This window comes from Oncorhynchus gorbuscha, linkage group LG13 (genome assembly GCF_021184085.1).
Source record: "Oncorhynchus gorbuscha isolate QuinsamMale2020 ecotype Even-year linkage group LG13, OgorEven_v1.0, whole genome shotgun sequence".
Taxonomy (NCBI): Eukaryota; Metazoa; Chordata; class Actinopteri; order Salmoniformes; family Salmonidae; genus Oncorhynchus; species Oncorhynchus gorbuscha.
The window spans coordinates 64570167-64642255 of NC_060185.1; the positions used below are offsets into that span (position 1 = coordinate 64570167).

At 42.0% G+C, this 72089-nt stretch overlaps 2 protein-coding genes across 7 annotated transcripts; both read right to left on the reverse strand.

Annotated features, from left to right (window-relative positions):
- Positions 1-767: 767 nt before the first annotated feature.
- Positions 768-40951, reverse strand: LOC123993319 (nuclear factor NF-kappa-B p105 subunit-like). Of its 2 annotated transcripts, none has more exons than XM_046295334.1 (24): positions 40695-40951; positions 40125-40165; positions 33611-33683; positions 25955-25995; positions 25715-25813; positions 17322-17470; positions 14849-15012; positions 14548-14706; positions 11795-11899; positions 7378-7469; positions 7147-7285; positions 6822-6965; positions 6511-6609; positions 6314-6433; positions 5980-6121; positions 5647-5761; positions 5341-5542; positions 5086-5255; positions 3706-3808; positions 3434-3567; positions 3101-3170; positions 2807-2973; positions 2325-2463; positions 768-2214 (listed from the first exon to the last, which is right to left on the reverse strand). In XM_046295334.1, exons 2-24 carry the CDS (start codon positions 40158-40160, stop codon positions 2135-2137), a joined length of 2742 nt encoding a protein of 913 aa, XP_046151290.1. In that variant the 5' UTR covers positions 40161-40165; positions 40695-40951; the 3' UTR covers positions 768-2134. The 2 variants fall into 2 exon arrangements, with proteins under 2 accessions (XP_046151290.1, XP_046151289.1); XM_046295333.1 differs by having other exon boundaries at positions 40125-40183.
- Positions 40952-46056: 5105 nt separating this feature from the next.
- Positions 46057-65239, reverse strand: LOC123993320 (diacylglycerol kinase theta-like). 5 transcript variants are annotated; one of them, XM_046295338.1, is made up of 24 exons: positions 65039-65239; positions 64404-64631; positions 62783-62862; positions 62307-62406; positions 61926-62011; positions 61018-61149; positions 60745-60898; positions 57894-57956; positions 57478-57578; positions 56819-57030; positions 54238-54322; positions 53821-53875; positions 53615-53676; positions 53371-53521; positions 53127-53165; positions 52489-52604; positions 52204-52355; positions 50175-50323; positions 49882-50060; positions 49549-49649; positions 49314-49460; positions 48995-49106; positions 46833-46985; positions 46057-46710 (listed from the first exon to the last, which is right to left on the reverse strand). In XM_046295338.1, the coding sequence occupies exons 2-24, from the start codon at positions 64624-64626 to the stop codon at positions 46678-46680; spliced, it is 2685 nt and encodes an 894-aa protein (XP_046151294.1). In that variant the 5' UTR covers positions 64627-64631; positions 65039-65239; the 3' UTR covers positions 46057-46677. The 5 variants fall into 5 exon arrangements, with proteins under 5 accessions (XP_046151294.1, XP_046151293.1, XP_046151292.1 ...); XM_046295337.1 differs by having other exon boundaries at positions 62789-62862; positions 64917-65239; XM_046295336.1 differs by having other exon boundaries at positions 61018-61143; positions 64917-65239.
- Between the last annotated feature and the right edge of the window lie 6850 nt (positions 65240-72089).

The following is a 72089-nucleotide window of genomic DNA, read 5'->3' on the forward strand; positions in this document are numbered from 1 at the left end:
TTATTCGAACTCAATCAGCATGACAGAGTGATCTCCAGCCTTGTCCTCGTCAACACTCAGACTTGTGTTAACGAGAGAATCACTGACATGTCAGCTGGTCCTTTTGTGGCAGGGCTGAAATGCAGTGGAAATGTTTTTTGGGGGGGGATACAGTTCTTTTGCATGGCAGAGGGACTTTGGAATTCATTTGATCACTCTTCATAACATTCTGGAGTATATGCAAATTGCCATCATACAAACTGAGGCAGCAGACTGAATTAATGTGTCATTCTCAAAACTTTTGGCCACGACTGTATACAGGTTTTTTTTCTTTCTCTATAAATAGCCTCTATGTAAACTGATCCTCAATGTCTTACGTTTGTTTTCTTGGAAAGCTTCAAATGCTACTATGATGCAATATTAGTACTTGTTGCATATTCAACTTGTCTAAAAAGCCCCATCAACTGATTTGAGCCAGGCTGTGGATTAACTGCATTGTTTGAATGGAATGTTGGAAGTGAATATGAAAAATGTATGCTATCATTCCTCAAACTGTGGCTAGCTATCAGAACATAGTGGAGAAAAAATGCATATCTTAAGAGTTTATCACAGCACTGGCAAACAATGGCTGACCTTTAGACTGTCATAAGATTAATATCCATTGTAGTATTCTAATTCTATGGTCAGATACTGGCCATCTTCCCCCAACTTGTTGTGCAAGTGCGTGAATATGTGCGGGCCTTTGTCCACCACTAAGAAGCTGCTAGAATATGGGGAAAAGACATGCACACAATTAACAATTTTATTAAAAAAGTATTACAATCGAACCCATTAATAGAACCCTTTGACTATACAAAAGGTTCACAGGGTACAGGTATAAATATTGAAGCTCCACACAAAGTGAAGCAGTGCTTGCCTATTAAACCTTTGGTTTAGGATTGATCTCAAAATGCCAGTGTTGTCAGGAAAATGTTGGAACAGCTTCAAACTTGGTTGAAACAAATCTTTCAACGTCCATCTGAGGTCAATAACATAAAGAGGGTTTATGAATACCAAATGACTCACTGAATACTTAATTTCAAAATGGGAAAGAACAATGAAGAAAATAAAGCACCACTCATTCTCAAACATGTCTTCACCGTGGTCTTGAAGCAGAACTTGATAACAAAAGTAAATATTACTATAAACAAATGGCTTTCAAAAGTGAGTTTAGACCCTACTTCATACAGACGTCAAGGGGTACGATGGAAAGCTCGTCTACACAGGAATAAACTCAAGGCTATTCAAAAGTGGTTTCTGTACTGTAGTCAAGGCTGAGGATTGTGCTTCAACAGGCTTCATGATTATTACAATAAACCATTATCATACGTACAAATCACTGGTAGCACCACTTCCATAGGAAATTTAATTGGACTTTGTTGTACATGATACAAGAGCATGTATTAGTGGTTGCTTGGTTTCAATACAAACCACTCAACAGTAACCAATCTATCCATGTGATATTTCCACAGCTACGGGGTCACTTTATGAGTGGGGGATATATAACGGGCTATCTATCCTTTTGGCAACGACTGCTGTATATAGAGGCAATTTTCATTTAATATCATTTATCAGACACTTTTTTCCAAAGTGGCTTACGCCTTGTAAATCAGGGGGTGTTGGAATTTATTTCTCTCTGGCTTTGCCACGGTCCAGAGTGCCACACTTGGTTATTTGAATCGGCTGCATTTTTGACCGCCATGCTCCAAATGAACTGTAGTGTGGGGAGAACATTTCTGATCATATCATTTTGAATCTAATAATCTCTTAAAAATACAAATGATTAAAAAAGTATTTTCCACATTTATACCAAACCTCTGAGTTTTCCCCTGAATAAAACACATTCATGATGTTAATTCAAACAAGATTCAAATAGATTACATTCAGGTTTCCTGAAATGTCATTATGCAAACATAACATGCATACTATGTTTACATATACAAAGCCACTTTCAGAACATTAAAAGTAAGGATATTTAGCATGATGTGTGAGGAGACGAGCTTGCTAGAGTGTCCCTTTCAGAGAGAAATTGTCTGTAGCCTGCTTATAGGAAGTAGAAGCCTCATGAAATCCTGACAAGGTCAGGGCCCTGATGTGTGATTAACCAATCTGGCAGTCACGCTGTGGAGAGCTCCACCCCACTGTCACACACGCCACTGTCCTCCTGTCCGTCCAGCTTCAGATCCTGGACACGTCCTGAGAGACAAGTGGGGGAGGGGGTTAAGGGCAGGTGACATATGCCAGATGATTCTATTTAAATCTTATAAGGTATGCTAGTATATATATATATAGTACATTGAGCTTACCTAAGAGCTCTGTGGTGCTTCGGGGAGCTAGAGGAGCCTGCTCCGTTTCACACAGTGCCCCCTGCAGGACTGTCAACGCGGTGGAGTTCTCCACCATCCTGAGTCCCTCCAAAAGGTCCATGACCATTCCCCCGGACACCTACAGACAGGGGCATAGAAGTGTTACTTATCGACCAACTATTGAGTCCAAATTAAACGGAAGTGTTGAAAAAATCCCCAAGTTTCAATGAGAACATATGAATTCATTTTCTGTGCTGACTTGAATTCAAGGTGGGAGAAATCTGAGAGAAAAAAAAAGCTATCAATGTTAAATGTATAATCTTACAATGCCTATGTTTCCCCCTCATGTCTTTGTCTGAATGTAGATGAATGTGTCCTGGCACAACACCAGAGAAAAGGAGGAGTATGTTTCCAGAGAAACATCGGCTTTCTTAGGTTGGGATAGTGTGTGTGTGTGTGTGTGTGTGTGTGTGTGTGTGTACCTCGTAGCTGTCCAGCAGTGTGCTGGCGGGGGAGGGGCTGAGTCTGAAGGCGCTGTTGAGGATGCCCAGCCCCAGCGTGTTTGCCAGGCTCTCCCAGCTCCCCCCCTGGCACTCAAGGGCCTGGCATAATGCCCGCTTTGTGTCTGAGCCGAGGCTCCGCATGTCACCTACAGAAACATGACACCGTTAGCTGTACTCCACAGTGGACAAGAACCAAGATGAGACAGCAGTATATCCCTATGGCTTAGAGATTACAATGAAGGGGGTTGTTTAAACTGAAGTGCAGGAGCCAACCTTGAGGGGGGATGAAGACTGGGATGGTGGTCTCTGGCTTGTACTCTTTGCCATTCAGAATGTCCAACACCTAGAAGTACAAGGAAGAGAGAGAATATTTAGCGAACATTCAAATAGATAAAAATGAAATTTTCTTTCAGCTCGTGAATTCACGTCAGTAGTTTCGTCGTCATAAAATGACATGCATGTTATCTTTAGAGTAAACATGTAAAGGTGTGAGAAAGGACTGTAGCAATATTAGTCAGTTGAGTGAGATACGTGCAAGACGATAGCAGAACATGGAGGAAAATGACTTCCAGAAAACACATCAAAGTGTGTGCATGTGAAACCCACCTCAGGAGTGGCAGCCATGTTAAGAGGAGTCATCCCTGGGATGTAGCCTTCATCCTGCTCCTCTTCCTCATCCACACAGCAGTCATCCTCTCTGAAGAACAGGGGCTCAAAGTTCTCTTTGTGAGGATTGGCACCTAGACATGAAAAGATTGATCAAGTCATGTCTGCCTTTGAGCTAGGACTATATTACCAAAAAGCAGTTACAGAGAAAACAAAGACATCAAACTAAGCCATTTTCACAAAAGGGGACAGTTGAAGAAACTCAGTCATACCTGCAGCCATGAGGAGAGCGGTCAGTTTGACAGAGCCCCGGCCTGCTGCTATGTGGAGAGGGCTGGAGCCGTTGTAGGTGCAGCAGTCTACATCAGCATTCCCCTGCGGAGGGAGAGAACACTGTCAACACACATCTTACACCCAGTGGCGACCCGTCATTCTGACATGAGAAGTGCACATCCATGAAGGCTCAAGGTCATTGGCCACAGATAAAATGACATCAAATCATGTTATATGTACAGTGGCTCTGATTGGACCAGATCATGTCAACATCATACTTTCAAGAGCTTAGCTAGCAGTCATCATCATGAATCAAGTCGACAATCTACTGGCAAATCCTTTTCAATCCTTGTCACGTGACGATGAATAATGAAGAGAAATTCTAGATAGAACGTATCGGTGCTCATCGGACATTGCACATAAACATTACACAACAAGTTGGAAATCGCAAATTCAACAGTGAGTGGTTTGGAATTTGAGTCCAAATATGTATTGTATGCTGCTGCATAAATGATGTAATATGCCAGGGAGATATGTATACTGTAGCTAAGAAAGTAATCATCTATACCTCCATGTGGCTCACGCTAATAATTTGGTCCCTTTTCCCCCTCTTAATTAGCCTATAGCCTGTTTTAGAGAAATGTAATCATCGAATATTGTAAGAGCTTTCGTTGCTTATATGCTCCCGTTATCTATCCTGCGGTTCTGACTTGGTGTACAGGGAGAATACTGTAAGAACGGCTCATGTCCTGAATTCTGTTGCTGTACATTTCTAAAGTGCTGAACAAATAGTTATATCGACTACTTGCTCATTAATGTTTTAATCGAAATTACGGCTTGCCTCTTATCCGCTCGTCGTTCCCTTATGCCATAGTTTGTACATCTCAATTGTCAGTAGAAACTCCATTCGTTTAAACAAGTCAGCCATATCAGCTATGTTTTTTTAAAAGCCAGTAAATGAGGCTGAATGAACTGTTTCACTGCCAGACAAGGCTCCGCTGATAACCAGGTGTAACAGTGGTAAGGTGTCAGGACAGCTTTATGTAGGCCCTAACAGTTTGTGGGAACCGTTTGACATCGTTATAGCGCAATTAATGTATTGTTTAGTGTAGCGGCTTTGCTGGCATGCGTAATTATTATTTTTACATCTAGTTTGCCCCACCAAGATGTGCATGCTAAAATCGCCACTGCTTACACCCATCCACGTCACAAGGAAAGGGCTACTTGAGATGTGCTAGTTTGTTACGTTCTAGTTTCACCTTACTAAATACACTCTAGCTCTCCCTTCCAGGTATTGACCAGGCCCAACTCCGCTTAGCCTCAAGATGCCAGCCAGTAGAAAGATGCAGGGTGGTAGGCAAGGCTTCTACGGTACATACCTCCAGTAGCAGGCAGCCTGCCAGGGAGACGTTGTCCAGCTCAGTGGCCAAGTGGAGTGCCGTGCGGCCGCAGCTCCTCTCCTGGCCCTCCACATTGCCCCCGCTCACCAAGAGGTCCCTGAGGGAACATAGGCTATTTGCCAGCACAGCCAGGTGGAGGGAGCAAAATCCTGGAGGACAAAAGCACTGTCATGCTCTAGTTGACTCTTCACTTTCTACTATGCATGTGTCTGTGTGTATAGGAGTGTGTTGTACCTGCTGTGTTGGGGAGGTCCACTAGTTCCACCACCTCTCTGTGTCTTAGTAGAAATCCCACCATCCCTCCCTCCTTCTGCTGAGTGGCCAGGTGTAGAGCTGTGTTTCCGTGGCGATCAGACAGAGTGACATCAGCCCCAGCCAATACGAGGGCCTCGGCCGCCTCCTTTTGCTGGGTTATCACCGCTAGGTGCAAAGGAGTCTGGGATAGAGGGACACAAATATAGGATATTACTGCCTGCTCTGTCACAGACGGACTAAGATCACCACAGAAACACAAGGCTTGTTAGTGTACGTGTTTGTTACCTGGTAGAGGTCATTCCTCATGTTGAGGACCTCCTCTCCAGGCAGGGCAGAGAGCACCTGGGCTAGACTCCTGACTGCGTCTGTCTGGCTGTGGATCACCCCTAGATGGAGACCACTGGAGAAACAGAGGACAAGTCCAGATTGGCATGTGCTACTGGAGAAACTATGCCATGTCAGGGTTATATTTCTCATTGGCATCAATGCAAAGCTGAATGCTGATGGACACAAGATGGAAGCAAATCAATGCAGTTAAAAAAAGTTAGACAAATGCAGTGAAAGTCAGAGTTATGTTTATGTTATGATTCGGTCTGAAGTGAGGTTGGAGGGACGTACGTGTCGCCGTTCTCGTCCTGAGCCGTCATGAGGTGGCGCTGTGGAGCCAGCAGGTAGTGGACGTCTCCAGTGACGGCGTAATGGAAGAGTGCTTCAACCTGCCTCTCAGCCACATCCACCAGCCTAGCCTCCAGCATGCATTCTGGACACAAAACCACTGTCATTAACTACCCTGGCCTCCAACACAAACACACAGTTCTACACTGACAAGTACAGTAGTCTGTTTCCTTGTCCAGTGGCCCACTCTGGCTAAACACTATACTAATTTCCCTGTTGGGCACACCGCCAGTCCTGTCCCCTGGTCCTAGTTCCACACCAGCCCCTCTCTCCTCACTTGTCTCCCCAGCAGAGGCATCCTCCTCCGACTGGGCTCGGTCCGCCACCACTGCCCCAGAGGACGGGTCATCGCCCATGTCGCAGTCATCACCGCTGTCCTCCGCTCTGCCCTGTGTAGCTGTGTCGAGGGAACATGGTTGAGCTTCATTCCTATCTTGAACTTAAATGGAATTGCAGACAGACAAACACACTCACCATGTTTAATGCCCGCCCCACCACCACTCATGCCAGGGGAAAAGCCAGCGCTATAGCCGGTGCCGTAGTTATTGTAGGTGGAATAGGCCTGGAAGTAACCTAAAAGATAAAACAAAGTTGTTCTTTTTAAGTGGTTTCACATTTCCTTTTAGCCTAAATAGACAGTAAAGCTTTTGAACTTGTACTTCGTCTCGTGTGAAGAACTTTGAGAAATTTCCCATTTGAAGTTTACATGGCTTGTCTCGTTCACCTTAAAATCACATTCCTTCTGTGTAAAAATAACAACTCATCAGAAACATTTTTGGGTGTACCTCCTCCCCCTGAGCCGGGTCCTCCCCCTGTAGCGGAGCCTCCTCCCCCTGGTCCCCGGTACATGCCCCCTGCTCCACCTTGGCCGCTGTAGTCCTGGAAATTAGGCAGGGTCTTCTGTCTTTTCCTCTGCACCTCTTCCTTATCTGAGGATGAAGACCAGGGGCAAGATGAGCAGATTGACATGACAGTTGACAGAATAGTGGGTTATGTCCAATTTGAACCCCGTGCCATAAGAATGGCACAAACTATAGTGGTTTGGGATAGAGACCAGCATGCACAGGGGATCTCCAGGACCAGGTCTGGGGGTGTTTCAGACCGGCTCACCTATGATCTGTGGGTGGTAGGTGAAAGGCTTGGGCTCGCTCGTCTCGTTGTCCGATTTACGCTTCAGCTGCACAAACACTGAGGTGGGCTTCTGGAGGTTCAGGTCTCTGTATTTGGGGGTCTTGAAAACAATGGCAAACTGTGGAAGGGAGTGGAGATTTTACCAGTGGTTAGGTTATAGTACTGTTACAGGGGAGGACATATAAACAGACTTTATTGTGTGTCACTGACCTGTCGATGGACATCAGTGGGGGAGAAGTCCCCAAAGGCCTCCCAAGTCAGCCCTGTCTCGTCATCCTCATAGAAGCGCACCTGGATGTCATCTGTAATGACAGGGGAAAAGGTACACGGTCACAACCCCACTTTCAAACTAGGAGTAAAAGAACAAACTGGTGATGTGAAAGATATTGGAGGATAACAGAAGATGACTAGAAAGAAAATGACTTATTTTCAAAAACAACATGTTTGCGCATATAGCCTTCAAGGGTTGATGAGAATCTTTCACTTGTCATCGGTCATGGAACCACAAGGAAACGTCAATATCTTTCCACGATAACAAGGAAGTGGTGCCACCCACTACTGACAGTCCCATAACTACAGAAGTATTTGAATATCCTATTGGAATGTTTTAGCTGTACATGTCCTTGACAAGAAAACTCAAGTCCTGGGAGAGCTGCTGGGTGTGCAGCTCCAACCCAACACCATTTCAAAGAATCGACTAAAATCGTGATCTTCAGTATGTTTTGTCTGAATGAAGTGTCTTAGAACTGGGCTGAAACAAAAGCCTGAAGGGCTGGAGTAGTATACACTGATTGACTCTGCAAAGCATGACACAGCGAGTGGACACGCTTACTGACAGTTGTGGCTGCTTTGCGTGGTGTATTGTTGTCTCTACTTACTTGCCCTTTGTGCCGTTGTCTGTGCCCAACAATGTTTTTACCCTGTTTTGTGCTGCTACCATGTGCTGCTGCCATGTTGTGTTGCTACCATGCTGTGTTATCATGTGTTGCTGCTATGCTATGTTTTCGTCTTAGGACTCTCTTTATGTCGTGTTGTCTCTCTTACCATGATGTGTGTTTTGTCCTATATTTTGAATCCCATCCCTGTCCCCACAGGAGGCCTTTTGCCTTTTGGTAGGCTGTCATTGTAAATAATTTGTTCTTAACTGATTTGCCATGTTAAATAAAAAGGTAGAAATAGACTCGAGATGAGGCCCTTTGTTTGGAGGTCAAACAGCAGAGCACAAAAAAAGACGAACTGAGGTCCCAAAAAAGGATCTTGCATTGCAGGGTTGTTGTGCAGATATCTTGGGGTGGTAAATCAGGGATTGAATTTTCTCAATGGCAGCATTAATCTGACCATTTTTGTAGCCCCTCTCCTTGAATTTTCTTTCTGTTGAAATCGAAGAGTTTTTTTGCTAATTCTTTTGATTTCGACAGAATTGGCTGTAGGGCAAACTATCAGCCCACAACAAACTTTTACGATCAGTAGGTTTCCTGTAAAGAGCAGTGTATAGAACATTATCTTCGCATAATGTATTGTCTCCTCTATCTGCAGTTGAAGTCAAAAGTTTGTATACACCGTAGCCAAATACATTTAAACTCATTGTTCACAATTCCTGACATTCAATCCAAGTAACGATTCCCTGTCTTAGGTCAGTTAGGATCACCACGTTATTTTAAAAATGTGAAATGTCAGAATAATAGCAGAGAGAATGATTTAATTAATCTTTTATTTCTTTCATCACATTCCCAGTGGGTCGGAAGTTTACACTCAATTAGTATTTGGTGGCATTGCCTAAAATGGTTTAACTTGGGTCAAATGTTTCGGGTAGCCTTCTACAAGCTTCACACAATAAGTTGGGTGAATTTTGGCCCATTCCTCCTGACAGAGCTGGTGTAACTGAGTCAGGTTTGTAGGCCTCCTTGCTCGCACACGCTTTTTCAGTTCTGCCCACAAATTGTCTGTGGGATTGAGGTCAGGGCTTTGTGATGGCCACTCCAATACCTTGACTTTGTTGTCCTTAAGTAATTTTGCCACAACTTTGGAAGTATGCTTGGGGTCAAGCATCCATTTGGAAGACCCATTTGCGACCAAGCTTTAACTTCCTGACTGATGTCTTGAGATGTTGTGTCAATATATCCACATACTTTTCCATCCTCATGATGCCATCTATTTTTTGAAGTGCACCAGTCCCTCCTGCAGCAAAGCACCCCCACAACATGATGCTGCCACCCCCATGCTTCATGGTTGGGATGGTGTTCTTCAGCTTGCAAGCATCCCCCCCTTTTCCTCCAAACATAACGATGGTCATTATGACCAAACAGTTATATTTTTGTTTCATCAAACCAGAGGACATTTCTCCAAAAAGTACAATCTTTGTCCCCATGTGCAGTTGCAAACCGTAGCCTGGTTTTTTTTATGGCGGTTTTGGAGCAGTGGCTTCTTCCTTGCTGAGTGGCCTTTCAGGTTATGTCGATATAGGATTTTTTTTTTTTTACTGTGGATATAGATACTTTTGTACTTATTTCCTCCAGCATCTTCACAAGGTATTTTGCTGTTGTTCTGGGATTGATTTACACTTTGCACCAAAGTACGTTAATCTCTAGGAGACAGAATGCCTCTCCTTCCAGAGTGGTATGACTGCTGCGTGGTCCGATGTGTTTATACTTGCTTACTATTGTTCGTACAGATGAATGTGGGACCTTCAGGCCTTTCAGGTTATGTCGATAGAGGACTCGTTTTACTGTGGATATAGATACTAGACTTGTGGAGGTCTACATCTTTTTTTTCTGAGGTCTTGGCTGATTTCTTTTGATTTTCCCATGATGTCAAGCAAAAAGGCACTGAGTTTGAAGGTAGGCCTTGAAATACATCCACAGGTACACCTCCAATTGACTCAAATTATGTCAGAAGCTTCTAAAGCCATGACATCATTTTCTGGAATTTTCCAAGCTGTTTAAAGGCATAGTCAATTTAGTGTATGTAAACTTCTGACCCACTGGAATTGTGATTTATAAGTGAAATAATCTGTCTGTAAACAATTCTTGGAAAAATTACTTGTGTCTTGCACAAAGTAGATTTGCCAAAACTATAGTTTGTTAACGAGAAATTTGTGGAGTGGTTGAAAAACGAGTTTTAATGACTCCAACCTAAGTGTATGTAAACTTCCGACTTCAACTGTTCTTGCCCTTTGTGCTGTTGTCTGTGCCCAATAATGTTTGTACCATGTTTTGTGCTGCTACCATGCTGTGTTTTCATGTGTTGCTGCCATGCTATGTTGTTGTCTTAGGCCTCTTGTTATATAGTGTTGTGGTGTCTTCTCTTGTCGTGATGTGTATTTTATCCCAGCCCCCGTCCTCACAGGAGGCCTTTTGGTAGGCTGTCATTTTAAATAAGAATTTGTTCTGACTTGCCTTGTTAAATAAAGGTTAAATACAATAAATAAATAAAAAGGTAGAAATAGACTTGAGATGAGGCCTTTTGTTTGGTGGTCAAACAGCAGAGCCCAAAAAAAGACTTGAACTTCTGTCCCAAGAGAGGATCTTGCATTGCAGGTTTGTTGACGTTTTGCCAACAGGCCAATACGGCTAAAAAAGGTAGAGAGAGGACAATACACCGCTATAAACCTCTTCCTGGAAAAGCAGGCTGGAGGACCTCCTTCTTGAACAGTCTGACGATGTCACACAGAACTAAGAGCCGGAGAGATAATGCTTCAGACTACGTGTTGACTACGTGTTGCTTCAGACTACGTGTTGCTCCAGACTACGTGTTGCTTCAGACTGCATGTTGACTACGTGTTGCTCCAGACTACGTGTTGACTACATGTTGCTTCAGACGACGTGTTGCTTCAGACTACGTGTTGACTACGTGTTGCTTCAGACGACGTGTTGCCTATGTATTGCTTCAGACTGCATGTTGACTACGTGTTGCTTCAGACTGCATGTTGACTACGTGTTGCTTCAGACTACGTGTTGACTACGTGTTGCTCCAGACTACGTGTTGCTTCAGACTACGTGTTGCTTCAGACTATGTTTTGACTACGTGTTGCTTCAGACTACTATTTTGACTACGTGTTGCTCCAGACTACGTGTTGCTTCAGACTGCATGTTGACTACGTGTTGCTTCAGACTACGTTTTGACTATGTGTTGCTCCAGACTACGTGTTGCTTCAGACTGCATGTTGACTACGTGTTGCTCCAGACTACGTGTTGACTACATGTTGCTTCAGACGACGTGTTGCTTCAGACTACGTGTTGACTACGTGTTGCTTCAGACTACGTGTTGACTACATGTTACTTCAGACGACGTGTTGCCTATGTATTGCTTCAGACTGCATGTTGACTACGTGTTGCTTCAGACTGCATGTTGACTACGTGTTGCTTCAGACTACGTGTTGACTACGTGTTGCTTCAGACTACGTGTTGACTACGTGTTGCTCCAGACTACGTGTTGCTTCAGACTACGTTTTGACTACGTGTTGCTCCAGACTACGTGTTGCTTCAGACTGCATGTTGACTACGTGTTGCTCCAGACTACGTGTTGCTTCAGACTACGTGTTGCTTCAGACTACGTTATCTTCATGATAACGGTGATAAATCACACTTGGGATCATAGATGACAAATCCATTCCAGTCACATACTGTACCTTTCTGGACCTTGTCACAGAGAAGGTAGACCTCTTCTCCTCCTGTCACACAGCCAGCTGTGCGGTCCATCCGCACAATCTTCAGGTTGGATGCATTAGGAGCTTCTACAAACAGAATAAGGGAACTCAGATCTTCTGTTTAGTGCAGGCAGAATACCGTTACTTCTCATTTATTGACAGCTAATAGGTACAGTTCCTTCAGAAAGTATTCTAACACCCTAACATTTTGTTTTATGACAGGCTGAATTCAAAATGGTTTAAAAAATAATAATCTCACCCATCTACACACAATACCCCATAACGACAGAGTGAAAACGTGTTTTTTCTTTTTTTAGAAATGTTTGTTTTCACACCCGAGTCAAGACTACAGCTGTGAGTCTCTAACAGCTTTCCACACCTGGATTGTGCAACATTTACCCATTACTATTTTCAAAATTCTCAAAATTGATTGTTGATCATTGATAGAAAACCATTTTCAGGTCTTGCCATAGATTTTCAAGCAGATTTTAGTCAAAACTGTAACTCGGACACTCAGGAACATGTCTTCTTGGTAAGCAACTCCAGTGTACATTTGGCCTTGTGTTTAAGGCTATTGTCCTGCTGAAGGGTGAATTAATCTGTCAGTGTATGGTGGAAAGCAGACTGAACCAGGTTTTCCTCTAGGATTTTGCCTGTGCTTAGCGTCACTCCATTTATTTTTTTATACTAAAAAAACTTCCCAGTCCTTAATGTTTAAAAGCATACCCATAACATGATGCAGCCACCACTATATGCTTGAAAATATGGAGTGGTACTCAGTAATGTGTTGTATTGGATTCGCCCCAAACATAACACTGTATTCAGAACAAAAAGTGAATTGCTTTTCCACATTTTTGCAGTATTACTTTAGAGCCTTGTTGCAAACAGAATGAATATATTTATTCTGTACAGGCTTCCTTCTTTTAACTCTGTCAATTAGGTTAGTATTGTGGTGTAACTACAATGTTGTTGCTCCAGCCTCCATTTTCTCCTATCACAGCCATTAAACTCTAACTGATTTAAAGTCACCATTGGCCTCATGATGTAATCCTGGAGCAGTTTTCTTCCTCTCCAGCAACTGAGTTAGGAAGGATGCCTATATCTTTGTAGTGACTGGGTGTATTGATATAAGTGTAGTTAATAACTTCACCATGCTCAAAGGGATATTATTTTTCATTTTTTTTGTGTGAATTTTACCCCCCTTTTCTCCACAATTTCGTGGCTTCAAATTGTTAGTAGCTACTATCTTGTCTCATCGCTACAACTCCCGTACGGGCTCGGGAGAGACGAAGGTCGAAAGTCATGCGTCCTCCGATACACAACCCAACCAAGCCGCACTGCTTCTTAACACAGCGCGCATCCAACCCGGAAGCCAGCCGCACCAATGTGTCGGAGGAAACACCGTGCACCTGGCAACCTTGGTTAGCGTCGATTGCGCCCAGCCCGCCACAGGAGTCGCTGGAGCGCGATGAGACAAGGATATCCCTACCGGCCAAACCCTCCCTAACCCGGACGACGCTAGGCCAATTGTGCGCTAGGCCAAAACCTCCCTAGTCTTTTTGGTTGAATCTGTGTTTGAAATTCACTGCTCGACTGAGGGACCTTAAATATAAATTGTATGTGTGGGGTACATAGAGTCAGTCATTCAAAAATCATGTTAAACACTATTATTGCATACAGATTGGATCCATGCAAATGTTTACTCCTGAACTTATTTAGGTTTGCCATATCAAAGGGGTATAATACTTATTGACTCAAGACATTTCAGCTTTTCATTTTTAATACATTTGTAAACGTTTCTAAAAACATTTTTCTCTTTGACATTATGGGGTATTGTGTGTATGCCAGTGACAAAAATCAAAATGTAATTCATTTTAAATTCAGGCTGTAACATAAACAAAATGTGGAAAAAGTTAAGAGGTGTGAATACTTTGAAGGCACTGAAACGAAAACACTTTTGTCTTTACTGTGCATGATTCATATTGGATTCCTTGTCAAATCCTTGAAATTGCCATTGTTATCAAACTGGAACCACTATTTTATTTGTTTCTCTTCAAAAATATTTTCTCATTTCAGAAAACCACAGTGACACAAATGTGAAAAAAAATACTTGACACAAACTGTGTGGATGCTTTCACACAGTAAAGGGCAGGCATCAAAATGAAATTGAAGGCCTAGTTTCAGCCTGCGAGAGGAAGCCGAGTAAGAAACGTGACGTAGCGGAAGAACAGAGCTAGGAAAATGAAACCAGTGCACACTGATGTGGTTTTTACTTCAATACATCTTAAACTCAGTGACTAATTACATGAATTCAGTATTGAGAGGCACAAGAATGGTTCTATTCATTTGTTCAAACAGTAGTTCCTTCCTGAGCTTCATTAAGCTGAGGCACTACTGGGTACTATGTAGCCTAATATGGTGTGTGTCTATGGTGAGGTGGGGGACCTTTGTCATAGATGGACTTCGTGAAGGGTAATGGAACATCCTTCAATGATAATGTAAAGAAGAAACAAAATGGTGGAGCACAGACAGTTCTTATTGGGTCATGGCTAAAGACTGTTTCCGCTAACTAGCTAGAACCGTTGTCTTGTTGGGGTCACAGCACACTGGGAAACACAGCACTAATGGCCTAAATCTTTTTTTTCATAAATCATGCATTGATGTCAACGGGCACATTTTCACAAGAACTGTAGTTGATTTGGCGCTTAGTGACGAGGTGGCTGTTAGTGACTTACTGCTGTCGAAAATGGGGTCTGATATGACGGGGTCCAGTCTACGGGAGAAGCCCCCGTCACTATCTGGGAGGAAGGCTGTGAACATGAGGCGCACCACGCTTAGGTCCATCTCTTTAGCCTGCTTGGTTGCTGCACTGCAGATCATGCTTCTCTGGTGATCTGAAGGCAGACACACACACACACGAAGGTTGAGTGTGAAGTTGGCGATGCGTATATATTCATATATATGCAAAACAACAAATATTCTTAGTGCTCTGCAGAAATACATTAATTCAATCAAATTGTCTTAAAGGTGACTGACCAGTGAGCTCCCGGGGGATGCGAACCTCTCCCTGGATGGCGTCTATCTCGGGGTGGATGACAATGCCACAGTTGTAGCCCACCCTGTAGGCCTCAGTCATGCGGTCCTCCAGTGTCTTAATCACATTCTTCTTGGTCACATGGAGGATTCCCAGGTTGGGGAAACTGTCACAAGGAATGTCTGATTTACATGTGGTACGTTTTTAAGAATTACTGCAAGATACAACACCATAAGGTCAATTCAAGTTAGATGGGGAAACCCTAAGTCGGAAATCACATCATAACATATGATCTCAAAGGAAGGATCCATAAGGGTCCTATAGGATGTCCAGACATTTCTGCAATTTTGTCAATAAGCAAACAGTTAAAGGTGTTAAACATACTCATTTACCGGTAAGCTAAGTGGTTCTGTCGGTGGTGTGTGTTAGGGCTGTGAAGATCATGGCATTTTGGTTAATGGTTTGCAAAATTAAGGCAGGTAAATCTTCTGCCTTCAGGTGGGTCAATCTATCACGTGCAGTGGTCATGCCTCTGGGTTATGTACATAGACCTGACGTTTGCTAGCCTATTTGATCTCAAATTCGTTTTTTATAACATTGATAATTCACTTTTGCTTATACAGTGCATTCGGAAATATTCAGACCCCTTGACTTTTTCCACATTTTATTACGTTACAGTCTTATTCTCAAATTGATTGTTCCCTCATCAATCTACACACAATATCCGCTAATGACAAAACAAAAACAAGTTTTTAGAAAATGTTCGTACTTTTTTTTAAACAAAAAAACAAATATGACATTTACAAGTATTTAGACCCATTACTCAGTACATTGTTGAAGCACCTTTGGCAGGGATTGCAGCCTCGAGTCTTCTTGGGTATGACACTACAAACTTGGCACACCTGTATTTGGGGAGTTTCTCCCATTCTTCTCTGCAGATCCTCTCAAGCTCTGTCAGGTTGGATGGGGAGCGTCGCTGAACAACTATTTTCAGGTTTCTCCAGAGATGTTCGATTGGGTTCAAGTCCGGGCTTTGGCTGGGCCACTCAAGGACATTCAGAGACTTGTCCCGAAGCCACTCCTGCGTTGTCTTGGCTGTTTGCTTAGGGTCGTTGTCCTGTTGGAAGGTGAACCTTCGCCCCAGTCTGAGGTCCTGAGCGCTCTGGAGCAGGTTTTCATCAAGGATCTCTCTGTACCTTTCTCCCTTCATCTTTCCCTCGATCCTGACTCCTTCCAGTCCCTGCCTCTGAAAAACATTTTCACAGCATGATGCCGTCACCACCATGCTTCACCGTAGGGATGGTGCCAGGTTTCCTCCAGATATGATGTTTGGCATTCAGGCCAAACAAATCAATCTTGGTTTCATCAGACCAGAGGATCTTGTTTCTCATGGTCAGAGTCCTTTAGGTGCCTTTTGGCAAACTCCAAGTGGGCTGTCATGTAACTTTTTCCTGGGGAATGGCTTCTGTCTGGCCATTCTACCATAAAGGCCTGATAGGTGGAGTGCTGCAGAGATGGTCGTCCTTCTGGAAGGTTTTCCCATCTCTGCAGAGGAACTCTTGAACTCCGTCAGAGTGACCATTGGGTTCTTGGTCACCTCCCTGACCAAGGCCCTTCTCCCCTGATTGCTCAGTTTGGCCGGGCGGCCAGCAAGAGGGAGAGCCTTGGTGGTTCCAACTTTCTTCCATTTAAGAATGACGGAGGCCACTGTGCTCTTGGGGACCTTCAATGCTGCAGACATTTTTTGATACCCTTCCCCAGATCTGTGCCTCGACACAATCCTGTCTCGGAGCTCTATGGACAATTCCTTTGACCTCGTTGCTTGGTTTTTGCTCTGACATGCACTGTCAACTGTGGGACCTTATATAGACAAAAATGTCAAATAACCTGTTTTAACTTTGTCATGATGGGTTATTGTGCATGAATTGACAATTAAATGTATTTAAAATGTTATCAATTTTAAAATAAGGCTGTAACGTAACGAAATGTGGAAAAAGTCAAGGGGTCTGAACACTGAAAATGTCCACACTCACCAATAATGACATTGGATAGCTAAATTCATCAGACAGAGTGGCGATTCAGGTCGGATTTTGGCATATTTTTACATCTTTACAAACCAGAGAATTATGTGCGCTGCAGCTGGCTACAGCAGCATCGAAGGGTGTGCATTTTGAAGAACAGGGTGTGCCAAGACAGCGTGTGTCAGGAGGAGGTGGAGACAGTTTGATATCTAGATGGATTAAGGTAGCAACACAATTGTTCATAATCATTCATTTACACTACTGCTATTGTGTCAAATATATCTACTATTGAAAATAAAGTTCATTAAAACTTTATTTTTTTGTGATCTATTAAACTGTATTTTATTTATGGTCTTCATCCAGAAATTGTTGGTTACATGTTTATACAATTACCTTACCAGCCCTAGTGTGTGTTCATGCGCAACGCTAACTAGAGAGAGCGGTGGAGACACACCTGATGCTGGAGTCTTTGGGCTGTTGGTCTGTGATGCAGATGCCTTTGTCACACTGCTTGCCCACCAAACTGTGGGCATGGAGGTGGGCGTCTTTAGAGTTGGTCACCAGCTGTACCACCACACGTGCCAACCCCTGGTAGTTACAGATCTGCAAAGACAACACCAATGTCCTTTTTAGAGGGAGACACTTTTTAGACAAGCTATTATAACGATAGCCTAGTGTGCCAGACTGCTTACATAGTATGGTGGTGTTTAAAAAAAAATAATAATAATCTTGTCAAATCTAAAATGTGCTCTCTGGTTTATTGGCTCTTGGCCTGCGTAGCTAGTTCAGTCATACCTTGACTGAGTGACAGTTAGGAGCTAGAGTGTTACTGTCACTTTGTGCTTTGTTTCTCATGTGGTTATTCAGACACTTTCTCTAGGGGGAAAATTAGTCACTTTTGCAACAACAACACACACATAATTCGAAACAGTTAAAAATCCCAGTCCAAATGGTAAACAATTTCTGAGTGATGAATTAACCAAACGAGGTTAGTCACACACTTTCTCTAGGGGGGACGTGTGTCACTCATACGTCAAAAAACACACACATACAAATCACACATAAACACACAGCATTCAAAACAGTGGAATATGCTAGTAAAAATGGTAAACAATTTCTGAGTGATGCATCAACCAAATGAATACATGAAAGAAATGCTGAATGAAAACAGTTTTACACATGGCTCAGATTTTGACAAAGGGTTATATGCTGACCACACCGCCTGTGTTGTATGGGAGAGCGTTGCAAAATAAATGTACACATACATCTTATTCAATAATTTCATCCAAACGTTACCAGGCGCTAACATAGAACATGGTTCTATTTTAGACACTTGAGGCGCTGTCAAGTCCCACCTCTCCCCACACACATACACGTGGGTGATTGACAGATGAACAAGGTCCACACTTCAGTAGGTTGCAGTCATGCACCTGAAAAAGTTGGTTGCCAACTGCCATAAAAAAAATCCACAGAAGAAGACTGAACTAGGAGAGATTACTAGAAATTAACTAGGTTTCCCCTATGGATTAATTGTCGGAGTAGAGAACACACGATTTTGTGTGACTCAAAAATGGGTCAAAATTCTACAAAGATCCAGCAAAAAAGAAAAGAAAAAAGGGACATGTCTATATCTCAGGACAAATTAGCTTGCAACATCAATCTAGCTAAATGTCCATGAATGTTTCATGTGTGTTTCAACCTTCTCCCAAATATAGTTGATTCAAGAGTTTGTTTTGAGAACATTCCTGGTCATCCCTACTGCCTCTGATCTGGCGGACTCACTAAACACAAATGCTTCGTTTGTAAATTACGTCTGAGTGTTGGAGTGTGCCCGTCTATCCATCAATAAAAAATAAATTGAAATGGTTTATACTTTCACTTTTCATACTTAAGTATATTTAAAACCAAATACTTTTAGACCTTTACTCAAGTAATATTTCACTGGGTGACTTTCACTTTTACTTGAGTCATGTTCTATTACTTTTACTAAAGTATGACAATTGAGTACTTTTTCCACCACTGCTAAAACAGTTAGGGTAAGGCAATTAAAAAGGTAACTATGCCTACCTATGCCTATCAATCCAGTGGCCATTTGATTTGAACACTCCATCACAAGTGTGCTACAGAAACACAGCTAGCCAAACAAAACCATCTGGCTGGTGCACATCTGAATTAAAAGGGTAACTTCACAAAAACAAATCAACATTTCTAATATTTTACACAGACCTAAAATAATTGTCCCTTATGTTGCTTAAGAATAGCTGTGCAGTTAAGAACTCCAATCTTGTTTTTCTATATAAAAAGTGTGATTTTGATATATTTAATTTATTTAAGAAATTATTTTTCAAAATTGGTGTGACCAAAACATGTTCTGGTGCCACCAACTAAAAATGTCAGTAGCACCAGTGCCACCAGTGGAAAATGTTAGTGTAGAACCCTGGGTTAGGGTAGGTTTCACAATCTCAGTCCTTCATGTAACCAGGGCTATTTTCAAACAATGGTAAAATGTAAAGTTCTACCACAACTTCAGCTAATGATCCCATCCTTCTAAAACCCTTCACAGGAAACCCCTCAGCTTATCAGTCACCCATTCTTCACAGAGAAGAGAATGCACATTTCTCTTCAGTGAACAGATATGAATTGCATGCAGATGAATGACTTTCTATGACACACACACACCAACGTCTCACAAAGTTCTGTTCGAACTAACAGGAAACCAAAATAGATCTAACAATAGTGTAAACATGCTTGATCTGTCAAAGGCTGATACCACTCATTTAATGCCGTCACAATGATGCATCACATACAGTACCAGTCAAAAGTTTGGACACACCTACTCATTACATTGTTTTTCTTTATTTTAGCTATTTTCTACATTGTAGAATAATAGTGAAGAAATCAAAACTATGAAATAATACATATGGAATCATATAGTAAACCATAAAATATTTAGATTTGTTTAACACTTTTCTGAGATTCTTCAAAGTAGCCACCCTTTGCCTTGATGACAGCTTTGCACACTTGGCATTCTCTTAACCAGCTTCACCTGGAATGCTTTTCCAACAGTCTTGAAGGAGTTTCCACATATGCTGAGCACTTGTCTGCTTTTCCTTCATGCTGTGGTACAACTCATCCCAAACCATCTCAATTTGGTTGAGGTCAGGTGATTGTGGAGGCCAGGTCATCGAATGTAGCACTCCATCACTCTCCTTGGTCAAATACCTCCAGGCTGTGTAATGGCTATGTTTTGGGTCATTTTCCTGTTGAAAAACAAATGATAGTCCCACTAAGAGCAAACCAGATGGCATGGCGTATCGCTGCAGAAGGCTGTGGTAGCCATGCTGGTTAAGTGTGCCTTGAATTGTAAATAAATCACTGACAGTGTCACCAGCAAAGCACTCCCACACCATCACACCTCCTCTTCCATACTTCACGGTGGGAACCACGCATGCCGAGATCATCCGTTCACCTACTCTGCGTCTCACAAAGGCAAACCAAAAATCGCAACTCATCAGACCAAATGACAGATTTTCACCGGTCTAATGTCCATTGCTTGTGTTTCTTGGCACAAGCAAGTCTCTTCTTATTATTGGTGTCCTTTAGTAGTGGTTTCTTTGCAGCAATTCGACCACGAAGGCCTGATTCACGCAGTCTCCTCTGAACAGTTGATGTTGGGATGTGTCTGTTACTTAAACTCTGAAGCATTTATTTGGGCTGCAATTTCTGAGTCTGGTAACTCTAATGAACATATCTCTCTGCAGCAGAGATAACTCTGGGTCTTCCTTTCCTGTGGCGGTCCTCATGAGAGCCAGTTTCATCATAGCACTTGATGGTTTTTGCGACTGCACTTGAAACTTTCAAAGTTATTTACATTTTCCAGATTGACTGACCTTCATGTTTTAAAGTAATGATGGACTGTCATTTCTCTGCTTATTTTAGCTGTTCTTGCCATAATATGGACTTGGTATTTTACCAAATAGGGCTATCGTCTGTATACCACCCCTACCTTGTCACAACATAACTGATTGGCTCAAACGCATTAAGGAAAGAAATTCCACAAATTAACTTTTAACAAGGCAAACCTGTTAATTGAAATGCATTCCAGGTGACTACCTCACAAAGCTGGTTGAGAGAATGCCAAGAGTGTGCAAAGCTGTCACTTTTTTGGTTACTACATGATTCCATATGTGTTATTTCATAGTTTTGAGGTCTTCAGTGTTATTCGACAACAGAAAATAGTACACATTTAAAAAAAAAACTTGAATGAGTAGGTGTCCAAACTTTTGACTGGTACTGTAAATGAATAACTCTGGGAGTGATGGATGCTTATGGATATCAACACATGTAATAGACACAAAACGTAAAAGTATGCCATCTAACCACTTTGAAATCTTACACAAAAGAATTACTACACTGTAGACAAATGTCTTCACTTCACCTCTTTCTGGTTCTCCCAGCCAAAATTGGCCTACATACAAAACCAACCACGTTCCAAAAAATGGTACATATGCTGTTAGGTCAGAGGGTGAGACTGAAGAACACATTTTGAATTTGCCTACCTAGAAGTCTTTAGCCTGCCCTGGAGTTCAAATGTCTCTCGCCTCAACCCCCGTCTTTATCCACTGCATTTAAAAGAGAACTCATATCAATGTACTATGTAACTTTATGTACAGAAGCACAGCATAGACAGTGGGCTATATCTGCCTCTACAACCTATAGAACAGGTTTGAGAGACACCTCTATGTTTTACACTGAGGCAGTCAAGATTCTGAGACTGTGGAGGCGATCTGAAAACACAGTTTCCTGTTGGTGATGCCACTTGACAGTCCCTAGTAATTACCTCTATGACACAGGAGGAAATTCCCAACAGGCTTGAAACAAAGTAAATGGCAGGGAGAGGAGGGGGCATGATTTGTATACACTCCCGTCCATATGTATTTGGACAGTGAAGCTAAAATTGTAAATGTGGCCTTATACTCTAGCATTTGGGATTTCATATGAGGTAGGGATACAGAACGTCACATTTTATTTGAGGGTATTGTTATAAATATGTTTTATAATTTAGAAATTAAAGCACTTTATATACAGTGGCTTGCGAAAGTATTCACCCCCTTGGCATTTTTCCCCCTTGTTTTGTATAATTTAATTTACACAACATGCCTACCATTTTGAAGATGCAAAATATTTTTTTTTATTGTGAAAGAAACAAGAAATAAGACAAAAAAAACTCAACTTGAGCGTGCATAACTATCCCCCCCCCCCCCCAAGTCAATACTTTTGCAGCAATTACAGCTGCAAGTCTCTTGGGGTATGTCGGTATGTCTCTATAAGCTTGGCACATCTAGCCACTGGGATTTTTGCCCATTCTTCAAGGCAAAACTACTCCAGCTCCTTCAAGTTGGATGGGTTCTGCTTGTTCTGATTAAAGAAGCTATAAAACTGGCCTTCTTTAGACTAGTTTAGTATCTGCAGCATCAGCATTTGTGGGTTCGATTACAAATTTGCTAGACACAAAGAACTTTCTTCTGAAACTCGTCAGTCTATTCTTGTTCTGAGAAATTACGGCTTTTCCATGCAAGAAATTGTCAAGAAACTGAAGACTTCGTACAATGCCATGTACTACTCCCTTCACAGAACAGCGCAAAATGGCTCGAACCAGAATAGAAAGAGGAGTGAGCGGCCCCGGTGCACAACTGAGAAAGAGGACAAGTACATTAGAATGTCTAGTTCATTAAATAGCACCTGCAAAACACCAGTCTCAATGTCAACAGTGAAGAACTCTGGGATGCTGGCCTTCTAGGCAGAGTTGCAAAGAAAAAGCCATATCTCAGACTGGCCAATAAAAATAAAAGATTAAGATAGGCAAATGAACACAGACACTCTGCCTAGAAGGCCAGCATCCCGGAATCGCCTCTTCACTCTTGATGTTGAGACTGGTGTTTTGCGGGTATGATTTAATTTCAGTTTAATCCACCTGAAAAGACAGAACAAATAATACAACAAATAGTGGTTAAACTCAAATACACCAATTGATTTAAAAAAATGTATTTTTCTATATAATGTATCATTTAAAAATAATGTATCATAAATAGGACTGGTGGAGTTGTCACACATGCAGCTAACACAGACATGGGAATGTCTGCTCTACCCCAAAAAATGGAAGAGGCAAGTGGAAGGGGGAAAAAGTAAGGAACTTATCTGTCGGCCCTGCATTAAAGAACATAAATGGTTAAAGAAAATTGTTTCAGTTTCATTTAAGGACCAAAATTGACAGCTGTGCCATATAAGTTGCAAAATAGTTGGGAAGAGATTTTCGATGTATTGATTCCATGGCACGTCGTTTATGAATTGACACGCAAACTACCCCGGATTCAAAACTTTTATACAAAATTCTTGCAACCAATAGAATGTTATATATATATGTGGGATACAATCTTCCCAACTCTGCAGATTCAGCTTTGAGGAGGCAGAGTCATTAGATCATTTATTTTGACATGGTCCATATGTAGCTCGTTTTTTGGTCACAGGTCTAAGAATGGCTGAAGAATTGCAACATTTACCTTGAACTAACACTGCAGATAGCAACACTGGGTGATTTGAAAAGCCATAGTGAATTGATCAATAATATAATCATTATTTTAGCAAAAACAAAAATGTATCTTTAATTTACAATCTGTAGAAGCTATGAAAGAATAGAAAGGTTCAGTACTGTTGTGAAGCATCACAGCACAGTTGAAAAATATATGGCAAATAGAAATCCAAAATGGATGGTGATGGGAGGGGTTGAATGGAGCTGAAGGGTGGGACTAATAACAACAAGATAACAAATGTAAAACATACAGGGTCTGTAAAATGTATATAGGTTCAGAAATGTTGTGAAATAGCACAGTTAAATGTCTTTGTTTATTAGGTTTCTCCAATTGGGGGAAGGGTGGTAGGGTTTGCGGGGAATAATAAAGGTATATTTCAAAAAAAAAAAAAATAAGTACAAAAACAATCCTGTGAACAGAATTTAGAGCTTACTTAAATTAAGAGGACATTCCTCTTTCCCCTGACCATTGAATGACTATCCATTCTCATGTCTTGCTCCAATAAAATATCACTTAAACCTTTTAGCAAAAAAACCCTCAGGTGTAAAGGTTAAAATGTATTGAAACAAAAGCACGCTCAGAAGATGAGAGGTTGGAGTAAGTGACTCATCACCAACAGACAATACCTACTCTTACTGCTTGAGGGAAATATTTGGAGGCATAACAAGAGGGGATTTCCCAGAGTACAGTCTGAACATAGGTCAAATTGCCTAAAGATACAAATAATGTATCTGCGTGTGTTTGTGTGGGGGAAAATTGTGTTATTTGTACGAACAGATTTCTGTCAGGATGGACATTTAAATGTTAGCTTGAAATGCAGGCGGAGCTTATTAAAAAGTTTTCATTCACACATGAAAAAAATGATTACACCTCAAAAAGGTGAGACACAAAATTCCTAGGAATCTCATGGGGAATTCCTACTTCCGCTTGTTTAGTTGAAAAATCAAAAGAAGAAAAGGCGAGAAGGACGGACAACAGGCCTCAACGAGGGAAAGGAAAAAAAGAAAGTAAAGGAGGGAAGGGAAAGAACAAAGGAAGGAAGGATGGAAAGACAGAAGGTGTGACTGAAGAATGGAAGGAACAAAATAACATGAAGAAGGACATGTTGGTGGGACCATAGAGATACATAAAGGACTCATCTTTGTATCTATGCCATTATACCATCTGTGACAGCATGGGTCATTGAGGCAATCTCCGTTTTGAAGTAGTCAATTTTCTTCTTCACAATTGGCTGATCCCTCCTTATGACCCAGTTGGACATGACTCCCACACAGGTCCCACCCAGTTAACTACATTAAAATGTTGGAAGCCCTCAATTAGAGGTCTTCACAGATCCACCTGTACCTGAATAACCGATCAAGAACTCTAAATAATGTCACAGGTCTAGGTCGGATCTGATATGTCTTGGGTATGTATCATTTTTAAATGACTTGTCCGGAAGGACCCATACAGATCCAAACACGACTGCTGCAGTAGAGAGAGAGACATTTGATCCTTTATGCTGCTGCTCTTGCTTTTCACGAGAGTGGAGAGTGTGGCTTGTTGTTTGACAATCTTAAGTTAACAAAGCGGCAATAGGCTACAGTCATAGAGCCTCGCACCGTCTCTGGCAAAAGTTAGGAGATATCTAATCAATGGAAGATGGAATTAAAATGACAATTAAAAGTTAAAGAAGGAAGATAGGCCACAACGACCAAGAGCCAATGTGTAGGCTGCTACTTCATTTTCCGAATGGAGTTATTATTAACTGTAGGATGAGAAAGCGCATGCAGCCTCAATTAGCCTAGCTAGCTAGCTAACATTAGCTACCTTAACTAGCTTCTCCCGGTTTGATGCAGTCAAGACTGGTACTACGTAATCATATTGGATGATAAATAACCTAGCTATGCAGCTATTAGTCTACTATTGTGTGCGTCAGCTTGGTTGGTTGCTGTCTCTTCCTACTCAACTTGTCACTCGCTCTTTATCAGCGGCAGTTAATAAGGTAGCTTAAATTACTTTTCTCCTTCTTCCCTAACTCGGATCGGACCGGGTCTGCATCCGACCAGGTCTATACAGATGGGATCAAGCTGTCTTCGGGATCACTTGAAACGGGTCTCAATATTTAAAAAAAAATATTTATGTATATTGGGTCTGAGTGGGAAAGACCCTGGCCCATTTCGAAACGGGTCCACCTCTACCCTCAATGGCGCTGCCCATGCTAATACAGACTTTTGGTCACTAGAGGCCTCTATCTTTCTCTATGGGTGGGACTTACCTTGACCTGGGGATATGACTTCCTGTTCTTCTCACTGGAGGCCCCTGGAAGCCCACCGTGAGAGGGTCCCTCACACCCATAACGGAACCTGAAGCCCCGCTGGAACAGACATGAATGATAGTCAAATAAACCATTTTTAATATCACTTTGAAATATGTTAACATTTTAATTTTGAGTGTACTTTGATTACATAGCCTATGCTGTAACTGAGAAAAGGAGCACACTGAAGACATGGGTTACCTGTTTAGGCTGTTCAATGATTTCGAGGTAGGGTCCATCTGCTGTAATTAAGAACAAATAAACAATGGTTTACATTAGTTTTACAGCATGACTGGCTGACCCTCCTCCTACTGTATTGGGTGTGAATGCTTTTGCTCCAGCCCTGCTCTAACACACCTGATTCTACTAACTAGTAAGCGGCCAATGAGGACATTGATTAGCGGAAGCAGGTGTTAGAGCGAGGCTGGAACAAAACCCTGAACAACCAGTAGCTCTCTAGGGCCATCCCTCTTCTTAACAAATATCTTTAATTGAGCTCAGGTGCTGTAGTAGAGGTTGTATTTTGAATCAGATAAACAAAACTAACAAAGTTATGACCTTTTAGGAATGGGGGCCTGGGCTCTGTAGTTCCATGTCAACAAAACAATGGTTGAGTCTTTTACCAAATATGACAAAACCGCTTGTGATAGTCGTCTCATCTTGCTCCTCAAACAATTGTTAGCTGAGCCAGCCTTTTCCTCTTCCTGCCCAAAGCAGAGCCCGTTGCCTAAGCCACATCCTCCCTCCGATGTAACTTCAATCAAACACCTTATCGGCCAAATTATACTCGGCTTCGGCTCTCTATAGAACAGACGACCTTCTTCAGGACATTGAAATTCAACATTTTCCTTCAGCTCTAAGAATGGAGCAGAGCCCTCACAGGATGGCTGTATCCATACCTGTAAGATTAATGAAGTAATGAGCATCAATATAAAAGATTGAGGGGTATATCCATTCATTTAGACTGCTCTTGAATATGCCATTTGTGGGTAAAGAGATGGGTATCCCCCGAGAAAGTAGTAGTTTCCATGATTCCCATTCCCACAACCTAACCACTAGTCTCGCTTAAACATTGGTTTTAAAACAGGCCACTTGAGGACAATGGAGAAGTGAAAGTTAGAGAAGGAGAAGTAGGCTTATGTCTACATTATAACTCTGCAACAATATCATGACATAAAACAGAGTTTAAAAAAATGACCTTTACATAAAAGAGGTGGCGAGCAAGAGCTTACTCTTGACAATAAAAGCGCTCTACAATTTTAGGCTACCACTGGCATTCACGAAATTACATCTTTGGATAGACCCATTTAATCTGTATTTTGGAAACATACATACAGCGCATTCGGAAAGTATTCAGACCCGTCACTTTTTCCACATTTTGTTATGTTACAGCCTTATTCTAAAATGGATTGAATAGTCCCCCCATTCAATCTACACACAATACCCCATGAAGAAAAAGCAAAAACAGGTTTTTAGAAATGTTTGCAAATGTATAAAAAAATAAAAACTGAAATATCATATTTACATAATATTATGACCCTTTTTGTTATGAGACTCGAAATTGAGCTTAGGTGCATCCTGTTTCATTGATCATCCTTGAGATGTTTCTACAACTTGATTGGAGTCCACCTGTGGTAAATTAAATTGATTGGTCATGATTTGGAAAGGCACACACCTGTCTATATAAAGGTCCCACAGTTGACAGAACATGTCAGAGCAAAAACCAAGCCATGAGGTCAAAGGAATTGTCCTTAGAGCTCCGAGACAGGATTGTGGGTACAAAAACATTTCTGCAGCATTCAAGGTCCCCAAGAACACAGTGGCCTCCATCATTCTTAAATGGCACAAGTTTGGAACCACCAAGACTCTTTCTAGAGCTGGCCGCCTGGCCAAACTGAGCAATCGGAGGAGAAGGGCCTTGGTCAGGGAGGTGACCAAGAACCCGATGAGCACTCTGACAGAGCTCTAGAGTTCCTCTGTGGAGATGGGAGAACCTTCTAGAAGGACAACCATCTCTGCAGCACTCCACCAATCAGGCCTTTATGGCAGAGTGGTCAGATAGAAGCCTGCTGTGGGGATGTTTTTCAGCGGCAGGGACTGGAAGACTAGTCAGGATCGAAGGGAAAGATGAATGGAGCAAAGTACAGAGAGAGCCTTGATAAAAAGCTGCTCCAGAGAGCGAAAGTTCACCTTCCAACAAGACAACGACACTAAACACACAGCCAAGACAAAGCAGAAGTGCCTTCGGGACAAGTCTCTGAAGTTCCTTGAGTGGCCCAGCCAGAGCCCGGATTTGAACAAGATCAAACCTGTTTTTGCTTCGTCATTATGGGTTATTGTGTGTAGATTGACAATTATTTTTTATTCATTTTAGAATAAGGCTATAACGTAACAAAATGTGGAAAAAGTATAAGGGGTCTGAATACTTTACAAATGTACTATATACACTAGAGGTCGACCGATTATGATTTTTCAACGCCGATACTGAATATTGGAGGACCAAAAAAAGCCGATACCGATTAAATCGGCCGATTTTTATATATACAGTTGACGTCGGAAGTTTACATACATTTAGGTTGGAGTCATTAAACCTCGTTTTTCAACCACTCCACAAATTTCTTCTGAACAAACTATAGTTTTGGCAAGTCCTTTAAGACATCTACTTTGTGCATGACACAAGTAATTATTTTCAACAATTGTTTACAGACAGATTATTTCACTTATAATTCACTGTATCAGAATTCCAGTGGGTCAGAAGTTTACATAGACTAAGTTGACTGTGCCTATAAACAGCTTGGAAAATTCCAGAAAATGTAATGGCTTTAGAAGCTTCTGATAGGCTAATTGACATCATTTGAATCAATTGGAGGTGTACCTGTGGATGTATTTCAAGGCCTACCTTCAGAATCAGGGTTTCGTTGCCTAACACCAAGGGAAAATCTAAAGAAATCTGCCAAAAACTCAGAAAAAAAGTCTGGTTCATCCTTGATGAAAACGCCTGAAGGTACCACGTTCATCTGTCAAAAAATTCTACACAAGTATAAACACCATGGGACCACGCAGCCGTCATACCGCTCAGGAAGGAGACGCGTTCTGTCTCCTAGAGATAAACGTACCGGCCGCACCATCAGAGCATGCGCAGACCAGGTGGCTGGTGTGTTTACGGACATATCCAATCAATCCCTATCCCAGTCTGCTGTTCCCACATACTTCAAGAGGGCCACCATTGTTCCTGTTCCCAAGAAAGCTAAGGTAACTGAGCTAAATGACTACCGCTCCGTAGCACTCACTTCCGTCATCATGAAGTACTTTGAGAGACTAGTCAAGGACCAAATCACCTCCACCCTACCTGACACCCCAGACCCACTCCAATTTGCTTACCGCCCAAATACGTCCACGGACGATGCAATCTCAACCACACTGCACACTGCCCTAACCCATCTGGACAAGAGGAATACCTATGTGAGAATACTGTTCATCGACTACAGCTCAGCATTTAACACCATTGTACCCTCGTCATCAAGCTCGAGACCCTGGGTCTCGACCCCGCCCTGTGCAACTGGGTACTGGACTTCCTGACGGGCCGCCCCCAGGTGGTGAGGGTAGGCAACAACATCTCCACCCCGCTGATCCTCAACACTGGGGCCCCACAAGGGTGCGTTCTGAGCCCTCTCCTGTACTCCCTGTTCACCCACGACTGCGTGGCCACGCACACCTCCAACTCAATCATCAAGTTTGCAGACGACACAACAGTGGTAGGCTTGATTACCAACAACGACGAGACGGCCTACAGGGAGGAGGTGAGGGCCCTCGGAGTGTGGTGTCAGGAAAATAACCTCACACTCAACGCCAACGAAACTAAGGAGATGATTGTGGACTTCAGGAAACAGCAGAGGGAACACCCCCCTATCCACATCGATGGAACAGTAGTGGAGAGGGTAGTAAGTTTTAAGTTCCTCGGCGTACACATCACAGACAAACTGAATTGGTCCATTCACACAGACAGCATCGTGAAGAAGGCGCAGCAGCGCCTCTTCAACCTCAGGAGGCTGAAGAAATTCGGCTTGTCATCAAAAGCACTCACAAACTTCTACAGATGCACAATCGAGAGCATCCTGGCGGGCTGTATCACCGCCTGGTACGGCAACTGCTCCGCCCACAACCGTAAGGCTCTCCAGAGGGTTGTGAGGTCTGCACAACGCATCACCGGGGGCAAACTACCTGCCCTCCAGGACACCTACACCACCCGATGTTACAGAAAGGCTATAAAGATCATCAAGGACAACAATCACCCGAGCCACTGCCCGTTCACCCCGCTATCATCCAGAAGCCGAGGTCAGTACAGGTGCATCAAAGCTGGGGCCGAGAGACTGAAAAACAGCTTCTATCTCAAGGCCATCAGACTGTTAAACAGCCACCACTAACATTGAGTGGCTGCTGCCAACACACTGACTCGACTCCAGCCACTTTAATAATGGGAATTGATGGGAAATTATGTAAAATATATCACTAGCCACTTTAAACAATGCTACCTAATAAAATGTTTACATACCCTACATTATTCATCTCATATGTATACGTATATACTGTACTCTAGATCATCTACTGCATTTTTATGTAATACATGTATCACTAGCCACTTTAAACTATGCCACTTTGTTTACATACTCATCTCATATGTATATACTGTACTCGATACCATCTACTGTATCTTGCCTACCATCACTCATTCATATATCTTTATGTACATATTATTTATCCCCCTACACTTGTGTGTATAAGACAGTAGTTTTGGAATTGTTAGTTAGATTACTTGTTGGTTATTACTGCATTGTTGGAACTAGAAGCACAAGCATTTCGCTACACTCGCATTAACATCTGCTAACCATGTGTATGTGACAAATAACATTTGATTTGATTTGACTTTGGTGTGGAAAGTGCAAATCAATACCAGAACAGCAGCAAAGGACCATGTGAAGATGCTGGGGGAAACAGGTACAAAAGTATCTATATCCACAGTAAAACGAGTCCTATAATCGACATAACCTGAAAGGCAGCTCAGCAAGGAAGAAGCCACTGCTCCAAAACCACCATAAAAAAGACAGACACAAGGTTTGCAACTGCACATGGGGACAAAGATTGTACGTTTTGGAGAAATGTCCTCTGGTCTGAGAAAACAAAAATATAACTGTTTGGCCATAATGACCATCGTTATGTTTGGAGGAAAAAGGTGGAGGCTTGCAAGTCGCAGAACACCATCCCAACCATGAAGCATGGGGGTGGCAGCATCATATTGTGGGGGTACTTTGCTGAAGGAGGGACTGGTGCACTTCACAAAATAGATGGCTTCATGAGGATGAAAAATTATGTGGGTATATTGAAGCAACATCTCAAGACATCAGTCAGGAAGTTAAAGCTTGGTCGCAAATGGGTCTTCCAAATGGACAATGACCCCACGCATACTTCCAAAGTTAAGGACAACAAAGTCAAAATATTGGAGTGGCCATCACAAAGCCCTGACCTCAATCCTATAGAAAATTTGTGGGCAAAACTGAAAAAGCGTGCGAGCAAGGATGCCTACAAACCTGACTCAGTTACACCAGCTCTGTCAGGAGGAATGGGCTAAAAGTCACCCAACTTATTGTGGGAAGCTTGTGGTAGGCTACCCAAAACATTTGACCCAAGTTAAAAACAATTTAAAGGCAATGCTACCAAATACTAATTGAGTGTATGTAAACTTCTGACCCCCTGGGAATGTGATGAAAGAAATAAAAGCTTAAATAAATAATTCCCTCTACTATTATTCTGACATTTCACATTCTTCAAATAAAGTGGTGATCCTAACTGACCTAAGACAGGGAATCTTTACTTGGGTTAAATGTCAGTAATTGTGAAAAACTGAGTTTAAATGTATTTAGCTAAGGTGTATGTAAACTTCAACTGTATATATATTTGTAATAATGACAACTACAACAATACTGAATGAACACTTATTTTAACTTTATATAAATCATAAATAAAATACAATTTGTCTCAAATAAATAATGAAACATGTTCAATTTGGTTTAAATAATGCAAAAACACATTGTTGGAGAAGAAAGTAAAAGTGCAATATGTGCCATGTAAAAAAGCCATGTAAGTTCCTTGCTCAGAACATGAGAACATAAGAAAACTGGTGGTTCCTTTTAACATATGTCTTCAATATTCCCAGTTAAGAAGTTTTAGGTTGTAGTTATTATGGGAATTATAGGACTATTTCCCTCCATACCAATTGTATTTCATATACCTTTGACTATTGGATGTTCTTATAGGCACTATAGTATTGCCAGCTTAATCTCGGGAGTTGGTAGGCTTGAATTCATAAACAGCGCAATGCTTGAAGCACAGCGAAGGGCTCCTGGCAAACTCAGGAAAATGCTGTTTGAATGAATGCTTACGAGCCTGCTGCTGCCTAACATCGCTCAGTCAGACTGCTCTATCAAATATCAAATCATAGACTTAATTATAATAAACACACAGAAATACGAGCCTTAGGTCATTAATATGGTCAAATCCGAAAACAAAACATTTTTTCTTTCAGTAAAATACGGAACCGTTCTGTATTTTATCTAATGGGTGCCATCCCTAAGTTTAAACATTGCTGTTACATTGCACAACCTTCAATGTAATGTCATAATTATGTACAATTCTGGCAAATTAATTATGGTCTTTGTTAGAAAGAAATGGTCTTCACACAGTCTGCAACGAGCCAGGCGGCCCAAACTGCTGCATATACCCTGACTCTGCTTGCACAGAACGCAAGAGAAGTGACACAATTTCCCTAGTTAACCTCTCTGAACCACCCATCCCGGATGGGATGTCATCAGCAACGCTGAATAACATAGCGCAACAGTCAAATAATATTACTAGAAAATATTCATATTCATGAAATCACAAGTGCAATATTGCAAAACAGCCTTTTGTTAATCCACCTGTCGTCTCAGATTTTGAAATTATGCTCTACAGCGAAAGCAATACAAGCGTTTGTGTAAGTTTATCGATCGCTCTACAAAACAATAAGTACACTTAGCATCAGGTAACTTGGTCACAAAAATCAGAAAAGGAATCAAATTAATCGTTTACCTTTGATGATCTTCGGATGTTTTCACTCACGAGACTCCCAGATAGACAACAAACGTTCCTTTTGTTCCATAAAGATATTTTTTATATCCAAATACCTCCGTTAGTTTGGTGCGTTATGCCCAGGAATCCACCGGAAAGAGCGGTCACGACAACGCAGACATAAATTCCAAATTATATCCATAATGTCCACAGAAAAATGTCAAACGTTTTTTATAATCAATCCTCAGGGTGTTTTTCAAATATCTATTCGATAATATATCAACCGGGACAGTTGGCTTTTCACTAGGACCGGGAATAACAATGGCCGCCTTTCTCTTTTGTGCACAACTCACTCGAGAGCCCCCACCTATCCACTTACGCAATGTGGTCGTTCACGCTCATTCTTCAAAATAAAAGCCTGAAACTATGTCTAAAGGCTGTTGACACCTTAGGGAAGCCATAGAAAAAGGAATCTGGTTGTAATCCTTTTAAATGGTGCAATAGAAATGCATAACAACAGAGAGGTTTCAAAAACTGTGGCACTTCCTTATTGGATTTTCCTCAGGTTTTAGCCTGGAATATCAGTTCTGTTTAACTCACAGACAAAATGTTGACAGTTTTGGAAACTTTAGATTGTTTTCTATACTAATCTGTCAATTATATGCATATTCTAGCATCTGGTCCTGAGAAATAGGCCATTTACTTTGGTCAGATAAAAATATTATGCTCTGCCATGAAGTCATGACTTCTTCTTACCTGTCCGGAGTGAGTTGGTGAGTGACATGGGAGTAAAATTCAGAGGATCCCATATTGGCTCTATGTCATAGTACTACAAGAAAAGAAAACAAGAGAGGACAAGGTTATTGAAATGTCATTTCACTGACAAATGTAGGGGTACGACTATGAAAGAGACACAGGCAAACCATGATTTCTAAAATGACTACCCCATCTCTGTACCCCACACATACAATTCTCTGTAAGGCCCCAAGTTAGGTCTCTCTTGTCGTGATGTGTGTTTTTTCCTATATATAATTACTATTCTTTTTATAGCCCGTGGCCCCGCAGGAGGCCTTTTGATAGGCCGAATTTGTTCTTAACTGACTTGCTTAGTTAAATAAAAGGTTCAATAAAACATGTATAAATTTCAAGTACAGATTCAACCACAAAGAGTAATTAAACACTGGTCACTTTAATACTGTTTAACCCACTTTATCTGTATATACTGCATACACACCTTTTCTAATCATATACTGTGCATAATGTCTATACACAACATCATAAACTCAGCAAAAAAGAGAAACATCCTCTCACTGTCAACTGCGTTTATTTTCAGCAAACTTAACATGTGTAAATATTTGTATGAACATAACACGATTCAACAACTGAGACAAACTGAACAAGTTCCACAGACATGTGACTAACAGAAATGGAATAATGTGCCACTGAACAAAGGGGGGGGGGGTCTAAATCAAAAGTAACAGTCAGTATCTGGTGTGGCCACCAGCTGCATTAAGTACTGCAGTGCAGCTCCTCCTCATGGACTGCACCAGATTTGCCGGTTCTTGCTGTGAGATGTTACCCCACTCTTCCACCAAGGCACCTGCAAGTTCCCAGACATTTCTGGGGGGGATGTCCCTAGCACTCACCCTCCGATACAACAGGTCCCAGACTTGCTCAATGGGATTGAGATCTGGGCTCTTCGCTGGCCATGGCAGAACACTGACATTCCTGTCTTGCTGGAAATCACGCACAGAAGGAGCAGTATGGCTGGTGGCATTGTCATGGTGGAGGGTCATGTCAGGATGAGCCTGCAGGAAGGGTACCACATGAGGGAGGATGTCTTCCCTGTAACACGCAGTGTTGAGATTGCCTGCAATGACAACAAGCTCAGTCCGATGATGCTGTGACACACCGCTCCAGACCATGACGGACCCTCCACCTCCAAATCGATCCTGCTCCAGAGTACAAACCACGGTGTAACGCTCATTCCTTCAACGATAAACACGAATCCGACCATCACCCCTGGTGAGACAAAACCGTGACTTGTCAGTGAAGAGCACTTTTTGCCAGTCCTGTCTGGTCCAGCGACGGTGGGTTTGTGCCCATAGGCGACATTGTTGCCGGTGATGTCTGGTGAGGATCTGCCTTACAACAGGCCTACAAGTCCTCAGTTCAGCCTCTCTTAGACTATTGTGGACAGTCTGAGCACTGATGGAGGGATTGTGCATTCCTGTGCTGTTGCCATCCTGTACCTGTCCCGCAGGTGTGATGTTCGGATGTACCGATCCTGTGCATGTGTTATTACACGTGGTCTGCCACTGCGAGGACGATCAGCTGTCCATCCTGTCTCCCTGTAGCACTGTCTTAGGCGTCTCACAGTACGGACATTGCAATTTATTGCCCTGGCCAGATCTGCAGTCATGCCTCCTTGCAGCATGTCTAAGGCAGGTTCATGCAGATGAGCAGGAACTGCGGGCATCTTTCTTTTGGTGTTTTTCTGTAGAAAGGACTCTTTAGTGTCCTAAGTTTTCATAACTGTGACCTTAATTGGCTACCGTCTGTAAGCTATTAGTGTCTTAACGACCATTCCACAGGTGCATGTTCATGAATTGTTAATGGTTCTGTGCCATTAAACCCCTACAACTCATCCAGAACGCCGCAGCCCGTCTGGTGTTCAACCTTCCCAAGTTCTCTCACGTCACCCCGCTCCTCCACTCTCTCCACTGGCTTCCAGTTGAAGCTCGCATCCGCTACAAGACCATGGTGCTTGCCTACGGAGCTGTGAGGGGAACGGCACCTCAGTACCTCCAGGCTCTGATCAGGCCCTACACCCAAATAAGGGCACTGCGTTCATCCACCTCTGGCCTGCTCGCCTCCCTACCACTGAGGAAGTACAGTTCCCGCTCAGCCCAGTCAAAACTGTTCGCTGCTCTGGCTCCCCAATGGTGGAACAAACTCCCTCACGACGCCAGGACAGCGGAATCAATCACCACCTTCCGGAGACACCTGAAACCCCACCTCTTTAAGGAATACCTAGGATAGGATAAAGTAATCCTTCTCACCCCCCCTTAAAATATGTAGATGCACTATTGTAAAGTGGCTGTTCCACTGGATGTCATAAGGTGAATGCACCAATTTGTAAGTCGCTCTGGATAAGAGCGTCTGCTAAATGACTTAAATGTAATGTAAATGTGGTTCACTGAACAAGCATGGGAAACCGTGTTTAAACCCTTTACAATGAATATCTGTGAAGTTATTTGGATTTTTACATTTGAAAGACAGGGTCCTGAAATGGGGACGTTTCTTTTTTTGCTGAGTTCACATATTGTTACAGGTTTTGGTTTTTCCATTTATGTTTTCAGTTTGGACTTTAGCGAGTATAGCTCATTAGCGCATAAGGCACACCGATTGGAGTCACCTCATTAGTCAGTATGTGTTACACCGGTGTTGGTTGCCATCTCGTTAGTGGGGAGGTGTTTCACCTGTGCTGGCCCAGGTGCTATTTAAGAGTGGCTGGCCCAGTGCTCTTGAGAGATGTGGAGGGTTAAACACCTTTATTTTGATTGCTAGACAAACAATCCTTTATCTGATTTCCCTGATTTTGTTTAGCGCCACCTTTTCCATTTGCTTACTGTCTAAGTGTAGTGTGGGTTTCAACTTTTGTTTACCTCTTGTTGGGAAAATGTAGTGGGTGTCTTTTAGGTTCCAGTTGTTGTTGCTAGTCAAATTTCAGTGGGACACCCCCATGAGTATATCAGAACCCCTCTTAAAACCCCAGCGGTTTCGTTTTGGTTGTCGGTCTGTTAGTTCCCCCTTCTGTTTGAGCGACATTATTGGTTTTCATGCTGGGGAACGTAACACTACATATTTATATGTAATGGCTGCACTGTCAGAGCTAGAAACATAAGCATTTCACAGCAACTGCGGTAACATCTGCAAATTATGTGTACACGATCAAAAACGTTTGATTGAGCTTTTCCTATTGTTTGCAAAGAAGGTCACCACCTATTGGTAGATGGGTACACCGAGTCACTACAAAGATAAAGGTGCCCTTCCTAAATCAGTTGCCGGAGAGGAAGGAAACTGCTCTGAGATTTCAGCAGGCCAATGGTGACTTTAAAACCTTTACAGAGTTTAATGGCTGTGATAGCAGACAACTGAAGATGGAACAACATTGTAATTTATGTTAGTGGCTAAATACAGAGTGAAAAGAAGGAAGCCTCTACAAAATACAAATATTCCAAAACATGCATCCTGTTTGCAACAAGGCTCTAAACTTTAGTAATACTACAAAAAAAGTGGCAAAGCAATTCACTTTTTGTCCTGAATACAAAGCGTTATGTTTGGGGCAAATCCAACAACACATCACTGAGTAACTCTTCATATTTTCAAGAATGGTGGTGGCTGCATCATGTTATGGGTACACTTGTCATCAGCAAGGGCTAGAGAGTTTAGGATAAAAATAAACAGAATGGAGCTAAGCACAGGCAAAATCCGAGAGGAAAACCTGGTTAAGTCTGGTTTCCAACAGACAGAGACAAATTCACCTTTCAGCGGGACAATAACCTAAAACAAGGCCAAATATACAATGGAGTTGTTTAACAAGACAACATTGAATGTTCCTGAGTGACCTAGTTACAGTTGTTACTTAAAAATCGGTTTGGAAATCTAGGGTAGCCTAGTGGTTAGAGCGTTGGACTAGTAACCGAAAGGTTGCAAGTTCAAACCCCCGAGCTGACAAGGTACAAATCTGTCGTTCTGCCCCTGAACAGGCAGTTAACCCACTGTTACCTAGACCGTCATTGAAAATAAGAATTTGTTCTTAACTGACTTGCCTGGTTAAATAAAGGTAAAATAAAATAAAAAATATTGCAAGACTTGAAAAAGGTTGTCTAACAATGACCAACAATTTGACAGAGCTTGAGATTTCTTTTAAAAGAGTAATGAGCAAATACTGTACAATCCAGGTTTGCAAAGATTTTAGAGACCCAGAAAGATTCACTGCTGTATTTGCTGACAAAGGTGATTCTAACATGTATTGACTCAGTGGGTTGAATACAGTGCATTTGGAAAGTATTCAGACCCCTACCCTTTTTCCATGTTGTTACGTTATAGCCTTATTCTAAAATTGATTAAATAAAAGTCTACACGCAACACCCCAACATGACAAACCAAAAAAAGGTTTGTAGAAAATTTGCAAATGTATAATAAAATAAAAAATATATATTTGCATAAGTATTCAGACCCTTTACTATGTCTCGAAGTTGAGCTTAGGTGCATCCTGTTTCCATTGATCATCCTTGAGTTGTTTCTATAACTGGTGGTAAATTCAATTGATTGGACATGATTTGGAAAGGCACACACGTGTCTATGTAAGGTCCCACAGTTGATAGTACATGTCAGAGCAAAAACCAAGCAATGAGGTCAAAGGAATTGTCCGTAGAGCTCAGAGACAGGATTGTGTCGAGGCACAGATCTGGGGAAGGGTACTAAAACATTTCTGCAGCATTGAAGGTCCCCAAGAACACAGTGGCCTCCATCATTCTTAAATGGAAGAAGTTTAGAACCGCCAAATCTCTTGCTAGACCTGGCCGCCCGGCCAAACCGAGTAATCGGGAGAGGTGACTAAGGACCCGATAGTCACTCTGACAGAGCTCCAGAGATGGTTGTTCTTCTGGAAGTTTCTCCCATCTCTGCAGCACTCCACCAAATCAGGCCTTTATGGTAGACTGGCCAGTTGGAAGAGACTCTTCAGTGAAAACCAAGACTGAACTCTTTGGCCTTTCCTCTCATGTCTGGAGGAAACCTGGCATTATCCCTATGGTGAAGCATGGTGGTAAGAGCATCATGCTGTGTAGATGTTTTTCAACAGCAGGGACTTGGAAACATTTTTGGAGCAAAGTACAGAGAGATCTTTGCTAAAAACCGGATCCAGAGCACCCAGGACCTCTGACTGGGGCGAAGGATCACCTTCCAACAGGACAACAACCCTAAGCACACAGCCAAAACAACGCAGGTGTGGCTTCGGGACAAGTCTCTGAATGTCCTTTAGTGGCCCAGCCAGAGCCCAGACTTTAACCCGATCAACCATCTCTGGAGACCTGAAAATAGCTGTGCAGCGACACTCCCCATCCAACCTGACAGAGCTTGAAAGGATCTGCAGAGAAGAATGGGAGAAACTCCAAATACAGGTGTGTCAAGCCTGTAGCGTCATACCCAAGATTTGAGGTTATAATCGCTGCCAAAGTTTCTTCAAACTACTGAGTAAAGGGCCTGAATACTTATGTAAATGTGATAGTTTATTTGTATACATTTGCACACATTTCTAAAAAGCGGTTTTTGCTTTGTCATTATGGGGTATTGTGTCAATTGATGAGAGGGGGGGGACGATGACAATTTAATCAATTTAAGAATAGGGCTGTATATAATCAAGATACACTCAGTTTCCCGTTTATTATGTACACCACCCCGTTCAAGAAAAAGCGGGCCCATTTGGCATGCAACCACCAACACTGGAGAATTGAGGAGTGGAAAATGGCCTGATCCGACAAATCCCGGTTCCTGTTGCGTCATGCTGATATCAGGATTTGGCGTAAGTAGCCGCTTCTTCTTGTTTTTAGCTGACAGGAGTGCAACCCGGTGTGGTTGTCCGCTGCAATAGCCCATCCGTGACAAGGACTGACGAGTTGTGCCTTCTGAGATGCTGTTCTGCAGACCATTGTTGTACTGCACCGTTGTTTGCCTGTTTGTGGTGGCCCCATCCTGCATGGTGTCAAAGATATGTGCTGGTGGTGGTGGTGTAATGGTTTGGGGAATGTTTTCCTGGCACACGTTTGGTCTCTTGATACCAATTGCGCAAAGTTTGAATGCCACACGTTGTAGAATCCATGCCCCAGGGAATTAAGACTGTTCTGGAGGCAAAGGGGGACCAACCCAAGGCTAGATGGGTGTATTTTATTATTTTCCATTAATAAAAATACAAATGTATTCCACTTTGACAGAGTATTTTGTGAGGATGGTTGACAATTTTTTTTTTATTAAATCAATTTTAATCCCACTTTGTAACAACAAAATTTTGAAAGTCTGAAGGCACTGTACATCTTTCACCAATGTTAACCTCTACTTTTATAATTATATTGTTCTGAAGAGTTTTTTTTTTAAATCTATAGGTTTCTGCTTCAAACTTTGTGACAAACGATATAGCCTACAATATATAACAAATACAGAGAGCCAGTGTAGACATAGTATGGACATGAAACACCTAGCCTACCTGTGGGTGAGGGAGGTAAGCCTCCTCTTCTGCCATGGCGTCTGAGAGAAGACAAATACCTTGAGAAAAGTCATGACTTATGAAATATAATTGTAGTTTAGTGTACATATGCTTTATTACATAGAAAAAATGTTTTACCGGAATTAAAGATTTTAGTGATTTTCTGCATCTCATCCAATCTCAAATGTGCCCTGATTAGACACCTCTCGTGACATTTGGATTTGCTACTGGCATGCTGTGTATAAATCCACTTATCTAACAAGCTAACCAGCTAGCTAACTAAAACACAAGTGTCAATATAAATTAGCTAAAACAGCACCCTCTCTTAAGTCAATTTTTCAAGACACCAAAACAAAGACAAAGCCAACCGTCCGTTTGCTCTGGTCTAACTAAGTTAGTTAGCTAACTACTCAACTTCATTTTTTAGTGGCTAGCATGCAAATAGCTAGCTAATTTGACAATGAGGAAGTGGACTTGGCTAGCTAGAAAAGTTATAAACAATAAACTTAAATTGGTTACTTTTTATAATTACTAATATCATTACATTTAAATATTGTAGCCAAAGCTTACCCAGGTCACATGCGATTCCTACATCCACATCAGATGAGTCGAGTTTTGCACATTATTGCGCCATGCTTAGGTAAACTGATTTGACCGAATCTAACAGTATCCTATCGTCAAACGTTCATATTATACAACACTTCTATGTTAATAATTTTGCTTCAGTTAACGAGGATGAAATATGACAGTGCTAGCTAGCAACATCGACTTGTACAGTTGTTCAGAAACTTCACTTCCCCACTGGAAATTCCCAGTGACGTAGGCTTGTGAAGGTCTTTGCAGCATCTGCCCCCAGGTGGCCAAAGCTGGGATATGTTTCCTCACAACTAGGCCTCCTAAGGCAACAAAAACCCAGGCAAAGATGATCAATTATATTGACAAGATAACCAAGTGGCCGCTCTAACAATGAAAATACATCTACTCAATGACTGAGGCGAGATCAGGTGCGACCATTCTAGCCAATGAGAGGGTAAAAGAACGACCCTCTCCCATGGCCGAGCCACATATCGACCAATGAGATGAATATTTCACCGGATACGAAGCACCCGCTTAGTGTTTCCACTAACTATATGGTAGTGAGAAGAAGCCCATTGGCCGGCAGTGGGAAAAGATGTAAAGAGATGGATTTTAGCCAACATTCTGCAAATGTTCTCATCAATTTAACATTTTATCTTAATGCAGTTCTGTTCGCAAAATTAACATCGGTTATGAACAGAGTGGACTAAGTTTGGTGGACTTTACCCTTTACAAAAGTAAAACAATTCATATAAAAAATACACATCGTTGTTTAGGACTGCAAAGGCGAATTGAGTTATTGCACACGCGCATTTCACATAGGAGGCGTTCCCTAAAGGAAAATGTGCAGATGTCTGCTAGAACGCGCCAATAGGATCTCGCGCTTGGCTTTGCCCACCTAGCTTGTTCTGCCCACTGTGACTCATTTGTTCACATTGGAAACGAGAGGCATTGGTCTATCTTGGTCTAGTTATAAAGGTCTTTGTTAAAGCCCCCCCCCCCAACAACCTGACGCAAATTAAGCTTTTCACAAGGTGACACGCCATTTTAACTCCTCCACATTTATTGGTTTGGTTTAACAGTACATAATATAACCTGCCTCAAAAGTTTGTTTTACTTCTCATCAAGACCAGTGTGTAGTAGTGGGTCGTTCGCGAACGATCGGCTCTTTTTGGTGAACCGAATTGCATCGGTGGATGAGCCGTTTATTTGGCTCCCAGATTTGTATACCTCTATTACTGCAAGAACGTTTGTCTGCAGATAAGTTACACAATAAATTATCTAAAAAGGGTGGATCCTCACTGCAGAAACAATAAATGGTGGGGAGACCACTTCAAACTTGACCCCCAAAAAACATCTGGGTCAGATGGTTTAGAGCCTTTCTTCTTAAGGTTGCTGCCCATATCATCGCCAAGCCTGTCTCTACCCTCTGAGGAGGTTCCCATTGCTTGGAAGGCTGCCATGGTTAGTCCTTTATTGAAAGGGGGAGATCAAGCTGATCCTAACTGTTATAGGCCTATTTCTAGTTTGCCCTGTTTATCAAAAGTGTTGGAAAAACTTGTCAATAATCAACTGACTGGCTTTCTTGATGTCTACAGTATACTCTCTAGAGGTTGTTGGCAGAGAGATTTGGAACTCTTATTGGTCTATTAACTTATACCGCTTGGGGATGTCACCAGGCAAGCCAAAACTGAACCCATGCAAAACCTCCTGATTAAAAGGTCCTGTGTAAATTGTATTTTTAATCATCAACTATCAGGAAATAACACACAAAAAAAAAAGTTTTGTACCAAATTATACTTTACTTAATGAAATGTAAAATACCTTGTGATTTCAGTACCGTTAAAATGTGCTACCAGTTTTTGCCTTGTATTATCAGCCCCAGACATGACACCCAACTACAATAACTCGGGTAGATATTACATAAAGAGGTCCCATTTTAATTTTAAATGGACACAGTTGTTACATGGTATCGTTTCATATATCTTTAGTTAGATTTTTTTTTAGTTATTTCAACATTAACAGTAAACAATCTTATCACCTAAAAGCGTCTGTAAAACAATACATTTAGTGCAATTTAGTTAAAACTAAAAACAGCTTTTGTCTGCAAAAATATTTATTAATTTTAACATTTAACTTCCATTAAGACTTGGTAAAAAACAAAATACCTTCTATTAGGAAAACAAAATAATACAGAATTGACAACATAGATCATTAACTCAAAATGGTCTAGAAATGCAGAGATTAAGATATTCAAATCACTGCACCAGCAAGTGGACCACGTATCATGTTAAACATTTTGACACACAGGTAATACCACCAAGGTTCTAGAAGCACTTCAATGAGGCACAATATGAAGTTTAGGCCTAATGACACCACAGAATGACACTTTGGCCTGAAGGTTCATCGCACAGGCACAATTTACGCAGAAGCTGTAAACTTACTACGAGACGCACATAAGCGTCATTCAACACAAAAAAAAATAGTATCTTGGGCATTGACGTCAACGCTGTTACGCAGTTTTCAGCGCAGCAACATTGAGGAGAAATGGAAAAAATAAAAACTATAATGACGCTTTTGTAGGTAAACACATTGAAAACCCTGATCAAACTGTGTTCCGATGCATTTACCAGCAATCAGTCATCACTTCTCCCATGTCTTTTCATTTTATCCCTTGGTGTGGACATTCTTCAGTCTTATGAAACAGGTTAAAGGGGCAAACATATTGGACTTTCGCCATCATTGGTGTGGATTGCTTTTGGGGATGGAGTTATGTTGTGACTTCAGCCTCACAGCAATTATTCTAAAATACTGTATTTTCCAATGGGCACTGCAGAACAGAGCTGACCATTGACACCGACAGATACCAAAGATACATATTGATCTGAAACACAATACTTACCTCGACATACTGTACATGCATAAACACTTTCTGCCTCTAAATGGAATAAACATGGATGATATAAAAACTCAATGTTTACCCATGTGACTTCTGTACACATGGTATTGACAGTACATGCATTTGACAGTACATGTGTCCTCAGTCTTATGACAAGTTAATGAACCCATATAAGTCTCTTGACTTGAATGGTGAAAGTATGGTACTGTATATAGTGAATACCTATCCAATCCTTTCATTTACTAGTGGTCAGGAAGGACAGGAGACAAGGAAGCCATTGAGAGAATTGGAACACGGCCGATGAGGAACCACAGTGAGTGTCTAAATGGCCATGATGACCCAACAGTCTAGGACCCTATTCATTAAAGCCTAGCTGTCAATGCACATTTGATTTCCTGTAGTCAAAATCAAGAACATCAACTGCATGTCAATTCAAAAGCTTTCACACTGCATAAAAGGACTGCAGACTCAGACTCAACCCTGACACCTGCTTATCAGCTTTGATTGAAAAGGGCCCGGAAGCTGCTAGTGGGGTGAAACATTCAAACGTTTTGCTACACACTAGCACCAAGCCACAAAAGTGAATCAACTTCAATTTTTTTTAAATAACACAATCGATCAAATACTGTTCCAGCTACATCACATGTGCTGGGATGTTAATTTATTTTTTAAGAGATCTTCTTTCATATTATGGAGTCTTTTCATGTTTGAATTTTCTTGTAAATTCTACATCATCAGGAATGTGGACGAAATACTGACAAGAGAACAGGTACTCAGGCGTACTTTCTACTATGGATGAAACATGATCTCTAGGCCAACTAAATGACCGGAGAAATCCAATACAAGCCTCTAGTTTATAATGCATGTTTAGGATTGGCTAGTGGTCTCCTCCCTGCATTCATTCCATCAACTATAAAAAATTAGCAGCAACAGAGACAACGTATGGAGTGCAACGTTTAAGTCATGATTCCATTCAAATTTTCTACCTACAGACAGCTTCCTCGACAGCTTTCCCGTCTCCCAATGATACTTATGTTTGGAATACATTTGTGAGGCATTAAGTTTTGGTAAACACATTCTGCAGTGAGGTCGACTGCTACAAAGAAAGGCTGAGGTACTGAAATATGAGGTACTTAGCTACAGACTGAATATTAAGATGTGAGTGTGTTTGTGTGTGCGGCTGTGCATATTTCCGAGACTGTCGTAAGCCTCCACTTGAAATAATGTCTCACATTAACTTTATAAAATTGTTATTAAATGGCCACTGTGTGGTTTTAGACATAGTCAGTTTTCTTTTCCTCTAATCTAATTTCGTATGAATTTTGCGCTAAATTATTTTTTTACCTTATTTTTTTTTTTACATTAGTACTTTGTGAAACCAAGCACAAGTGTCTGGAATATTTTACAATTTAATCCAGTATTTGACTCAGAGGACTCTCTGAAGCAGCTCGATGTCTGAACTTCGAAAAAGCAACATTTACACTTTATTTTACAGTCTGGTATTTACATGGTAGCAGTGTAATTACACCTTATAAATACACTATATGACCAAGAGTATGTGGACACCTGCTCGTCAAACATCTCATTCCAAAAGTTGGTCCCGCTTTGCTGCTATAAACAGACTCCACTCTTCTGTTAGGCTTTCCATTAGATGTTGGAACATTGCTGCGGGGACATGCTTCAATTCAGCAAGAAGAGCATTAGTGAGGTCAGGCAATGATGTTGGGCAATTAGGCCTGGCTCCCAGTCAGCATTCCAATTCATCCCAAAGGTCAGGGCTCTGCGCAGGCCAGTCAAGTTCTTCCACACGTCTCGACAAACCATTTCTGTATGGACCTCACTTTGTGCATGGGGGGGCTAGCCTGAACCATGAAAAACAGCCCCAGACCATTATTAGGGCAGGTAACGTTCTCCTGGCATCCGCCATAACCAGATTGGTCCGTCGGACAGTGAAGTGTGATTCATCACTCCAGAGAACATGTTTCAAGTGCTCCAGAGTCCAATGGGTTTCCACTCCAGCCGACGCTTGGCGTTGCGCATGGTAATCTTAGGCTGGTGTGAGGCTGCTCAGCGATGGAAACCCATTTCATGATGCTCCAAACGAACAGTTCTTGTACTGACGTTGCTTCCAGAGACAGTTCAGAATCTCGGTAGGGACTGTTTCTACAGAGGACAGACAATTTTTACGAGCTACACACCTCAGCACCCGGCGGTCCCGTTCTGTGGCCTACCAGTTCGCGGCTGAGCCGTTGCTCCTAGATGTTTCCACTTCACTATAACAGCACTTACAGTTGACCGGGGAAGCTCTAGCAGAGCAGAAATTTGACAAACTGACTTGATGGAAAGGTGGCATCCTATGAGGGCATCCTATGCCACGTTGAAAGTCACTGAGCTCTTCAGGAAGGCCCTTCTACTGCCAATGTTTGTCTATAGAGATTGCATGGCTGTGTGCTCGACTTTATACACCTGTCAGAAACGAGTGTGGCTGAAATAGCCGAATCCACTCATTTGAAGGGGTGTCCACAAAATTGTGTGTATAATATATATATATATATATATATATATATTATATATATAGTACATCTTGGTATCATATTGATTCATTGTAACTACTTGGTACCCAATTCTATTTAGTACTATTTGTTTAGTACCAGATAGTACCACTATAAAATTGTTACCATGTATGTTGCTCATAAAATACCAGGCCATAACAACTCTGATGGACTGAAAAACAAAAAATAAACCAACAAATTAGACAAGAAGCTAATCTGAAGGATCCTAACAGGGGCAAACCGAACCCAACAACTGTGAAATTGATAAACATTAAGATGATAATGGGAGTGACTGCTAAATGTTTTGTCAATGTACCACTCCAGGAGCTATAAGTGCTAACTACACAAACCATCTGAGAACCTATTGGGCACACAGGTCACAGCTGTTTAGAGCAGCCAACAGACCATCATGCTCTCACGGAGACACCAAGGAGCAGATGTTGGGGAGGGGGGGGGCTCATTGTCCCCCATCGCTGGACGAAGGGCATTCAGATTGCCAGCCTAAAAGAGGGGCTGACTGCTTCTTCTACTTGTGTTTGTACTTCCTCAACATCCGCACCTGAACAAGAACAAGATTACTTAATAGCTGTTGACTTTATAGAAAGGTATGCAACCATAGTGAAGGATACAACAGTGAAATTGTAACTATTTGTCCCATTATAGTAACAAAAAAACTGTTACCTTTGGGCCTGCTGCAGATATGATGATATGTCCGGGGGCCTGGATCCAGGGCTCTCCATCCACCTGCACAGGGATGGGCTTGGTCGCTGTGATACGCACGTAGTTGCCCTGGGCAAGACGGATCCCAGAGCGCATGCCGCTCTGCACCTGGCCCTGGACAACACAACACACATTCCGTTGGCTTGCACGATTCTTTCCATTCTCCTTTGACCTCATTTCGCACACAGGACTGCCGCTGACTGGATGTTTTTTGTTTGTTGCACCCTTCTCTGTAAACACGAGACAATGTGTATGAAAAGGCCAGGAGGGCGGACTTTTCTGAGATACTGGATCCGGCGTGCCTGGCACCTCATTTAGCCCTTTCTAATGTTCAAATCAAACTGAATGCCTCGATGCCTGTCTGCCTGCTTTATATAACAAGCCACGGCCACGTGACTCACTGTCTGTAGGAGCGATCCATTTTTGTGAACGGGCTGTACCTAATAAACATACAGTGCATTCGGAAACTATTCAGACCCCTTGACTTTTTCCATATTTTGTTACGTTACGTCCTTATTCTAAAATGGATTCAATAATTTGTTCCCCCTCATCTTTCTACACACAATACTCAGTAATGACAAGTTTTTTTAAAGGTTTGCAAATTTAGAAAAAATTCCACACTTAAATATCACATTGGCATAACTATTCAGACCCATTACTTTGTTGAAGCACCTTTGGCAGCAATTACAGACAAGAAGAGTCTTCTTGGGTATGACACTACAAGCTTGGCACACCTGTATTTGGGGAGTTGCTCCCATTAGTCTCTGCAGATCCTTTCAAGCTCTGTCAGGTTGGATGGGGAGTGTCGCTGCACAGCTATTTTCAGGTCTTTCGAGAGATGTTAGATTGGGTTCAAGTCAGGACTCTAGCTGGGCCACTCAAGGACATTCAGAGATTTGTCCCAAAGCCACTCCTGTGTTGTCTTGGCTGTGTGCTTAGGGTTGTTGTCCTGTTGGAAGGTGAACCTTCGCCCCAGTCAGAGGTCCTGAGCAGGTTTTCATCAAGGATCTCTCTGTACTTTGCTCCAGTCATCTTTCCCCTTGATCCTGACTAGTCTTCCAGTCCCTGCCGCAGAAAAACAGCCCCACAGCTGCCACCACCATGCTTCACTGTAGGGATGGTGGCAGATTTCCTCCAGACGTGATGCTTGGCATTCAGGCCAAAGAGTTCAATCTTGGTTTCATTAGACCAGAGAATCTTGTTTCTCATGGTCCGAGAGTCCTTTAGGTGCCTTTTGGCAAACTCCAAGCGGGCTGTCATGTGCTGTTACTGAGGAGTCACTTCTGTCTGGCCAGTCTACCATAAAGGTCTGATTGGTGGAGTGCTGCAGAGATGGTTGTCCTTCTGGAAGGTTCTCCCATCTCTGGAGCTCTGTCAGTGACTATCGGGTTCTTGGTCACCTCCCTGAATAAGGCCCTTCTCCCCCGATTGCTCAGTTTGGCTGAGCGGCCAGCTCTAGGAAGAGTCTTGGTGGTTCCAAACTTCTCCATTTAAGAATGATGGAGGCCACAGTGTTCTTGGGGACCTTCAATGCTGCAGAAATGTGTTGGTACCCTTCCCCAGATCTTTGCCACGACACAATCCTGTCTCGGAGTCGCTAAGGACAATTCCTTCAACCTCACGGCTTGGTTTTTGTTCTGACATGCACTGTCAACTGTGGGACCTTATATAGAGAGGGGTGTGCCTTTCCAAATCATGTCCAACCAATTGAATTTACCACAGGTGGACTCCAATCAATTTGTAGAAACCGGATTGGATGATCAACAGAAACAGGATACACCTGAGCTCAATTTCGAGTCAATTAGCAAAGGGTCTGAATACTTAATACAATTGCAACAAAAATGTTTTAACCTGTTTTCACTTTGTCATTATGGGGTATTTGGTGTAGATTGATGAGAAAAAAACAATATTTAATTCATTTTAGAATAAGGCTGGCTGTAAAGTAACAAAAAGGCAAGAGGTCTGAATACTTTCCAAATGCACTGTATCAATGAGAGTTATTTACATTTTGATCTGGATAAAACATTTTGGATCACTGGGATCATTTTTAGCTCTGATCTCTTCTTTGTGGCAACAGGACATACTCAGAGTAAGGAAAGACTTGTAGTGACTGATTAACTCACCATGTGTACCACCCCAGTCACCCCCACCACCTCCAGCATGCCATCGTCAATGCGAGGTTTCCCATAGCGCGAGTCACCCTCTGATCCCCACAGGTCTGCCCCGGAGCCCCAGCTACACACACACACACACACAGTTGTGAGTGCTGTGTTTCAGATCAATATGTTCTGAAGGTGTGAGTGAGTCAAGGGCCAGTGTGTGTAAGCCAGTGTGCGAGGCCATTCTTGTTCAGGAGCATGCATCTTAAAGTGAATGTCATATGTCATGAGTGTCTGATTGTTAGCCGTGTGTAGAGTTTAGCCGTTTGTGTGTATTTCCTACCTGGGGATGTTTAGGAAGATGAGGCCTTCTATGCTGGGCAGTTCTATGTCTTGCTTGTCCACCTGTAGTTTGAGGTCCTTGTGAAGGTTCCGTGTGTGACTCAGCTTCTGCAGACCCGCCTTCAGGTACACACCTTTGTTGTGAAATCTACGCAGACACCAAAGATAACTCATTTTGGAGAAATTCCTTTTTGGGGATATTTTAAAGCAACTTCTCACCGGAGGTGGTCTCTTACCTGCTGTTGAACTTCCCTGGTTCCTCTTGACGGGCATGGTGGAAGTCCAGACTGACTTCAGCATCGATGCCCAGCCCAAAATAGTTGTTCATCTGCACTATCTGTAACAAGGGAGACCACCAGTTGAATGGCGACGCCAAAAAGTACATCCATGCATCGATTAAAATGGCAATGTAGTTATAACAATGGCAATAGTTATAACATAAATCATATATTTATTTACCTATTCATGTTTGTCAAGTTATTGTTTTGTGTGCATTGTTATATGGTGAAAGTAAACAAAAAACTACATTTGCAAAAACATTCATCATATCTGCATTATTCTGATTGGACCTTTGGTGGTTCCAGGAAGCCGTTCTCCTTGCCGTCATCTGTGATCTCCTGTGCATCCAGCAGAATAGTCCAACGGTCTATCTGCACCTCCTCCGCCTCGTCCACAGATACCAGGATGTGGTGGGGGTCCTCTCCGCTGTAGCCCACCCCCCAGCGCAGGATCCGCGCCAGGTCGTTACCTGATGGGAGGCATTAGGGGGTGGGAATATTGTGGAAAAACTACTGATGGAAGCTAACCTATGCACACTACAGCAATTAGAAGAGAAGGGTATGTCATCAGGGGTCCCACTCACCTGTGCCGAGTGGGACGATGCCGACGGGGGGCTCGGGACAGACCAGCTTGTGTCTGATGGCCTCCAAGACTCCCAGGACCCAGCCCACTGTCCCATCTCCCCCACACACCAGCACCCGGAAGCGGGGCACCGCCCTAAACGTGTGGAGTCTGTGGAGGATATAAGAAAACAAAAACTTAAGAGATTAGGTGGGGAGGGCCAACTGAATATTAGGATGATGTTCCTAATGTTTGGCACACACACACAGTTGAATTCGGAAGTTTACATACACTTAGGTTGGAGTCATTAAAACTCGTTTTTCAACCGCTCCACAAATATGTTGTTAACAAACTATGGTTTTGGCAATTCGGTTAGGATATCTACTTATTGCATGACAAGTCATTTTTCCAACAATTGTTTACAGACAGATTATTTCACTGTATCACAATTCCAGCGGGTCAGAAGTTTACATACACTAAGTTGACTGTGCCTTTAAACAGCTTGGAAAATTCCAGAAAATTAAATTATGTAATGGCTTTAGAAGCTTCTGATAGGCTAATGACATCATTTGAGTCAATTGGAGGTGTACCTGTGGATGTATTTCAAGGCCTACCTTCAAACTCCGTGCTTCTGCTTGACATCATGGGAAAATCAAAAGAAATCAGCCAAGACCTCAGAAAAATTATTATAGACCTCCACAAATCTGGTTCATCCTTGGGAGCAACTTCCAAATGCCTGAAGGTCCCACATTCATCTGTACAAACAATAGTAAGCAAGTATAAACACATCGGACTACGCAGCAGTCATACCACTCTGGAAGGAGAGGCATTCTGTCTCCAAGAGACGAACGTACTTTGGTGCGAAAAGTGTAAATCAATCCCAGAACAACAGCAAAAGACCTTTTGAAGATGCTGGAGGAAAAAAGTACAAAAGTATCTATATCCACAGTAAAAAGAAAAATCTATCGACATAACCTGAAAGGCCACTCAGCAAGGAAGAAGCCACTGCTCCAAAACCGCCATAAAAAAAAGCCAGGCTACGGTTTGCAACTGCACATGGAGACAAAGATCGTACTTTTTGGAGAAATGTCCTCTGGTTTGATGAAACAAAAATATAACTTTTTGGTCTTAATGACCATCGTTATGTTTGGAGGAAAAAGGGGGATGCTTGCAAGTCGAAGAACACCATCCCAACCGTGAAGCACGGGGGTGGCAGCATCATGTTGTGGGGGTGCTTTGCTGCAGGAGGGACTGGTGAACTTCACAAAATAGATGGCTTCATGAGGATGGAAAATTATGTGGGTATATTGAAGCAACATCTCAAGACATCAGTCAGGAAGTTAAAGCTTGGTCGCAAATGGGTCTTCCAAATGGACAATTACCCAAAGCATACTTCCAAAGTTGTGGAAAAATGGCTTAAGGACAACAAAGTCAAGGTATTGGAGTGGCCATCACAAAGCCCTGACCTCAATCTTAGACAATTTGTGGGCAGAACTGAAAAGGCGTGTGTGAGCTAGAAACCGGACTCAGTTACACCAGCTCTGTCAGGAGGAATGGGCCAAAATTCACCCAACTCATTGTGGGAAGCTTGTGGAAGGATACCTGAAACATTTGACCCAAGTTAAACAATTTAAAGACAATACTACCAAATACTAATTGAGTGCATGTAAACTTCTGACCCACTGGGAATGTGATGAAAGAAATAAAAGCTGAAATCACGCTACTATTATTCTGACATTTCACATTCTTAAAATAAAGTGGTGATCCTAACTGACCTAAGACAGGGAATTTTTACGAGGATTAAAATGTTAGGAATTGTGAAAAACTGAGTTTAAATGTATTTGGCTAAGGTGTATGTAAACTTCTGACTTCAGCTGTATATATATTAGAGTCAATCATATATTCACTGGTTGACATTACTCTGTTTGAGCCATGGCTCACAAACATACATGATAGACAAAACTATTTCAAAGATCTTGTGCAATGTTTATTATCCGCAACACAGACCCCCCTTCTACAAACACAACAGCTGTGACATCACACTGTCTCACCCAGACAATGGTCCCCCATTGGTCATGTCAAACACTTGGTGGGGGTTCAGAAGCTTCCGGAAACCATAAAGGAGCTCTCTGCCCTTCAGCTCACCGCTCTTAGGGTTGACAAACACCAGTAGGGGCGAGTCACCTTTGGGTAACTTGTTGTGCTGCAAAAAAGTTACAACAACAGCAATGTCAATGGAGTAAAGCAAGCAGGCTTCTTTAAAAAGGTTCAGTTCACGTAAATTACACATTCAACTGGGATCTGGGTTTGTTTACGTCACATTGACGTAGCATTACCATGATCTCTGGTAGGACAAGAGAGGTGAGCTGCTGGTTGCTGACAGATGTGTCTTTGGCTAACATGTAGATCCTCTCAGCCTCAGAGAAACACGATATCTGCAACACCACTGCACCTTCAACGCAGACAGATAGACAGGCAAACCTCAGAATCGATGAACCCCCACATTCAATGTTATGATTACATTTACGACTTTGTATGTAATGCACTAAAACTGCTCCGCATAGAAATCGCTTATTATAATAAAGACGTCACAAGATAAATGGCTGTGGGCCATACAGCAGGCTTGATATAAATGGACCATTTAGCTCTTGGGCAGTGGCAGCAGCAGTGGGGAACTAACAGTCTGTAAGAAAGGGACTTATGGAACACTGAATGTGGCAGGAACCTGCTGCAGTGGCCTGTGGCAAAAGAGCAGCGACTTGAGCAGTGTCAAGCAGAGACAAGCCCAGAACAGGCCGTTTGGGGATGGATGTGGAATGAGGGCATAGGGAGGGGGACAGGGAGGGGATTGTGGGGAGAAGAGTGTGATAATTAGGAAGGGGACAGCAGGATTAGAGAGGGGGACGAGATGGAGGGGGGGGGTGGAGAAGAGAGGGTGGTGCTCCACTGGCTGTTTCCATGGTGACGTACACACCTTGGTTCCCGTAAACATGTGTGATGGTGACCAAGTGACCTATGGAGGAGAGCAGATTCGCATCTAGTCAGTTAACGATTTTAATTAACATTTCAAATCAACTATAGTCCATTTCAAGGAAAATGTTCAGGAGGATCTCTGTGGTAAAGTGAAACGAAAGGGGGACAGCACTGAACCCTATGGGATTCTGTCCATTGTATTTCTTGCAAAGAGCGGAATCGTGATCCGATGTGTGTAGATTCACTCTTGATAGCTAAGTGCTCCTGTAGCAGGTCTGCATATTCCTCCTTGCTCAGCTGTACAGGCAGTCCCTCTAGAAGCAGGTTGACCTGCACAATCCTGTTCCTGCTCTCCACGATGTAGAAACGGGTCTGGTTCATCTGCCTCAGGGAGATCTCTCAGAAACAAAAAGACACAGCTATAAACACACAACCACCCCCGAATTACCCATAAACTTGAATGTCAGCTTGAAGTTCCTCATACTGTACCTTCCTTATCTCCTGCAGTTTGTCCAGCAGCAGCTCATGGCCTGTCAGCACTCGTCTCTGAACTGGGATGTGGAGAAAGAAAAAACACACACAGTCAATGAACTTTGATAAAATACAATAAATTAAGGCATATAAACAAAGAGACTTCTTATTTTATGGAAAAGGACAGCGTTGATGTATAGGTCAGACATATTCCTGTTTCTTACCTTGCTTACTGCCCATGTAAACCTCCACAAGATTGAAGCTTGATGGGTCTTCATTCTGGAGAAAAGAGCATCGCCAAACAAGACTATTGAACTAGTATTGTCATTAACAGATACATATTATAGTCAGAGCAATAGTTCAACCATTAATTGAAACTTCCGGGTACAATACATTTACATATTAGGCATATAGCAGACGCTTTAATATCCAGAGCATTTTACAGGAGCAATTAGGGTTAAGTGATTTGCTCAAGGGCACATCAAGATTTTTCACCAAGTCGGCTCAGGGATTCGAACCAGCGAGTTTCTGGCCCAACGCTCTTAACCGCTAGGCTACCTGCCGCCCATACAATACTTATGCCAAGTTGTATTTAAGATAGAGTGGCTGTGTTATGTTGGTGACCTGCTGGTAACCTGTACCTGTTTTCCCAGTTGAGTGAGGACCTCCTTAATGGCAGAATCCACAGTGCTGTTCTTGGAGATGGATATGTACGCCACAATAACCCTGTAAACAGACCCAGGCAGTAGCAATGGAAGATATCAAAAGGTATAGTATGAGGGCAACTGTCACCTAGTCGGCTCGGGGATTCGAACCAGCGACCTTTGCATTACTGGCCCAATGCTCTTTTGACCAAAGCATTTTCTGATGCCTAATGAGTCCTTTGAGATGAACTCATTAGCGCATTTGAGATTTGTGCTAGTGATGTGGTTATATCAGCTGGGCGAACAGGTTTAGGTTAATTAAATATTGTGTGGATGAAGGGCGGGTGGTTGGCAGGCGGGTTGAATAAAGAGAACACAATACATTAAAAAATACATACATAAGGCTATCTATAGGCTACATTGAGGTTTTTCTTTAATTATTTTAGGCTATCTGGTATAAGTGCTTAAGCCTAAGCTTTAAGATCTAAATGCACATGCACCAAATAGCCTACACACCAATCACCGAATGCTTTTGGGAATGGGCAGAAAAAGTTAATCCACGGAAGCAAAAAGGACAATGTCACAGTTTAATACAAGAGAAAAGCTGCAACATGGTGAGTTGAAACTAAAAAGGGAGGGCCAGAAAGGTAATGTTTGGGAAAGATTTTGTGAAGTGGTAAAATAGAATTATAGCAGTACGGGCCGGCTATGTTATGTGATGATTGTGAGGCGCTACACAAATTCGACAGCCACAAGACGGGGACTTCAAATAGGCCTATGGCAGGTCAAGGGAACTGGAGCCTACTGTTCAGATGGGTTACATTGAAACTGTAGGTCTATAACCACTCACATAGCCTTAATATGAACTCCCGCAGAATTAAGCATTTCTTGCAGTAAAATGACACACTAAATGTAGGCAAAATTTTGACTCGGGAACAGAAGTGGAGAAATATGATTCATTTCAGCATCTTGAGAGAATGCGCAGTTAGATATAGTCTGTAGAGGTGCCATCTTTACCAGAATCATAAAAGGTGACAGTATTTCAACCACGTAAAGTATGCATCCAAGCCGAACTGAATCCCTGTTAGTGAGCATTTCTCCTTTTTCCTTGTTGAATTTTATCCCCTTTGGATACCAATTTTGTGGTATCCAATTGTTAGTAGTTATACTATCTTGTCTCATCGCTACAACTCCCGTACGGGCTCGGGAGAGACGAATGTCGAAAGCCATGCGTCCTCCGAAACAAAACCCAACCAAGCCGCACTGCTTCTTTAACACAGCGCGCATCCAACCCGGAAGCCAGCCGCACCAATGTGTTGGAGGAAACACCGTGCACCTGGTGACCTGGTTAGCGTGCACTGTGCCCGGCACGCCACAGGAGTTGCTGGTGCGATGAGACAAGGATATCCCTACCAGCCAAACCCTCCCTAACCCGGACGATGCTAGGTCAATAGTGCATCGCCCCACATACCTCCCGGTCGTGGCCGGCTGCAACAGAGCCTGGCCGCAAACCCAGAGTCTCTGGTGGCACAGCTAGTGCCCTAGACAATGCAGTGCCCTAGACCACTGCTCCACCCGGGAGGCCCCGAGCATTTCTCCTTTGCCAAGATAATACATCCACCTTACAGATATGACATAACAAGGAGCTGATTAAACAACATGATCATTACACAGGTGCACCTTGTGCTGGGGACAATAAAAGGCCACTCTAAATGTGCAATTTTGTTACACAACACAATGCGTGCAATTGGCATGCTGACTGCAGGTTCACCAGAACTGTTGCCAAATAATTTAATGTTCATTTCTCTACCATAAGCCGCCTCCAATGCTGTTTTAGAGAATTTGGCAGTACATCCAATCGGCCTCAACTGCAGACCATGTGTATGGCGTTGTGGGTGAGCGGTTTGCTGATGTCAACGTTGTGAATAGAGTGCCCCATGGTGGCGGTGGGGTTATGGTATGGGCAGGCATAAGCTACGGACAACGAACACAATTTAATTTTATCAACAGCGATTTGAATGCACAAAAATACCGTGACGAGATCCTGAGGCCCATTTTTTTAAGGTATCTGTGACCAACAGATGCATATCTGTATTCCCAGTCATGTGAAATCCATAGATTAGGGCCTAATTTATTTATTTCAATTGACTGATTTCCTCATATGACCTGTAACTCAGTAAAATATTTGAAATTCTTGCATATTGCATTTATATTTTTGTTCAGTAAAGATTGAAGCATTCATTCTATTGATTTATGACATTCTGTTGAGCAAGGGTTTATTTAGTGTTCTAGGGCAACATATAATGACATGTTGACTGACAAATAGCTTACCAAAACTTTGGAAATTATAAGCAGAAACATATCTAAATCAGGCAAATCGTTCCGCCGTCGTTGACTGTAACCTACAGCGCATTTTCTATATTAGCTGGTTAGGGTCAGGTGCAGGCCTTTCCATTTATCACATATGGTTGGGCGGTTGCGGATGGGTTAATAGCAACTACAGGCGGGTGAACCAACAGCTGACCCATGCATCACTAGTTTGCGCCATAACTGAGCTGTTTCCCTATACATTACTCACTTGAGCCAGCCGGCATAGATCCTGAGGACCTCGGTTTCCTGAGGTTTGGCCCTTAGGAGCCATGCCTCGGGCACATTCTCCTTAAAGATTGCCTTATCGGGGGTGCCGTTATGGTTGAGGACGTCGTCATCGACTAGAGCCTGCTGGCCGTTGTCTTGGAGCTCATATTCCAGGGGGTCATCTGGGATGTAAAAGGCCCTCAACGCTGACTCCTGCAGACATGGATTAGATCAGGGACTGGTGACCCTCGTCCTGGAGAGACCTATTGGATGTGCAGGCTTTTACTCTATCCCTGCTCTAAGAAACACACCTGGCCTGATTCTACTGATCTGATTCTACTGAGCTACATGTCAGACCCTTGATTAGAAGAATCAGGTGTGTTAGAGCAGGGCTGGAGCCAAAGCCTGCTCTCCAGGAGGGTTGGCCTTGGATTAGGTTGTTCAAAACTATTGTTATTATCATCATTATTGATGTTACTAGTGATAGTAGTATTGGTGATGATAGTATAAATATTATTAGTACCGGTTGTTGCTGTAGTAGTTCAACAATATTAGATCAGTATTACAGTAGTAGGAGTTGTGGTAACACAAATGAATTCACTCTTAAAACAACAAAGCACTTAGTGTAAATCTGTTTTTAGTGAATGGGGAGAATCTCACCACTACTTCCACATTCTTGGTTATCCGAGGAATGGAGACCAAACGGAAGTGGCTACGCTTGACTGCATCATCCCCATCAAACACCTTGAGAACCTGCTTCCCTGCAGTTTTGCACACACAAACATATTTAGACCAATGTGGTCAATTCTATGGACCTGTATGATTAGGATTAGGGTAGACTTGGATTTGATAACTAAGCATTAGCAAATGCTGCAGAACATCAGGAGCGGTAGGACTACTGTTAGCTTAGTGTCATGCTCTAAATAGCAGAGCTAAAGCATTTTAAAATAACTTTAAACCAGAAACATTAGGGAATCTTTTTTCTAGCTGAAACATGGGAAAATCATATGTTTACATGTGGCTTCAATGGTGACATGCTTGGCTAAATACAGTGTGACAACTCATCCTGTACCTACCGGAATCTGGTGTGGTTGCCAGCTGGCTCTCCTTTGTAGGTCTATCAGCATCTTCCAAGTTATCTGATGAAGCAAAGTTCAACTTACAGGTACGTGAAGGCAAACAACGATGAAATAGAATGAACGTTACATTTGCTACAGGTTTTTCCCACATACTTTACATTGTTTCACTTCTGTGTGCAAACAGTCTACTGAAGAATGGATGCCTCTCATTTCAGGTTAAAGCACAATTTCACCATTGCTCATCTTGTTTGACAAATTGCTTGTGACTCATCTTGTCTGACGTAGAACAAGTGACCAACAACATGTTGACACTTGCTCCAAGCACCTCTCATTCCTGGCAGCCTAGGTGCCCAAGTACGAATGCTTACAAAGGGAGTGCAAATTTGACTGAGTGGAGTTAGCAGTGAATAAATTAGGCCTGTCTTACATTACCATAACGGAAACTCATTATCTTGATTTACACTGAACTAAATTATAAATACAGAATAACCATTTCAAAGATATTACTGACTTATAGTTCAAAAAAGGAAATCAGTCAATTTAAATAAGTTCATTATGCCCTAATATATGGATTTCACATGACTGGGAATACAGACAATGATTTAATTCAGCTTTTATTTCTTTCATTACATTCCCAGTGGGTCAGAAATTTACATACACTCAATTAGTATTTGGTAGCATTGCCTTAAAATTGTTTAACTTGGGTCAAACGTTTAAGGTTGCCTTCCGCAAGCTTCCGACAATAAGTTGGGTGAATTTTGGCCCATTCCTCCGGACAGAGCTGGTGTAACTGAGTCTGGTTTGTAGGCCTACTTGCTCACACACACTTTTTCAGTTCTGCCCACAAATTTTCTATGGGATTGAAGTCAGGGCTTTGTAATTGCCACTCCAATACCTTGACTTTGTTGTCCTTAAGTAATTTTGCCACAACTTTGCTTTGGGTCATTGTCCATTTGGAAGACCCATTTGCGACCAAGCTTTAACTTCCTGACTGATGTCTTGAGATGTTGGGATGGTGTTCTTTAGCTTGCAAGCCTCCCCCTTTTTCCTCCAAACATAACAATGGTCATTATGACCAAACAGTTCTATTTTTGTTTCATCAGACCAAAGGACATTTCTCCAAAAAGTACGATCTTTGTCCCCATGTGCAGTTGCAAATCGCAGTCTGGCTTTTTTATGGCCGTTTTGGAGCAGTGCCTTGATCCACAGGTATCTTCAATTGACTCAAATGATGTCAATTAGCCTACCAGAAGCTTCTAAAGCCATGACATAATTTTCTGGAATTTTCCAAGCTGTTTAAAGGCACAGTCAACTTAGTGTATGTAAACTTCTGACCCGCTGGAATTGTGATACAGTGAATTATAAGTGAAATAATCTGTCTGTAAACAACTGTTGGAAATATGACTTGTGTCATGCACAAAGTAGATGTCCTAACTGACTTGCCAAAACTATAGTTTGTCAACAAGAAACTTGTGGCGTGGTTGAAGAATGAGTTTTAATGACTCCATCCTAAGTGTATGTAAACTTCTGACTTCAACTGTACCTTAAAAAAAAAAAGTGTTGGTGAGTGGATCAGAAAACAAGTCAGTATCTGGTGTGAACATCATTGGCCTCATGCAGCATGACACATCTCCTTCGTGGATCAGAAAACAAGTCAGTATCTGGTGTGAACATGATTTGCCTCATGCAGCGTGACACATCTCCTTTGTATAGAGTTGATCAGGCTGTTGATTGTGGCCTTTGGAATGTTGTCCCACTCCTCTTCGGTGGCTGTGCGAAGTTGCAGGATATTGGCGGGAACTGGAAAATGCTGTCGTACAAGTTGATCCAGAGCATCCCAAACATGCTCAATGGGTGACATGTCTGGTGAGCATGCAGGCCATGGAAGAACTGAGAAAGTTTCAGCTTCCAGGAATTGTGGACAGATTCTTGCGACATGGGGCCGTGCATTATCATGCTGAAACATGAGGTGATTGCTGCAGATGAATGGCACGACAATGGGCCTCAGGATCTCGTCACGGTGTCTCTGTGCATTCAAATTGTAATCGATAAAACGGCATTGTGTTCGTTGTCCATAGCTTATGCCTGCCCAAACCACAACTGCATGAGACATTCTGTTCACAACGTTGACATCAGAAAACGACTTGCCCACACAACGCCATACCGGGGATTAATCCGTGAAGAGCACACTTCTCCAGCGTTTCTGGCAAGAGCTCTGGTGGACATTCCTGCAGTCAGCATGCCAGTTGCACTCTTTCAAAACATCTGACATTGTGTTGTGAGACAAAACTATTTTTTTGACTGGCCTTTTATTGTCCCCAGCACATGTGTAATGATCATGCTTTTTAATCAGCTTCTTGATATGCCACACCTGTGGATTGATTATCTTGTTAATAAAGGAGAAATGCTCACCAACAATGATGTAAATTGTACAAATTGTTGTGCGTATAGAACATTTGTTGGATCTTTTATTTCAGCTCATGAAACATGGGACCAACTGTTTAAATGTTGCGGTTATAGTTTTGTTCAGTCTTTCCATTGTGTATATTTTTTGTCCAATTTAATATTCCTTTGCATGTACAATTTTGTGAGTGAAACAGTTGCTGAGAGGATGTGACTTTGAGTAGGGGGAAGGGAGGGGTAATGGATTTATTTTACCTTTATTTAACTAGGCAAGTCAGTTAAGAACAAATTCTTATTTTCAATGACGGCCTGTTCAGGGGCAGAACGACAGATTTGTACCTTGTCAGCTCGGGGATTTGAATTTGCAACCTTCCAGTTACTAGTCCAACACTCTAACCACTAGGCTACCCTGCCGCCCCATGGATGTTGGGGACCACAAGCTTACCCAGCTCATTCTGGTAGCTCTCAGAGATGCGGTAGCAGTGCATCTTGCTAAAGTTCCTCGAGCATATTCTCACACAAGCAGGGTGAAGAAGCATGTTGCGTAGCCGTCCCAGACCGCACTCTGGCGGCACAATGAGATAACAGGCAGCGTGTGTCTGCAAAGTATGACACAAACACTGTTAAAACAAGCACATGCAACATGCTGTCTGGCATTATTAGCTACAGTAGTTTTTTGTTTTTGTGGCGGTACTTTTATTTTCGTTTTGAGTCTTACCGTAATACCACACCACTGACACCGCATCCCCGCCAGGACGTCTGAGGAGCTACAGGTGCGCCGGCAGACCTCACAGCGTGCACCTGAAGGAATATTCCCCTCCCGCCAGTGGTGGGGGAACGTATCCTTGGCCAAGAGGATTAAAAAATATAAATATATATATATTTTTTAAAGACAACCGACAGATATGTTACAATAAGCAAAAAGTAGACCAGTCAAAACATAGGAAGAAACTCATTATCCTGTTGGATGTGCTTTTATGTCAACCTAAAAGGACCAAACACATTTGGTATTGCTCAGCACAGCTGTAATTTCTCTCAGGTCGTTCCAGTGTGATTTCTCAGAATCAGGCCCTCGAAGCTTCTCTATGGAACTCTCCTATGGAGGATTCCTCCCTTGACAGTGGCAGGTGATAATTGTGATTTTCCTGTGTTTTATATATATTTTTCACACTACGGAGGTTGGAATGATACTGTGAAATACTGCCTGAAATTTCAGCCTGTTTAGGGGGGATTGAATTTTGGCCTACCTGGAGACATCAATAGGCAGTAAATTAGTTATTAGGCCAATAAGAAAGAGAGTTCCAAACCTCTCTGTCAGCTAGTTTTCAGCTTTCCCCTCCCCACTCAGCCCACTCCTAGCAAAAATATTGCTTCAGAAATGTCTCTTTGCTTCTTTTCGACCATTGTAATTGAAAACAATCACAGTAGGGTATTAATTGTTACCCAGAAATGATTTGATATTGAGATAAGAATGGCTGCATTGGACTTTCATTTTAACTCAAAGGTGCACCTGTCTTTTGTTTTGCTTCTTTGCCTAATGAGTTTATAGTATCTTAACATGCCACTGGGGGAATTAAATGAACATTGTGAACAGAATGCACCTTTTAGAAGGCTTGTGATACTTACAAAATCCTGACTCCCATCCTGGTGACAGAGACGGCAGTCGCCACAACTGAACGTAGCACAGTCATAGTGGGCATGCAGCTCACAAACTGAAAGCAGAACCAATGGTTACGTTACTTCTGTAAAAGTCACTACTACCACTGATGGACTGGCTCCCAATCAGACTTCCCCCAAGGAAGTTGAAATACAATTTGAATGTACTTTATGTGTGTAAACTTGTGCATTTACTTTGTCATGTAGCCTATCTACACATATGCTGAGGTTTAGCTTGCTACATTTCACTCATTTGTTACATCATGATCTGTACACTTCTACAAAAGTGAACCTGCAAAACCTTGGCCATAAGTTGTACATTGTATGTTGTGAAAGCTCTTAAAAACCAACCTTCACAACGAACGGCAGTGGTTCCCTCCAGATGCTTTCGACACACACAGCAGAATCTCTTTTTCTGCCCTGCTGGACCAAAGCAATGGGCGACAGGGACCTGGAGTTCACAAATGGACAGAAAAAGGAATATGACCAAAAAGACCATGACAGAGGATTGCCGTGCCAGCATGCACTCAACAGGAGCATGCACTCAACAGGAGCATGCACTCAACAGGAGCATGCACTCAACAGGAGCATGCACTCAACAGGAGCATGCACTCAACAGGAGCATGCACTCAACAGGAGCATGCACTCAACAGGAGCATGCACTCAACAGGAGCATGCACTCAACAGGAGCATGCACTCAACAGGAGCATGCACTCAACAGGAGCATGCACTCAACAGGAGCATGCACTCAACAGGAGCATGCAGTCATCCATCAGATCACAGGCAGTAACAGAACAGTGTAACCTTATGGTGTAAGTGTCACTCACCCGCACCTGTGTTGGGGCCATGCATGAACACACAGTCCTCACCATCTTCAGGCACTTTTCATGGCACATAAAGTTACACACTAGCGGTGGGAGGAGACACCAAATAACAGAGTCAGTCAGTTGAGGCGCATCAGGAGCATCAGTAACTAGGCTATCCCATTCATATTCTTTATAATTAGATTTTGTTGTAACATTGTCTATGAACCACCTTTCAGTGTTCCCCTATATTATTTTAGCAGCCGTGCACCGCTAGCTAAGATACAGTAACTTTATGCTAGCTAAAAAAAATGTTTTGTTAATATATGATTGGCTGGTGATGTCATTGAGATCAAGATATCAAATTGTCCTCAATTTTCAGATGAGTTTCAAAGTAAGAGAACATAATTAAATGCAAAATAGCATATATATTTATATATTTTGGAATAGAATGTCATTTACCACCCCTGCTGAAATAAATCCTAAAGGGAAACATTGCCTTTCTATAGGCTAATGCATTATAAATGCATTAGTAATGCCTTCACCCAATAATGCATTATGGTATTTGCTAAGCATTCACAGTAGCCTAATAAATCCACGTATCTTCAAACTCAGTCATAGTGCATTACATAGAGCAGAGGTTTGTCACAAAGGAGCAGTCGACCTCAAGCTGGCTAGGGAGGCTTTAGTCCTTGTGCATCCATTGCCCTCGAATAAGGCAACCTGTCTAACAACAAGAGTTCATGAGAAGCATCCAATTTCATTGAGGCGACATGCAGCATACGCTTCAGGTACTAGTCCAGCATAGTTTTGCTAGAATTTGACACATTAACAAATAGACCGTTACTGCATTTAAGTAGGCACAATAGTCTAAAATATAGCACCATTGTAGCATTATGCATTTTTTATGCTGTGTCTAGGATGATATGCTTTTACAGATGCTCTGCCTCTGCTCTCCAGCATCCAGGTCCCCGTTGCCATGCCGACCAGTTAAAGTATATCTGCAGCTGATTGCGCAACAGAGGCTTTGCATCTCCCCTCTCCACTCTGCATGGTTAACACTGTGTGTTATCCATCATCTTCTGTTGTGTTGTGCAGTGCTGCTCCTATATGCTTTAGTGCTAGGCGAGGGGTAGCTTTGCATACTACATGTTCTATTCACGTTTTCAATCTTTTTCAAGGGAGCAATATTTTCTGATGTCAACCATGATGGATAAATCATGTAGGAAGAGGGAATTTACTCAATTCACATTAATTGATAGAATCACAATGTTAGTCTGTGCATGATATTGGCATAGCCCTAAAAAACAGTGATTTTCCACATACAAACAAACTAATTGGACACAGAACCAAGGCACCTTTTCGCCCACACACACAGCTTCTCCTATCGCACACACACAAGCATGCGTTCACCCTGAGTACTGCTCTATGAACATACTGTACACGATGACAATATCTAGAAAAGTTGAGAACATATAAGCTTTTATTTAAGCTCATAATGATTAAGTTTGTGCATCCATTCAACAATTCAAAGTGAATTCCCCAATGTCAAATACATTTGACATTTCAGTTGAGCGGTTTCAACTCAGTCTGGCCAAGTTAAGATACAAAAACAACCGTCACGTTCTCATGTAAACCAACCTACCTTCACAAACGAATCCGTTAAGACCCCATATGAAATCACTGCAGTTGTGGCAGAACGTTGGCTTGGTGAGAGTCACTTTCCTAAAACGGTGTCCGGGTGCGCTGACCTGGTACCTTGAGCGAGAGCCAGGGGACTCTGGAGGCTTTTCCCTCCCGGACAAGGGGCTAACGGGTGGACTTTCCATTATGGAATTATCATTCTTAGCTCCAGCGCCGTCTGCCATCGTATCTGTGCATCACAAGGGTCGCGTACAATGAAAACTTAGTTAGTTCAAATATGTTTCCGCTGGTAAACTAGCGAGCTCCAAGCAACGCTTTATCCCCCGCGGCCGTGTCATTCATTACACCTTGAAACCAGATGCGCCAGCTGCTGAAGCCATAGCGGGCATGACGTTAGCGAGCTAGCTAACAACAATAACGTTAGACATGGCAGTTAGCTGCATTGCAAAACATTTTATAAAAATAAGTATTGAATGATCCAGAACGACGGCTAATTCACAACAATACACTTCACCTGAGTCGTGTCGCTCGTCACCTGGAAACATTAAAAATAAGCTTACTGACTAACGTTAGCTAGCAGGCTACATTTGCTCGCAAGGAAGAAAGCAAGTTCAACGAAAATCCATCAAAACGTACGTGTCAAGCTGACTAATTAGCCAATTTTTACGCCCGCATAACTAATTAGCTCATTTTTACGCCCGCAGTTTTCATAGCTCTGTGTAGTCGTTTACATCCGCCCTCCCCGTCCTGGCAAAAAAAGTGAGTGACTATCGTCAGATAATATTAACAAAGACAGCACAGTATGAAGATAAGCAGAAACTGCTTCTCTAATAGAAATCCCCGATAACGTTTGTAGGCGATGTCATGGCGACGTTGGCTAGCTATATTGCTACCTGTATTGAAGACTTTTCCTTCGTTTCAGGTTTGAAAATATATATCAATAAATCAGTCTTATTTCCACTCAATGATTGTGTTTTACAGGAAGTATATGGTATCCAAATGAAATATAAAGTTTTCTTCTCTTGGAATTGTTATATGCAAGGATGAAAAAACAAAGGAGTGAATTAAACCATGACCGCATTATTTAGAAAACAAAGAAGAAATTTAACCTCTGGTTGCTGAGAGATATTTCGTTACACCGTCTGGTTTTAATGTCCAAAGCTGAAGGGTTATCCAGATCGGTTTATGTCTCGTTATCACTTGAATTATCCCCTAAAATTGTAAAGGACTTAGATAAGATTCTTTATAATTTGATTTGGAGGAACAAGCATCACTATCTACGGAAATATATTCTCACTAATACCCAAGAACATGGAGGTCTTGAGGTTTTAGATTTCAATACTCTAAATAATACTTTTAAAATAAATTGGATATTAAGAACCAGAACAGTATTTGGAATGTCTTCCCTAAGTATTTATTTGACTCTGTTGGTGGTTAAGAATTTTTTGCTTCGATGTCATTTTGATGTTGATAAAATCCCAGTAAAATTGGCTAAATTCCACAAGCAGGCATTTTTAGCTTGGATGTTAGCGTATAAACACAATTTCCCCCCACAGATTCTTTATTTGGAACAACAAAGATATACAATTTAAAAATACGTATTTTTTTTTAATATATATTTTTTAATGGTTCCACTGGATGTCATAAGGTGAATGCACCAATTTGTAAGTCGCTCTGGATAAGAGCGTCTGCTAAATGACTTAAATGTAAATGTAAATGTTAATTTCACCTTTATTTAACCAGGTAGGCAAGTTGAGAACAAGTTCTCATTTACAATTGCGACCTGGCCGAGATAAAGCAAAGCAGTTCGACACATACAACGACACAGAGTTACACATGGAGTAAAACAAACATACAGTCAATAATACAGTATAAACAAGTCTATATACAATGTGAGTAAATGAGGTGAGAAGGGAGATAAAGGCAAAAAAGGCCATGGTGGCAAAGTAAATACAATATAGCAAGTAAAACACTGGAATGTGGAAGAATGTGCAAAGTAGAAATAAAAATAATTGGGTGCAAAGGAGCAAAATTAATTAATTAATTAAATACAGTTGGGAAAGAGGTAGTTGTTTGGGCTAAATTATAGGTGGGCTATGTACAGGTGCAGTAATCTGTGAGCTGCTCTGACAGTTGGTGCTTAAAAGCTAGTGAGGGAGATAAGTGTTTCCAGTTTCAGAGATTTTTGTAGTTTGTTCCAGTCATTGGCAGCAGAGAACTGGAAGGAGAGGCGGCCAAAGAAAGAATTGGTTTTGGGGGTGACTAGAGAGATATACCTGCTGGAGCGTGTGCTACAGGTGGGAGATGCTATGGTGACCAGCGAGCTGAGATAAGGGGGGACTTTACCAAGCAGGGCCTTGTAGATGACATGGAGCCAGTGGGTTTGGCGACGAGTATGAAGCGAGGGCCAGCCAACGAGAGCGTACAGGTCGCAATGGTGGGTAGTATATGGGGCTTTGGTGACAAAACGGATGGCACTGTGATAGACTGCATCCAATTTGTTGAGTAGGGTATTGGAGGCTATTTTGTAAATTACATCGCCAAAGTCGAGGATTGGTAGGATGGTCAGTTTTACAAGGGTATGTTTGGCAGCATGAGTGAAGGATGCTTTGTTGCGAAATAGGAAGCCAATTCTAGATTTAACTTTGGATTGGAGATGTTTGATATGGGTCTGGAAGGAGAGTTTACAGTCTAACCAGACACCTAAGTATTTGTAGTTGTCCACGTATTCTAAGTCAGAGCCGTCCAGAGTAGTGATGTTGGACAGGTGGGTAGGTGCAGGGAGCGATCGGTTGAAGAGCATGCATTTAGTTTTACTTGTATTTAAGAGCAATTGGAGGCCACGGAAGGAGAGTTGTATGGCATTGAAGCTTGCGTGGAGGGTTGTTAACACAGTGTCCAAAGAAGGGCCGGAAGTATACAGAATGGTGTCGTCTGCGTAGAGGTGGATCAGAGACTCACCAGCAGCAAGAGCGACCTCATTGATGTATACAGAGAAGAGAGTCGGTCCAAGAATTGAACCCTGTGGCACCCCCATAGAGACTGCCAGAGGTCCGGACAGAAGACCCTCCGATTTGACACACTGAACTCTATCAGAGAAGTAGTTGGTGAACCAGGCGAGGCAATCATTTGAGAAACCAAGGCTGTCGAGTCTGCCGATGAGGATGTGGTGATTGACAGAGTCGAAAGCCTTGGCCAGATCAATGAATACGGCTGCACAGTAATGTTTCTTATCGATGGCGGTTAAGATATCGTTTAGGACCTTGAGCGTGGCTGAGGTGCACCCATGACCAGCTCTGAAACCAGATTGCATAGCAGAGAAGGTATGGTGAGATTCGAAATGGTCGGTAATCTGTTTGTTGACTTGGCTTTCGAAGACCTTAGAAAGGCATGGAAGGATAGATATAGGTCTGTAGCAGTTTTGGTCCAGACTGTCCCCCCCTTTGAAGAGGGGGATGACCGCAGCTGCTTTCCAATCTTTGGGAATCTCAGACAACACGAAAGAGAGGTTGAAGAGGCTAGTTACAGGGGTGGCAACAATTTTGGCAGATACTTTTAGAAAGAAAGGGTCCAGATTGTCTAGCCCGGCTGATTTGTAGGGGTCCAGATTTTGCAGCTCTTTCAGAACATCAGCTGAATGGATTTGGGAGAAGGAGAAATGGGGAAGGCTTGGGCGAGTTGCTGTTGGGGGTGCAGTGCTGTTGACCGGGGTAGGAGTAGCCAGGTGGAAAGCATGGCCAGCCGTAGACAAATGCTTATTGAAATTCTCAATTATGGTGGATTTATCAGTGGTGACAGTGTTTCCTATCTTCAGTGCAGTGGGCAGCTGGGAGGAGGTGTTCTTATTCTCCATGGACTTTACAGTGTCCCAGAACTTTTTTGAGTTAGTGTTGCAGGAAGCAAATTTCTGCTTGAAAAATATAGCCTTGGCTTTTCTAACTGCCTGTGTATAATGGTTTCTAGCTTCCCTGAACAGTTGCATATCACGGGGGCTGTTCGATGCTAATGCAGAACGCCATAGGATGTTTTTGTGTTGGTTAAGGGCAGTCAGGTCTGGGGAGAACCAAGGGCTATATCTGTTCCTGGTTCTAAATTTCTTGAATGGGGCATGTTTATTTAAGATGGTTAGGAAGGCATTTAAAAAAATATCCACGCATCCTCTACTGACGGGATGAGATCAATATCCTTCCAGGATACCCCGGCCAGGTCGATTAGAAAGGCCTGCTCGCTGAAGTGTTTCAGGGAGCGTTTTACAGTGATTCATAACTGGTTTGAGAATACAATTATTTTGGTTGTTGAGTTACTGAATGAGGATGGATATCTACTCTCATATGGGGAATTTCTTGATGATTTCAAAATTCCAATCACCCCAAAAGAAAATGTAATTGTTTTTGATGCAATTCCAAAGGGGGGGGGGGGTATCTCTTTTAAATTCCCCCTGTGGTTGATGTAAGTAACATAGATTTACATGAAAATATATTAATTGACAATATTAACATCAAAGATAAATGTAGTAATAAACAAATTAGGAATATTGTTTGTGATACTACAATTCCCTCAGCAAGATTATTTTGGTCAAATATCTATGGTGATATACAATGGGGGAAGCATGGAAAATTGCTAACAAATATTGTATCAATAACATGGTAAAGGAAGTTTCATTTAAAATGTTACATAGAATTTATACTGTGAAACATGTTTTGGAAAGATTCAAGCTGAATATTGATGATACATGTGATTCTGTGGAATGGAGGAGACCACAATGCATTTGTTTTTTGCCTGTATTTATAGTAGAATTTTTTGGATTGACATACAGAATTTTTTAACCAAAAAATAGGACTGTTTGTACTATTTAATTTTTACTTTACCTTTATTTTACTAGGCAAGTCAGTTAAGAACAAATTCTTATTTTCAATGGGTTCAGGGGCAGAATGACAGATTTGTACCTTGTCAGCTCGGGGATTTGAACTTGCAACCTTCTGGTTACTAGTCCAATGCTCTAACCACTAGGCTACCCTGCCACCCCCCCTAATGGTTTTGATCTAATTATTTATGTCAGAAATTCTGACATAAATAAAGATGTAGTATATTTAATTAAACTGCTAATAATACTAGGTCAATTTCATATTCACAAATACAAATGGTCGAATTCAAAACCTAACTTTTTTCACTTTATAAATTAATTTAAACAATATGGTACTACTTTAACTAAAATTAAAAACAAAAAGGCAATTAAAACTTGTTGTATTAATGAATATGATTTGTTTGTTTAGGATTCCTGGCAATGTAAATCGTTTGTATGTATGCTTGTTTGCATGTGACTATTCCTCTTGTTTGTTGATATATATATATATTTTTTTTAAATATTAATAATATATATTTTTTGTAAAAATGTAAATAAATAAAAATATATATATTTTTTTAAAAATATATATATATATATGCAAAAAAAATATTAAAATACAAAAAATATATTTAAAAAGTACCCCTGGCTGCAGTGTGCAATTCGGGGCCGGGCTCAATATGACTCCGCCCACATTTGACCCCACCCACCTTTTTTTTGTCCATCTGAGGTGACAGTCAAACACACGTTTGCACAAGGCACACGTTGAATACAAACATATTTCATTTTTGAAGATCGTAAGAAATATTATATAAAGTACCAGCAGATGTGTTTTAACACTTTTTGCTTCATGCTATATTTGAGACAAGCTACTGATATTGTTGCAGTGAACAGACTTGTTATGTATGTCGTGTACTGTTAAAATTGTATAAATGTTATGTTGTAATTATATTGTTTCATTGAGCGCATATATATACAGTCGTGGCCAAAAGTTGAGAATGACACAAATATTAATTTTCACAAAGTCTGCTGCCTCAGTTTGAATGATGGCAATTTGCATATACTCCAGAATGTTATGAAGAGTGATCAGATGAATTGCAAAGTCCCTCTTTGCCATTCAAATGAACTGAATCCCAAAAAACAATTTCCACTGCATTTCAGCCCTGCCATAAAAGGACCAGCTGACATTATATCAGTGTTTCTCTCATTAACACAGGTGTGAGTGTTGATGAGGACAAGGCTGGAGATCACTCTGTTATGCTGATTGAGTTCAAATAACAGACTGGAAGCTTTAAAAGGAGGGTGGTGCTTGGAATCATTGTTCTTCCTCTGTCAACCATGGTTACCTGGAAGGAAACACGTGCCGTTATCATTGCTTTGCACAAAAAGGGCTTCACAGGCAAGGATATTTTTGCCAGTAAGATTGCACCTAAATCAGCCATTTATCGGATCATCAAGAACTTCAAGGAGAGCGGTTCAATTGTTGTGAAGGCTTCAGGGCGCCCAAGAAAGTCCAGCAAGCGCCAGGACCGTCTCCTAAAGTTGATTCAGCTGCGGAATCGGGGCACCACCAGTACAGAGCTTGCTTAGGAATGGCAGCAGGCAGGTGTGAGTGCATCTGCATGCATAGTGAGGCGAAGACATTTGGAGGATGGCCTGGTGTCAAGAAGGGCAGCAAAGAGGCCACTTCTCTCCAGGAAAAAAAAGGGACAGACTGGGCGTCTTCTACATCATCCTGAAATATATTGGAGGGGGGGTTAAGTCTTTAAACATTGGTTTAAGACTATACCACTCATCGTATGACACCTACCTGTAGTGTGTTTTGTTTTCGCCGCCTTTTACGATCTTTCAACCTCTCTTATTCAGACCTTAGTGAATGAATGACATACATTCAATATGATAATATATTCAGGTCGTTCTGGCTACAGTTAAACAAGTGATTTTAAGGATGCAAAGGAAATGTCTTTATAATGTTTAAGACTTACAGCATGAGAAAGTTCTGCAGGAGAACTAGGCACCACCATCGCCTAATTTGCTGCATGTTTTCCTTTGAAAAAGAAAATCACACAATTGGATGGGGATCCCAAAAAACATTTTATCCACTAGTGATGAGAATTTATACATACCTCAGTGAAATCACTGCTTCCATTGCAATGTACAGAACGTACTGTAAGTTCAGAAAGAGTAGGTTGTTAAGTTTGATAGCAGTGAAATCACTGCTTCCATTGCAATGTACAGAACGTACTGTAAGTTAAGAAAGAGTAGGTTGTTAAGTTTGATAGTTATGACAACAATAACAACAATAATGATGATAATAGTAAATAATACCCCCCCCCCCTCTGCAGGAGTTTGATGTATGCATTGTGTATGTAGTGTAAAAACAGTAGGAAATAGGTACCAAAAAGTGTCAAGAATAATAAACAAGAAAAAGTATGAGCAATAACAACAGTGTGCTATGCATGCTGCAAGCATAGAAATAATAACTTTTCAATGTTATAACAGAAAATAGGACTAATATAATATACCGAATAGCATCTTTGGTAGATCCTTTGGTAGATCCTGTGGTGTGAACACGGTACACTTTTCAATAAAGGAATGACAATATAATATCAAGGTCCAGGGGACAAGATCCGAGCACTGTGAACACAGTGTATGTCAAAGTAAAGAAAAAGTGCAATTCAACAGCTTTTTATACTCCAGCATGCATAACAGTTTTGAACACAGTTGGAACTGAATTAGCCCAAGTATTTTTCACAACATGTATGGGTTTTGCTGGACCAGAAAATGTATTTTCGACTGCAAACACACCATTTCCTCACATCAATGCACTCACATGACAAAAAT

Bases quoted from the DNA above. Each gene is read 5' to 3' on its own strand.
- LOC123993319 (XM_046295334.1), bottom strand. From the start codon at position 40,160: ATGGCAGAAGAGGAGGCTTACCTCCCTCACCCACAG. The intron at 6,966-7,146 runs GTGAGCCGGTCT...CTTCATCCTCAG, and splicing joins CTACCACCCACAGATCATAG to ATAAGGAAGAGGTGCAGAGG. The intron at 3,171-3,433 runs GTGGGTTTCACA...TTGTACTTCTAG, and splicing joins ACATGGCTGCCACTCCTGAG to GTGTTGGACATTCTGAATGG.
- LOC123993320 (XM_046295335.1), bottom strand. From the start codon at position 64,947: ATGTTTCCAGGTGACGAGCGACACGACTCAG. The intron at 57,031-57,477 runs GTGAGATTCTCC...CCATGTCTGCAG, and splicing joins CCAAGAATGTGGAAGTAGTG to GAGTCAGCGTTGAGGGCCTT. The intron at 50,061-50,174 runs GTGAGTGGGACC...GCCTCCCATCAG, and splicing joins CATCGTCCCACTCGGCACAG to GTAACGACCTGGCGCGGATC.